Source organism: Rosa chinensis, chromosome 5, assembly GCF_002994745.2.
Source record: "Rosa chinensis cultivar Old Blush chromosome 5, RchiOBHm-V2, whole genome shotgun sequence".
Taxonomy (NCBI): Eukaryota; Viridiplantae; Streptophyta; class Magnoliopsida; order Rosales; family Rosaceae; genus Rosa; species Rosa chinensis.
In genome coordinates, this window is record NC_037092.1 from 47,387,088 (window position 1) to 47,458,884 (window position 71,797).

Genomic DNA, 71,797 nt, shown 5'->3' on the forward strand with positions numbered 1-71,797 from the left:
AATGGTGGTAAAATCCTAAAGTGCCTTTATCCTTTTCAAAATCAGGGGCATACATTGATAAAAGTTTCAACAAGCATAAAATTGAATTCTAGCATTCTCTAATCCATTAAACTTAATCTATGACATGTAATCAATCAAATGAAAGATAATGAGATCAACTAAGCATCGCCAAGAAATTTCAGAATATATTTTTCATTTATCACTCAGAAGAAAAAGCACATAGGCACAAAAGCTCACAAGGGTTGTTTCGAATCATACTCATCATCAACATATTCATATTATGTACCAAAGTTAACATTGCACCATATCTATTACACATTCATATGCTTTTCATACATCATAATTAACCAAAGAATATCATCAAACATTATCTCAATCTTGTGATCATCTTTCAGCCTTAATTTCAGAGATATAAATCATCCTAGACAGTTGGAAGGGCAACTAAGACTCAATCACAAAACTGATGCAAGAAACAAGACAAAAACGTTTTGGACTTAGGGTATGTTCTCTTCTCCTTTTAGTAAAGGAACATGACCAGGTGAAGAGAGGAACGATTTTGGCGGAGTTCAGCTCACTTGATTGACAGGGGACGAGACCCTTTGTCAGCACTTCTCGTATCCAAACTAGACCTTCTCATCACATGATCTGCCTAGGATGAAGAAGATATTAACCCAAAATTCCTTTTGACTCAAACATAAACATATAAATCACAAAAACAAAAACCTAAAATGAAATCCTACAACAACGTTAACGCAAATTTTTTTTCTTTTTCTCATTTTTCTGATGTTATATTTTGTTTTCTTTTATAATCACAAAAACTAACTACAAAACATTAATCCTTCCCCCCATACTTAAATCATACATTGTCCTCAATGTAAAAACAAATTAAAGCATGCAATGAACAATTAAATCATGTGAATGGAATGACTAACATCACAAATCCTAAAAACAAAAACCAAAAATGCAAAGAACAAAGATACAATCAGAAGAATCGAAATAGAGGAGATAGAGTTAAAGAGAGCAAATCTGTGTTGATGATCTCCTCCACAGCTATTTTTCTGAATTGGGTTGCCTCCCAAGCAGCGCTTGAGTTTAACGTCTTTTAGCTAGATGGAGGTTTCTTCTTATTCCATAGGAGGTGGCGCAATGTGAAGGTCCTCTTCCTCCACAGTTGTCTCCCTAAATGCCTCATAGTATGGCTTCAAGCGATGGCCATTTACCTTAAACTCGTTCCCAGGTGTCTCACTCCTAATTTGTATGGCACCATGAGGAAAAACTTGAGTAACAATAAAATGTCCAATCCAACGAGATTAAAGTTTACCAGGAAAGAGTTTAAGTCGAGAGTGAAACAATAGGACTTTTTGTTCCACAACAAAGGTCTTGCCACGAAGCATCTTATCATGATAAGCCTTAGTCTTCTCTTTGTAAATCCTTGAACTCTCATAAGCATTGTCAGGAACCATTCCGGAATTTCCCCCTAGATTTAACTCAATCCCAAATCCTGAAGCCACCTTGCTTCCCAATAAACAACCCACAATTTACCAAGCATAAAAGTCTAAGTGCATAATCATAAGGACTTATATATTACAACCCAACAGCTCCAATCTTTCCACTGCTTCGAAATTACACAAACTCCGACATAACCATAATTAAAAACCTATTTATATAAGAACTCATACTCTGCCCAAACTGGCATCCACCAAACTGTCCTCGAGTGAATCTCCTGTTATGCCCCCCGCGTCTAAAACGAGATCCAACACTAGATCCACTACTCTATCCACTGCCTACTGAGGATCCAGATCCAGAGGTGGAAGCAGCTTTCTTGGATGGACCCTGGCTGGGGCCACCCGAATCTCTAGTCTCAGAGCGGCATTAACCGCCTCATGATAAGTATAAAATGGCACAGCTGTCAACTGCAGATGATAATCACACCCCAATCCTTCAATAAACCTGTAGATCCGCTCCTCCTCAGTGCCTACCAAATCTGGCACAAACTGGGCTAGCTAAGTGAACCGCTGCTCAAACTCCGTCACGGTCTTGTCCCCTTTCTCTAGATGTAAGAACTCATACTTCATCCGGTCACGGATAGCTGTGCCATAATACAGCCTATTAAAATGTTCCTTAAACTGTTCCCAAGTCATCGGACCAACATTCCCTAATTCCTTTCTAGTCATATCCCACCAATCATAAACCACAACATCAAGAAAGTCTACTGCTAATCCCACTTTTCGGTCCTCTGGACAATTAATCTGTGTAAAAATCCTCTCCATTTTGTTTAGCCAATTTTGAGCATCCATAGCATCAGGAGCATGGGATAAACTATACGCTCCATGTCTCTTTGCTCGCTCCATGGTAAAATCAGTCCTGGAGCCAGGAAGCGTTGCTGTCAACTGTTGGACAATACGTCCCAAAGCATCCTCTAATCGTCTAGGAGCATTCTCGTCTCCTGGAGCGGGAGGAGTCTCCCCGCGGTTTCGCGTCTAGGAGGCATAGCACCTGAGATTGAAAAAGAATTAGACGATACACAGCAAAGATACCAAGATAACTACCATATACACTTCAAGAACATATTAACATTGAAGAGTACATGATGGGGATCCGCCGCGGTCGAGCCATCACTCAGAAGATCCTAGATGTCATCAAGTATATAAGATAGTATAATTGACAGGAAATGGAAAACCTAAAGCTCTGATACCAACTATCAGGACCCATCCCGGAATTTCCCCCTAAACTCCAAGATGGACCTGCGGAGCCCACTTTTCGAAAAAAATTCCACAGAACTTCCCCTACAAGTGGACAACCCAAACCTGTTGCAAGGACACAAAGATAAAACACTTCTAGATTTAACTCAATCCCAAATCCTGAAGCCACCTTGCTTCCCAATAAACAACCCACAATTTACCAAGCATAAAAGTCTAAGTGCATAATCATAAGGACTTATATATTACAACCCAACAGCTCCAATCTTTCCACTTCTTCGAAATTACACAAACTCCGACACAATACATAATTAAAAAAATATTTATATAAGTCTCCCAAGGTCATCAGAGCAATCTATGGAAAATAAAATTTAATACATAAGGTAGGTTAATAAATAACCTACAAAGGATAGGTGGCAATGATGGTGCTAAGCCTCAACTCCTACGCCGGACAGCAACACTGCGAACTGGGCATTTGAAACCAAAGGGCCCAAGGGAAAGTAAGTAAATAAAACGTTAGCGTGAGTGCACAAAATAAGAAATTGCAAAATAAAAGGAGTTATACTTTCCCACATTTATTTCATTTAAAACCGATGCATGCAATAAGAGTAAAGACAATTATCTTTAAATAAACAAGCATCTCATAGAACCAAGCCAGCCCCGCTAGTATAAGTGAAAACTGGACTAGCCCCGCTAGTCAAAGATAAATAAAGAGTATGGGGAAAGCGTTTTCACCATACGAATAAAAGGGAGCCTCCCAGGCTCGGGTCGGAGTGTCCCACACTCTTGAGCATCCCATGCTTTGCTCTACTCACCCACAAACATATAGTAAGTGGGGAGGAGTACTAATAGGCTAGCTAGCAATATAATATAGCGACCCAGGTATGATGGGTTAAAACCACGAAAAAAATCAAAAACAGAAGGGCTTCCCCAATACTTCACAAGGAGAATATAGAAGCTAATGGTGTGACCCCGCACACCCAAAAATATTCTCAATTCACAAACCAATATGTGAGGTTAAAGTACATCCATAAATCTCAATGAAAATCCCATTTTCGAAGATTTCTTGGGAAACTCAAAATCGACTGATAAATTTTTCTTTCAATTCGGGAAATCACCTCGGAAAAACAATTCATCGAAAATTATTCCAAATACTGAGTTTAGAATTGAGCATGACAACTTCCAACCCGAAATCCAAACGACAAATAATTCTATATTTAAAAATCGGATAATCTGCTGAATAATTAAAAGGATAATTTAAATAAATTTAGGGAAAAAAAAATTAATTGCATGCATTATTTAAAATCAAACGTCCACTCCCAGTGTACGGCTAAGCCTGCCGTCGATCTGAACCCTCCTCATGGGAATCCTCCTCACGTCTTGTACAATATAATGTTTGTAAACCAATAATTACCGGACGGAAAATTTAATTTACGATAAATAAAAACCGAACCCTAACATTGTCTTTATACGCCTAAACCTTCCAATCTTCTCCACTAACTTCATTCCCTTAATTTAAGGGCTTAGGGCAGAATCAAGGAAATCCTATGGATAGATTCCTTGTAATTCAATTAACAAATTCCACCCTTAGAAAAAAAAATATCGAAATCCATAATCACACATCTCCAATTCTACCCAAAGATGCAATTATGGGAACTACAATACACAAGGGATTATCTAGCTAAACAATAGACATTAAAAACCTGCCCTACACCATTCCACGCGCCACCTATAGTGGCGGCGAGTGGTGCCCACGCGCCGGTAACAACCTCCACCACCGGCTGCCAAATTTCAAGTACAACAACAACTCGACACACTGATCATTTTTCTCAACTACAACACATCCCAATTTTACCTTGAAACAGTCGAAACCGGCTGGCGAAGAAAAACCCAGAAATTTCAAACCCTAGATTTGAAATTTCCTTCAATTCGTCCTCCACACTGTAACTTGGAGCTAGAAGCTTGAGGGTAAACGATCACCAGCTCGAGGCGCCCCTAATAGACTAGGTTTGGCGGTCGGAGATGGCCGGAAATGGAGGAAGTGCGGAAGGAAGCCAAACTGCAGCTGTGATGATTCTTGCTTCGATTCGAGGTTTCTCGGCCAAATCACCACAACCTAAGGCTACTAGGGTGTAGGGGGAGGAAGGCGCTCCTGTGGTGGCCGTTTGCACACCGGTTGGTGGCCGGACGGCGTGGAATAGAAGGGAGGAAGGAGAACCCGAAAGGGAAAGGAGAGAGTTTGGGGGAGAGGAGAGAGGGAGAGGTGGGTTTCCGGTTTTGGAAACCTACCACAGTAAAATCTCTTATTTATACCTCATTTTTACCATGAACAGTAACTTTTGTATTCCCCTCATAACTTTCACATATGAACTCTAATTTTTACGTACCACATATACACGTGCTCGGTTTAAAGTCCTCTACAACTTTTATGAAGAAAATTTTCTCAAAAACTGACCCGAACAAAAGTCAACCTTTTAGGGCCACTAAAGTATCGGTATGAAGTAAAAAATGAAAAGTAAACGACATTTACCGTCTAAATGGTTAGTAAACCGATAAATCTAGGTTCGGGACGTAACAAGCATCATTCCTCAATTCTTCCAATTCATTCATTTGGAGCTTCCTCAACACTCCAGCATCATCCATGGACATGTTCAACGTCTTCAAGGCCCACCATGCTCTATGTTCAAGCTCCACAAGCAAATGACATGCCTTACCATACACAATCCTGAAAGGTGATATCCCTATTGGCATTTTGAATGCTGTTCTGTAAGCCCATAGTGCCTCATCAAGGCGTTTGCTCCAATCCTTCCTATTAGTGCTCACGGTTTTCTCCAAAATCTGCTTGATCTGACGGTTAGAAACTTCTACTTGTCCACTTGTCTGAGGATGATAGGGCATAGAGACCCAATGTGTGACGTTATAATTCTTGAACAAAGCGGCTATGGTTTTGTTGCAAACATGTGTCCCTCCATCACTAATAATGGCTCTTGGCATTCCAAACCTTGCAAAGATGTTAGTCTTTATAAATTCTTAAACAACTTGAGAATCATTAGTCCTGGTGGCTTTTGCTTCCACCCATTTCGACACATAATCAATAGCAAGCAAGATATATAGAAAACCATAAGAAGAAGGAAAGGGTCCCATGAAATCAATTCCCCATACATCAAAAATTTCGACAATGAGTATATTAGTTAATGGCATTTGATTTCTAGGTCCTAAGTTTCCAGTTCTTTGACACCTATCACAAGTTATACAATGAGCATGTGCATCTTTAAACAACGAAGGCCAATAAAAACCGGAGTCTAACACCTTTAATGCAGTTTTCTGAGAACCAAAATGACCCGTACAATTCTTTGCATGGCAAAAAGACAAGATATCATTAAATTCAGATTCATCAACAGATCGTCTAACTATGCCATCATTACCAATTTTCCACAAGTAAGGATCATTCCACACAAATTGCCGAGCAGTTTTTCTACGTTTAGCTTGCAAATGACTTGACAAATGACTAGGGATTTTATTGGTAACTAAGAAATTAACAATATCCGCATACCAAGGGCTACTTACCTCTATTCCAAAGAGTTGTTGATCCGGAAATGTTTCAACCAAAGGTAGGGCGTCCTCATCATGTATGATTCGGCTAAGGTGATCTGCCACCACATTCTCGCTTCCCTTTTTGTCCTTGATTTCCACATCAAACTCTTGTAGAAGAAGGATCCAACGAATAAGCCTTGGCTTTGCTTCCTTCTTCGAGAGTAGATACTTCGAAGCTGCATGATCAAAGAAAATAGTCACTTTAGTTCCAAGCAAATAAGATGACAAGACCCACCCCAAATTCCACCCTGGAATCCGAAGTGGCCCTGCGGGACCCACCTTTAAAGGAGATTTACCAAAAATTTCGGCATAACCTCCCTTAAAAATGGATAACCCAAAATCCTGCGGAAAACCAAAATTCACTTCTAATCATCCAACCATAACTCCTGGAGCCACCCTGCTCCCAAATTCAACCAAACCCATCTCAAAGTTAATAACATCATACATAATCTCCAAAAGGTAAAAGTTACTACAATCACCAAAGTTAGGTCATCGACCTCAAATATAATTCATACAAGTTTGGGTCACATATCCCTTAGTAATCAGAGCATTCTAGGAATATAAATAGACAAGGAGTGCAGTAGGTTAAACAGGTAACCTACAGAAGGTGATGGCGGAAGCAGGTGCGGTCACTATGGCTCACACTCGTACACCGAGCAACAATACTGCAATCTGGGCATTTGAAACCGAAGGGCCGAGGGAAAAGTATATAAAAACGTTAGCGTGAGTGGACAAAAATAAATAATTGAAAGAAAAAGGGTTTTATACTTTTCCACATTTATATCCATAAAACTCCCGATGCATGCAACAAATAAGAAAACCCGACTAGCCCCGCTAGTCAAGAACAACAACAAAGAATATGGGGAAAAAAATGGGTTCACCATACGGGAATGGAGCCCCTCGGGCTCAACCTACCCTCAACTGCCACTCACACATAGATTGTGCGAGGAGGAGAACTAATAACCTCAACTACCACTCACACATAGATTGTGCGAGGAGGAGAATATCATCTCGACTACCACCCACGTGAGGAGGAGAAAGCTACCTCAACTGCCACTCACAAACACAAAGTAAGTGAGGAGGAGACCTGAGCACATGACCCGCGCATGGTGAGGAAGAAGATCGTCGAAAGCCAATAAATCTGTATAGTTTCCCCACATATCTCACGAAATAAGAATCCAAGTGTATAAAGACGTGACCCCGCACGCCAAGATCATCTCAAGTTCCAATATAAGTAGGGTATAAAGAAGTATAAAGTTTTGGTTCCTCGAATTCTTATTTCGTAAATCTCATAAAAAGCTCAAAGAGCTGAATATAAATATAAAATCAATAGTATAAATTTCCGAATCCGCATAAAACAAAATCCTCAAATCGAGCATAACGAATCTTAATTCAAAAGTTCAAACCAATAAAACATTCAATAATCCAAACCAAAATAAAATGCTCGATAATTAAGTTGATAAATCAATAACTTAAAACTTGCGGAATTTAATTTGCATGCATCAATTAAAATCAAAGGTCCACTCACAATATGCGGTCAATCCTGACGTCGCTCGTGATTCTCCTCGTATGGAGACTCCTCTCGTCCTGTACGAATAACAATCATAAATATATATAATTCACAGGACGGAACTTTAACTTTACGATACTTATAATTGGAAATTCAAAACATCCCCCTGCCTAACATCCGAGTCCTCAACCCTCTACAAATTCCATCCTTAATACTCCATCCATATTCATTCATCGATAAATAAATTCTAGAGTGAATTCGAAAGAATTCCGGCGATCGAATTCACATAAATCGTTAATTAATCAATTAAACACAATTCGTAATTCCTCCAATTTCCACCAAACTTCATACATTACATTCTACAATCGTTATAGAGTATAAGGGATTAAAACTGCAATTAAAACACAGCTCTACGCACCACCACGCGCTACCAACAGTGAGCAACCACTTCCTCCGATGACCACCAAATTCCGGCACTAGCATCTACACAACAGGCCTAACAATTTTCCCAACTACAACATCATCCAATTTTACCTCGAAGTGGTCGAATCAAGCCGACGAAGGAAAGCCCCGAAACTTCAAGAACCCTAGAAATGAAAAATTGTCAATTCAACCTCTACAACGCAAATTGGAATGAACTACCTTAGGGGAAATAATCTCCATCAAAAACCAAACCTTCGATGTGAATCTGGTGGCCGGAGGTGGCCGGAATGGCCGGAAATCGGCAAAATCCCAAAACTGCAACCGGAGCAAACCTTGCTTCGATCCGGACTTTCACGGCCAAAACTCCAAAATCCTAGGTCACTAGTGTCAAGAGCGGGTTGAGGCGCCCCTGTGGTGACCGGTTGCACGCCAGATGGTGGCCGGAAAGTGAAGAATCGAAGGGGAAGAGGAGAACCCAAAGGGGAAAGGAGAAGAATCGGGGGAGAGGATAGAGAAAGAGGGGTGGGTTTCCGGTTTTGGAAACCTACCCGGGTAACTTTCCATATATATTCAAATTTTACCATGAACAGTAATTTTCGTAATTCACTCATAACTTTTGCATACGAACTCTGATTTTTACGTACCACATATGCACGCGCTCGATTTAACGCCCTCTACAACTTTCATGAAGGAAATTTTCTCAAATTATTAACTCACAAAAAGTCAATTTTTAACCACCCCCTAAATGTGAAAATTATAATCGCGAACGGTAACCATAAGGAATTTCATGCAACTCAGTAAAAAGGGTATCTCAGACATGGGGTGTAACATAAGATCTAAATTTCTCTAAAGCAAAAACAACAGCTAAAAGTTCTTTTTCTATAGTGGAATAATTCAATTGAGCATCATTCAAAGTCCTGGAAGCATAGTATATGGCATGAGGTCTCTTATCCTTGCGTTGACCAAGGACAGCTCCAACTGCATAGTCAGAGGCATCACACATGAGTTCAAATGGAAGGGACCAATCTGGTGGTTGCATGATAGGAGCAGTAGTCAACAACTCCTTGAGCTTTTCGAAAGCTTTCTTGCATTCCTCATCAAAGTCAAACGCCACATCCTTTTGCAACAACTTGCATAGGGGTCTTGAGATTTGAGAGAAGTCCTTGATAAAGCGCCTATAGAATCATGCATGTCCAAGAAAAGAACGAACCTCCCTCACAGAAGTGGGAGGGGGTAAGTATCTAACAGAATCTACCTTAGCTTTATCTACTTCAATACCCCTAGCAGAGACAATATGCCCTAAAACGATACCTTGAGTAACCAAAAAATGACATTTTTCCCAATTCAAAACAAGGTTAGTTTCAATGCATCTTTCCAAGATCAATTCAAGATTATCAAGGTAATTTTCGAAATCTTTTTCAAAAACTGAAAAATCATCCATAAACACTTTAATAATCTTTTCAACAAAATCAGAAAATATGGAAAGCATGCATCTTTGGAACGTACCTGGGGCGTTGCAAAGTCCAAATAGCATTCTACGATATGCAAAAGTGCCATAAGGGAAAGTGAAGGTAGTCTTCTCTTGATCCTCTTGAGCTATCCAAATTTGGTTATATCCAGAATATCCATTAAGAAAACAATAAAAAGAATGACGAGCTAACCTTTCAAGCATTTGATCAATGAAGGGCAATGGGAAGTGATCTTTCCTTGTGGTGGCGTTGAGCTTTCTGTAGTCAATGCAAACTCTGTGTCCAGTCACAGTTCTTTGTGGCACAAGCTCATTCTCCTCATTCTTCACAAACGTGATTCCACTCTTCTTAGGCACTACTTGCACGGGTGAGACCCACCTACTATCCGAAATGGGGTAGATGACTCCACAATCCAAGAGCTTTATCACCTCCTTCTTGACTACTTCCATCATTGGAGGGTTGAGGCACCTTTGGGCCTCTACTGTGGGTTTCGCCCCCTCCTCAAGAAGTATTTTGTGGACACAACGTGTAGGGCTAATTCCTTTGATATCTGCCAAAGTCCATCCAATAGGAGTCTTGTGCTTCTTCAACACATCCACCAACTTACCTTCTTGCTCAACCGTGAGCTTTGAGGACACAATCACTGGTAAGGTGTCGTTATCTCCCAAAAAGGTATACTTCAAGTGATCTGGAAGCTGTTTAAGTTCAAGTGTTGGTGCCTGAATCACTGAAGGGACAGGTTTATTAATAGACAACTGAATTGACAAAGGTTTAGGAGCTTTACCTACAATAGGTGGCGCTGACTCAAGGTAAGCCACACTCTTAAGCACTTTGTCATCCAAGACGTCATCCATGGCTTCCTTTAATGGAATCTCCTTACCAATGCTAGAATAGCCAATTCCTTTTTCCATGGTGGTATGCAAAGCATCCTCATTCATTACTTCAAAAATTTTCTGAGCAAGAGAGTCCAGAAGGTCAGTAGTACTAACAGAGTAATCATTAGAAAGAGGGTACCTCATAGCTGCTTCGAAAACATTGAAGCTAATAACTTCACCATCAAACTCCATAGTCAAGGAGCCATTGAACACATCAATCTTGGTTCTAACCATCCTCATGAAGGGTCTTCCAAGCAAAAATGGCATTGAGTTCTGAGGAGACTCCCCCATTTCCAAGACATAAAAGTGTGCAGGAAAGATCAAGCTATTCATCTACACAAGGACATCCTCAACATACCCTTTCAGATAAGCATTAGATCTGTCAGCTAATTGGATAATCACATTATCATTTTTAAGCTCGCCTAGGTCTAGAGATTCATAAATACTATAAGGCATAACATTTATAGAAGCTCTTAGATCTAGCATCACATTTTCGAAATTAGTGTTACCAATAGTGCAAGGGATAGAAAAACTTCCTGGGTCTTTAAGCTTAGGTGGAAGCTTTCTCTGAATCACAGCTAAGACGTTTTCAGACATTTTTACTACCTTTTTCTCACGTGTACGTCTCCTAGTGGTGCAAAGCTCCTTCAAGTACTTAGCGTACTTAGGGATTTGAGTAAGACACTCAATCAAAGGTATGTTGACTTGTACCTTCTTGAAAATCTCCAAAATTGGTTTTTCCTCCTCCTCCTTCTTTGATTTTGCAAATCTGTTTGGAAATGGAATATAGGACGATGGATTAGCAATAACTGAACTTTGAAAGTTAGGAACATTACCTTTTGGGGGTTCAGACGTTGGAGATGCTTGTGTCTCAACCTTAGATGTGGCAAGGTCCTTCTCAAGTACCCTTTTAGAATACTCAACGTCCTCCTCTTCTTCTATCACGGCTTGGGCTTTATTACCTTTCTCTGGTGGATCCACAAGTGTACGTCCACTCCTTGTTGTGATAGCCTTAGAAAATTGGGGCTCTGGGTCCGAAATCATATCTATAAAGCCCAACACTTAACCTATTTGTTCCTTCAATTCCAAGATGTCCTTACGACTGTCCACAAGTGCTTGAGTAGAACTTGCTAAAGCTTCAAACATCTTATCATAGCTAGGGTTAGAAATCGAGTCAAAATTGGAAGAAACAAAGTTCTGAAAAACCTGAGGCTTATAAAAGCCTTGTTGAACATAGTCACCAATAACGTTGCAATCTTCCCAAGTTCGGGAGATTGGTTGTCCATGAATGCTAAGTACCTAGCTCACAATTGAAGTAAGTTTGTTAAGCTTTTCATCCAAAATATCATAGTTACTTACCTCACTTACCCTCTGCGTTGAATTACCAAGGCCTTCATATTGTTGAGCATTTAAAGCACGATTGGCAATCAATTTCATTCCCTCTGATGGCATTTTGTCTACAAAGGCCCCACCACTTGCAGCATCTAACATTTGTCTATCCAAATGGGTGAGTCCTTCATAGAAGAATTGGAGGAGATTCTCGTCCTTGAAGTTATGTTGTGGACATTGTGATAACAAGGCCTTGAACCTCTCATAATAAGCTGGATAAGTCTCATGCACATCTTGAGCAATTCCTGTGATTTTCTTCCTAAGCATGATCACACGTGAAGTGGGAAAATACGTTTCCAAAAATGCTTCCATTAATCCATTCCAAGATGTAATATGTCCTTTAGGCAGCTCATACAACCAATCCTTTGCACGATCCTCCAGAGAAAATGGGAATGCCTTTAACTTGAAGATGTCTTCATCAACCTCTTGAGGCGTCATACATGAGCAAACAAATAGAAACTCCTTCAAGTGCTTATTAGGGTCTTCAACATTAAAGCCATGGAAAATGGGAAGTCTCTGAAGCAATCCAGATTTCATTTCAAAGTGATAAGACTTTCCATTTGCAGCAGCAGGGTACACAATTGCGTTGGGGAGCCCACCAGGCACAATGAGGACGCAAGGTCCTTAATAGACTGGGTTAATCCTTTAGCCATTTGATTTTCCCTATAATTCAAAGAATAAGTTAGTAAAGTAAAATTGATAGGAAATACAAGTATACGAATTAACTATACATCTTACACGAAATTTACAAGTATTTTATGGGATATAAAACTTTACAATTTTACATGTGTATTTTTTGTCCCTTCCAATGTTTAATAAGAACAAAAATTCGATTATAAACCCAAAATTAAAATTGGAACGTGCAACCCAAGTATAGTCGCCTAGACACAAACCTCCCTTCAAATCTTTTGGGCAACCTTACTGAAATGGCCAGGTGGGGGAGGATGAACACAAGAGGCAAAATTCATTTTGGCTTGAGCTACTCCCACATAGTGGTTTAGGCCCAATTGTATGCACTTCTGAATTTAGAACCTGTCATGGACGTTGTCCCCTTTCTAGACACCATTCCACATAGGCTATACTTAGATAAGAAAAGTCATAAGTGTGAAGACAGTTCAACAAGTGTTAATAAAGGTCACCCTCAACCTTAAGGGACCTGAACTAGGTGCCCATAAAGGGTTTAGGCCAATATTTACAAAAGAGACTTCACATATTTCCAAAATTAATTTCAAACTTATAATAAAACCTTTATCCCTACCAAACACCATCATTAACGAAAAACACAAAACAAATATATATGTTTTTTTTTTTTTTACTATTTCACACATATACATATATACAATATTGACGAAACAAATGCAAAAAGACTTTTCAATCCCCGACAATGGAGCCAAAAATTGATGAGCTCAAAATGAGTTCTCAAAATTAACCCTGTTGACAATTGCTAGTATATAGCAAGTAGGGATCGTTTTATCCAGGGATTGAGGGTGCTCCTGTCATTTAAACATCAAAGAAAAGAATATTAATACAAATATACAATATTTACGAAAATTAAAAGGAATTAAAGGGGGGTTCGAAAATTGTTTTATTTACTAAACTAATTATCTAACTAACTAATTACAATGACCAATCAGCCAAGAATCAAGATAAGATGAACATATGAGAATGTATGATGTAATTAACAACCTTTAAAAAGAATTCGAGGATACAAATTATAATTTTCGAATGAAAACACATACTTGCACGAAATCAATCAAGAACAAACCATGGACGCATGCACAGGTTCTTATTACTTTCCTTAGTTAAATTAACTAGATGAACGCACCATAGTTAATCCTATTAAACATGCATGCTAATGAGTGACCAATCCAATAACACACATATTGTAACGTCCCGAACCTAAATTTACCAGTTTACAAGTCTTTCGATGGGTAAACGACATTTACATTTACTTTTTGGCTTCGTTTCGACATTTTAGGGGGCCCTAAAAGTTGACTTTTTGTTCGGGTCAAAATTTGAGAAAATTTCCTTCATGAAAGTTGTAGTGGACGTTAAACCGAGCGCGTGCATATGTGGTACGTAAAAATCCGATCTCATATACAAAAGTTATACGCGAAAATGTGAAAGTTACTGTTCACGGTAAGTAGTATATATTTGAATTTCTACTGTTGGCCGGTAACTTTTCTTTTCTCTTTCTCTCTCCTCCTCCCCTCGCATTTTTCTCTCTTCCTTCGGCAATCTACAACTCCGGTGATCTCTCTCTTCCGGCCACCTGACGGCGCAAGACCGGTGGCTACGGACTCGTCTCGACCTACTCGTGGCGCCTACGGTGGTATCTCACGGTAACTTGGCCGGAAAATGACGAACCAAGTCGTGGGAGTTTACTGTAGCAATTGATCGTTGACCTCAATTCCGGTCACCTCCGGCGACAAAGCCAGGCTTTTTAGAAGCGCCTTGAGGCGTACTTGAAGCTCCCCAAATACCTTGAGGCGATTTGCAACATGGAGGGAGAAAGCATAATTAGAAAATTTTACTCTACTTCGGTTTGCTTAATTGTTCGGCCACTTAGAGGTATTTTCTGACTTGGCCACAGTTATGAAAGACGCTTGGAATGTTGAGTTGTTAATGCTGGTAAAATTTAGTAGCCAGATATGGTGGTTGACCGGCGGCGTGTGGGGTCCAGGCACAGCTGCCTGTGGCGGCGCGTGAGGGCGCGTCCGGCCGTTCCTGGTGAGTTTTTTTGGTTTATTGGGTAGTATATATTGTTGCGAATTTATGGATAGGTGTTTGGTGGAAATTGGAGGAGGTTTGGATATTAATCGGAATTTCCGAAGTTCAATAGTTTGGTTATTGATTTATGAGAATTCCACTATCAGATTTCTCTCAGCTTTGCCCTAGAAACCTTCAATTAAAGAATAGATGCAAATGATGAAGTTTTGGTTTAATCAGAGAAGAAATAGAAATGTTGATTTATGAGAATAGGACATTGGAATCGTATTTTATTCCGGATTGTTATTCACGAATTATAATTGTGTACAGGGCGATATACCAAGTTATTGCTCGACGAAAGAGCTTGTATGCGTGATCGCCTCAATAGTACTGTGAGTGGACATTTATTTTAAATTAAATGTGCATGCAGTATATTATTAATTTCCGATTGAGGTTTAATTTATTATTTGAATTATTGAGTATTATGAGTTTATGAGCTTGATTTCTTGAGATTTATTATGCTGTATGAGTCACGGGATTTTTAGTATTGAAATTCCTTCCCGAGGGCTTTTAGTAGATTTTTGAGATAGTTATTCAGAAGTATTTGAGTTGAGAAATGATTTTCAGGAAGTGACTGATTCAGAAAATATTATGAAAATTATGGATTTCAATATCAGTTTTTATGAGGATTCACGAGTACGAATGTTTCATCGAATATTTGAGCATGATTGAATTATCGAGATTTATTGAGCTTTAAGCTCCGCACTTATCAACCTTGAAGTTAGATTGAGTTTTCTTTCCGAAAGCATTTATTGATTTATAGAGTATTTGATTTATGTTTTTGAGGATTTATTGAGATATTGAGGTTTGATTTAGCGAGATAATTCTGAGTTATGCTTTCGGTGAATTTTATATGTTTTATTGAAGTAATAGCAAGTTTCTTTCCGAAAGCAAGTAATTGAAAGAGGTTGTTTCCAGTTTATTGAGGAGGCTATCAGTCAGCGCATGCATGCATTACCTAGTTGGCAGTCCCTTCTAGGTAATAGTCTGGTTGGCAGTCCCTTCCAGACTACAGTCCGGTTGGCAGTCCCTTCCAGACTATAGCCCGGTTGGCAGTCCCATCCGATGCGTCATCTGGTTGGCAGTCCCTTCCAGATGACATGAGGTAGTTAGTTGGCAGTCCCTTCTAACTACCTGTGGTTAGTTGGCAGTCCCTTCTATCCACCGCCTCCTGTTCCGATTGGCAGTTCCTTCCGATGCGTCTTCTGGGTGGCAGTCCCTCCCAGATGGCATGAGATGACTAGACAGCAGTCCTTTCTAGTCATCAAATGAACTTCTTGAAAATGATGTTTTAAAAAGGATTGAGGATGATGATTAAAAGTATTTTTCCAAGATTGTTACTGCATGCGAGATTTTAGAGAATAACTTGCGAAAGCATTAAGTTTTACTTATACATTCGAAAGTACTTATTTTTCGTCCATTCACTCTAACGGTTTTTAAATGTTTTCCCCTAGGCCCTTCGGTTTTAAATGCCCAGTTTGCAGGCCAGTTTAGCTTGAGGTCGAGCGTACTTGGGGTTGAGGTATAGCTGTCATAGCTTCTGCATTATAAAAGTATTGGTCGTTTATCTTGTATTCTACCTTTTTGTATGCCTAAGAAATAGATTGCTCTGATAACTCTTGAGATTAATATTCTTAAGTATCAGAATTGTTTGTGAAATAGGAGATGTTGTGATATAGGGAGCAGGGTGGCTCCAGGAGAATATGGATGGATGATTTAGAAGTGTAAATGCTTTTCTACAGGTTGTGGGTTGTCCATTTTTAGGAGAAGTTCTGTCAAATTTTTCGTAGAATTTCTTCTAAGGTGGGCCCCGCAGGGCCTCTTCGGATTTCAGGGTGAAATCCGGGGCGGGTCCTATCACATATCCAAAGCATTAAACACTTAGAAAGTTTGATTGATTTAAGAAAAACACACAAGTTAGAACACCAATCGAGCATGCAATTCTCTTTGGTGATTTACCTAAGGAATTATAGGTTTTCCACTTTAATTAACAAGACATAGAATGCTAGCATCTTATTATGGATTCAATCATGTAACTCGAAACCTAAGTTGGTCGTCAAAGAAATCGAAACATGAAAGGTGGGATTTGACAGGACCCGACCCAGGAATCACCCCAATTACCTGGATACGAGCCTGCGGGGCCCACGTTAAGCGAAATCCTACTGAAAATTCGGCAGAACCTCCCCTAAATATGGGCTACCCAAAAATTCCACAAACCTGGACATGATTACAACATTAACTTCTACTCAACCTACAATATCATATTTACAACCCAAGCACATATATTACATCCGGAAAGTTCAAATCCCAACATAACCTCCGTAAGCAACAACAATCCGAACAACAACATCCATCAAATTAAAGGAAAAGGATTATCAGAGCAACACCTAAACTAAGCCGATATCATACAAGGTAGGTTAAGTAATAACCTACGGACAAAAACGGAAGCGCTGATTTCCAAGGTCCTTTAAGCCTGGACGCGATCTCTGCTAATCTGAAATCTAGGCATTTGAAAACGAAGGGCCCAGGGGAAAACATTTAAAATCCGTTAGAGTGAGTGGATAAAACCGAAACAAGAATCAAATAATTTATGGTATGCTTTCCCATTTCTCTTTCCAACAAAACAAACATGCAGCGAGACTTCATAAAAATTTCCAACTCACTCTTTTTCCAAGAAACTCAGTTGATGACTAGGAAGGACTGCTTACTAGGCATCTCATGCCATCGGGGAGGGACTGCCACCCGATGACGCACCGGAAGGGACTGCCAACCGGAATAGGAGGCGGTGATTAGTTGGGACTGCAAACTAGCCACAGGTAGTAGACGGGACTGCCGACTAACTATCTCAAGTCATCTGGAAGGGACTGCCAACCAGATGACGCATCGGATGGGACTGCCAACCGAGCTGTAGTCTGGATGGGACTGCCGACCAGACTATTACCTAGAAGGGACTGCCAACTAGGTAAGATACACATGCGCCAAAACTGGCCTCCTTGTCAACTGTTTCCTTTTTGATCCTTTTCTTTCCATAAAATCACATTTACTCAAATAACAATCCATTTCAAAATTTAATACCATGCTGCATGCATTATTTAAATAAAACAAAGGTCCACTCACAAGTGAGTCCCGCAACTAACCCTGCTGCCTGCCGGTGTCCTCCTCGCTCGAGGGCTCAGTACGTCCTGTCACAATAGAATAGAATATAATTGACCATAATAAGGAAATACTCTCAAAATCAACTCGTTCCCCTCGGAAAAGCATCTGTTATTCCTAAATTGTTATAAAACTCCCACACTTCAATTCGGAATTAAATTCTATAATTCCTTACAATCTCAATGCCCTCCAACTCATAACAACTCAACCGATTTTTAATTCGATATCTTAACCATTCAATAACCTCGCTTTATCTAAACCTTCCCAAGGAGCGTTCGATAACTTAATCAATTTAATTTCACTTCCTTCATCACAAATTACCACCAATAAATAATATAATTCCTTTCCAAAAATTTCCATAATCTTTCCTAGCTTCCCTTATTTCTCACTCACAATTCCATCTCTAAATTTTCTTTCCAAAACACAGTCTCCACTCCAAACTCCTCCACAAAATAGAATAATTCCACAATAACCTTAATAGTAAATTAACAAGAGATTTACCCATAAAATTTATAATCCATACTATCCAAAATAACAATAACTACACCAAAATTCCAAAAAAACTCAAACCAAACAATCCTCAAGTTTAACACAAAACTCAAAGGTGAAATCCAATTTCGGTCAACCTATTTAGCTCAAAATTATCTCCACAACACCCCCAACAATTTTATACCTACAATCACAAGCAGAAAAAGCCGGAATTCCAAACCCAAACTCAAGAACTCGGATGGAACTGTTCACACTACTGTTCACGTCCCCAAACACCTTCAAATCTTCCTCCACCGGCCAACACAAGCTGCAATAGTTAGATATGATCATCAACAACAACCCAGCAACCCAAAACTTCAAAGAAATCCGGCGGAAATCGCTGGAAAAACCCAAATCGGAGCCAAACCCCGATTTTCCCCTTTTTGCAATTCTCTTCAAATCTCTTAAACCGAAGCTACCCAAGGTGAAAGACTTACATGGCTAGAAGGAGAAGGAAGAGAGGATCACGCCGTGCCCAACCTTTCGTCCTGGGGTGGCCGGACGGCGACGGAATCGCCTGAGAGAGAGAGAGCAGCGGCGGAAGAAAAAAAAGAAAGGGGGGGCTCGGGTTCGTCCCGTTCTCTCTCCTTCTTCTTTTTTTTTTTTTTTTGATTCTTTTTACTTTCTCTCTCTTCCCATCTGATTTTAACCCCTTTTTACCACAAATAGAAGCTCACAAAAAGACAACCATGCCAAAAATAGAAATTTCTATTTTTGGTCATAACTTTTCCGATATAAATCCAATTTAAACAAACTACGTGTCCACGAACTCGATTTTTCGTATTCTACGACAATCTCAAAGAAATTTCCTAATTTACCGGACTAAAGAAAAAGTCACTCCTCAGTCAACCACGGTAAAAAGTAACTAGTAGGTACGGGGCATTACAATCTTCCCTCCTTATAAAAATTTCGTCCTCGAAATTATTCCTGTCAAGGAAAAAGATGTGGATACTGTTGCCTCATTTGATCCTCTGGTTCCCAAGTATCTTCTTCAATTAGGTGATTCCTCCACAATACTTTAACCAAAGGTATAACCTTACTTCGGAGTACTTGCTCACGACGATCAAGGATCTGTACTGGTTCTTCTTCATATGTTAGATCTTCTGTAAGTGTAATGGGTTGAGCTGGTAACACATGTGAAGGATCAGTGATGTACTTGCGAAGCATGGAGACATGGAAGACATCATGTACTCGAGATAGTTGTGGAGGTAAAGCCGAGCGATAAGCGACAAGACCAATTCGTTCCACAATCTCATAGGGACCCATATACCTTGGGCTTAGTTTCCCTCGTTTACCAAACCTTACCACACCCTTCCAAGGAGATAACTTCAAAAATACCCAATCACCAACTTGAAATTCAAGATGCTTCCTGTGTTTATCTGCGTAGCTTTTCTGTCTGCTTTGAGCCGTCTTGAGTCTCTCTCTGATCACCTTAACTTTATCTGTTGTGATTTCAATAATCTCAGGACCAATAAGTTGTCTTTCTCCCACTTCATCCCAACAAAAGGGGGTCCTACACTGTTTCCCATACAAAGCTTCGTAGGGAGCCATACCAATACTCGAATGGTAACTGTTGTTATATGCAAACTCCATCAAGGCCAAATGCTTATCCCAACTTCCTTTAAATTGTAGAGAACAAGCCCTCAACATATCTTCCAAAGTCTGTATAGTCCGCTCAGATTGTCCATCAATTTGAGGATGGAAAGCAGTACTAAATTGTAATTCTGTTCCCATAAATTTGTGAACCTTTCTCCAAAACTTTGATGTGAATCGAGCATCACGATCAGAAACAATGGACTCGGGAACACCATGAAGCTTTACAATTTCGTCCACATACAACTTTGCCAATTTGTCCAAACTAAAGGTTTCCTTTACTGCCAAAAAATGAGCTGATTTGGTGAGTCGATCCACAATCACCCAAATACCATCCTTACCATCCTGCGTACGAGGTAACTTGTAAATAAAATCCATGGTGAGATGTTCCCATTTCCATTTCGGGATGGGCAAAGGTTGCAACAATCCCGACGGTTTTTGCCTTTCCGCTTTCACTTGCTGGCACACAAGGCATTTACTCACAAAAGCTGCAATTTCTCTTTTCATGTTTGGCCACCAATAGTACTCTTTGAGAGTCCGATACATTTTTGTACCACCAGGATGCAGGGCATACGCGGAGTTATGAGCTTCATCAAGTATTTCTCGTTTAAGTGCTTCAACGTTAGGAACACAAAGTCTCTTCCCAAACATCAATGTTCCATCTCTTCGAATAGAAAACTCAAGTTGCCAACCACCACGAACACCTTCTTTAATCCCTTCAATTCTTGGATCAAGAGGCTGGGCTTCTCGTATTTTATCAATGAATGCTGGTCTCACATGAAAACTAACCACCAGAGTACCAACCTCATCAACCGATAACTCAACCCCTGTAGACCTCAACTCTGACACTCGAGTGGCCCTTAAATATGACAAGGTCACGGATGGATTCCTACTAAGTGCATCCGCCACCACATTCGCTTTACCGGGGTGATACTCAATGGTACAATCATAATCTTCAATCAATTCCATCCATCTTCGTTGTCTTAAATTTAAATTCGGTTGTGTAAACACATACTTGTGGCTCTTATGGTCAGTGAAAATCTGACATCTGGCTCCATACAGATAATGCCTCCATAGCTTAAGAGCAAGTACAATAGCTGCCAACTCTAAATCATGTGTGGGATAATTCAACTCATGTGGCTTCAACTGTCTAGAAGCATAAGCAATCACATTACCATGCTGCATTAGAACACAGCCTAAGCCTTGTCTAGAGGCATCGCTGTAAATTACATACTCCCCACTATCATCAGGTAAGGATAGAATTGGAGCACTAGTCAGCCGACTCTTAAGTTCTTGGAAGCTCCGCTCACAATTTTTAGACCAAACAAATCTGACACCCTTTCTCGTTAACTTAGTAAGAGGAGCGGCAATTCTAGAAAAGTTTTGCACAAAACGTCGATAGTAACCAGCAAGACCCAAGAAACTACGAATTTCCGTTACATTGGTAGGTCTTTCCCAATTCAACACTGCTTCTACTTTTTGGGGATCAACACTAACACCAGCAGCTGTAATGACGTGACCCAAGAATGTCACTTGGTCAAGCCAAAACTCACACTTACTGAATTTAGCATACAATTGGAGTAGCCGTAGAGTCTCCAACACAATATTCAAGTGCTCAGCATGTAACTCCTCACTTTTAGAATAAACCAGTATGTCATCAATGAACACAATCACAAAGCGGTCAAGACACGGGCGAAACACCCTGTTCATGAGATCCATAAAAGCAGCGGGTGCATTAGTCAACCCAAAAGGCATAACAAGAAACTCATAATGACCATAACGTGATCGAAAAGCAGTTTTGGCTACATCCTCCTCTTTAATCCGTAACTGATGATAACCAGACCTCAAATCAATCTTTGAGAAAACTTTAGCACCCCTCAACTGGTCAAACAAATCATCAATGCGGGGCAAGGGATATTTATTCCTTATAGTCACCCTGTTTAGTTTCCGGTAATCAATACAAAGCCTCAAAGTACCGTCTTTCTTCTTCACAAACAACACAGGTGCACCCCAGGGAGATACACTAGGTTGTATAAACCCTTTATCCGTTAACTCCTGCAACTGTATATACAACTCCTTCACTTCTGCCGGTGCCATTCTATAAGGTGCTTGAGAGATGGGTGTCGTACCTGGAAGTAAATCAATGGTAAAGTCTATCTCTCGCACCGGGGGCAATCCAGGCAATTCTTCTGGAAATACATCTGGATAGTCACCAGCAATAGGAATTTGGCTGAGATCCATAACTTCGGCATTTGAATTCACCACATGTGCCAAATAAGCTTGGCAACCCTTACTCAACATCTTCTTAGCAGTTAAAGCTGAGATTATGCAAGATGGGAGAACCTCCCGTTCACCATAAAAGGTGACAACTGGCTTACCCGGACTCCGAAATAATATAGTACTACAAAAGCAATCCACTAAGGCATGATGCATCCGAAGGAAATCCATCCCTAGGATTACATCAAACTCCACTAACTCAAATGGAATCAAGTCCGCCTCTAAGCAAACTCCTTCTACAAACACTCCACAAAAATGATGTACCCACTCAATTCTATGTCTTTCCCCCGATGGTAGAACAACATGCCACTCTCCGAGTAGGAGAGATGGGGGCACATTAGCAAAGAAAGAAAACCTCTTAGACATAAAGGAGTGAGAGGCTCCAGGATCAATCAAAATGAAAGCTGGTTGACCAAAAACAATTAACATACCCATAATGACGTTCGGTGCAGTGCGACCCTCCTGCTGGGTCATAGCATGAAGATGGGCCTAGGTCACTGGACGCCCTCTCTGTCCACGACCCGGCTGAGTGCTGCTCCTGCCTGACAAACTGCCATGAGAACCCGAACTAGTAGCACCCGCAGAGGTCTGACCCATACTCTGACTAGTAGTAGTGAAGACTCCCTGGGTCAACTGAGGGCATTCTCTCCTGTAGTGACCCCACTGGCCACACTGGTAATAAGTCCCCACACCTGCCTGACACGGGCCCGCATGGTGTCTACCACAAGTAGCACACTGGGGATAGTCTCTCGGAATCGCCTGTCTACCAAAGCCTCCACTGCAACTAGCAGTGCCACCCCTGAACTGTCTCCTACCTGTCTGCCCAGGCCTCCTGAAGAGTCCCCTGAAGCGCTGACGAGAGCTAGAATCTGAACTGCTCGGTCTACTGCTTGATGACATGCAGAACCCGAACTGGAGGCAATTCTCTTAGATGGCCCCTGACTGGGACCGCCAATCTCCAAAGGTCGGGAACCGTCCAGATATCTAGCCTCACACCTCATAGCAGCCTCCACTGCTAACTTAAAAGTCGGATAATCGTGAGGCGCCAACCAATCTCTATATACAGGTAGGAGACCATTGATAAACTGATCAACCTTCAACTTTTCTATGGCCACCAACTCAGGGGCAAACCGAGACAAAGCAATGAAACGCTCCTCATACTGTAACACGGTCATCTCTTCAGTCTACTTCAACTGCATGAACTCAAATCGGAGACGGTGCTGGGATGCCTGATTATAGTACCGATTTGAGAACTCCGTTTTGAACTCTTCCCAAGTCATGGTAGTTGGGTCAAAACCCATATTCCTGGTACCCTGCCACCAAAGCCATGCATCCCCGTCTAGGAGGTCAATAGCCAAAGGAACCCTCCTAGCAGCTGGACAACCCAAGGACTCAAATACTCTCTCCATGCGGGTAATCCAGTCTCCTGCTACGGACTTCGTAGGGGCACTAGAGAAAGTATACGCCCCATGGCGTCTGGCACACTCCACAGTATAATCAGTCCTACGATTGGGGAGGGCCGCTGCAAAACGCTCAAACAACCGCTCCACGGTCCGTAACAACCCACGAGGAACCTGCTCATCATCACCCTCACCAGCGGGTGAATGGTTCCTGCCAGCATGAGATCTGCGTCCGGGTCTCATTCCACCTGAAATTCCCATAACTGAGTTACACCAAGATATTTATACCAACAACAACTATCTTACATACTTGATTGGTACGTCAGCACCGAAGAGTATATGATGGGGAACCGCTGCAGTCGGGCCATCACTCGAGAGGTACTGAATACTATCAAGCATGTAAGACAACTATAAGAAGATATCGGCCACAGAATCTAATAACCTAGTGCTCTGACACCAACTGACAGGACCCGACCCAGGAATCACCCCAATTACCTGGATACGAGCCTGCGGGGCCTACGTTAAGAGAAATCCTACCGAAAATTCGGCAGAACCTCCCCTAAATATGGGCTACCCAAAAATTCCACAAACCTGGACATGATTACAACATTAACTTCTACTCAACCTACAATATCATATTTACAACCCAAGCACATATATTACATCCGGAAAGTTCAAATCCCAACATAACCTCCGTAAGCAACAACAATCCGAACAACAACATCCATCAAATTAAAGGAAAAGGATTATCAGAGCAACACCTAAACTAAGCCGATATCATACAAGGTAGGTTAAGTAATAACCTACGGACAAAAACGGAAGCGCTGATTTCCAAGGTCCTGTAAGCCTGGACGCGATCTCTGCTAATCTGAAATCTGGGCATTTGAAAACGAAGGGCCCAGGGGAAAACATTTAAAATCCGTTAGAGTGAGTGGACAAAACCGAAACAAGAATCAAATAATTTATGGTATGCTTTCCTATTTCTCTTTCCAACAAAACAAACATGCAGCGAGACTTCATAAAAATTTCCAACTCACTCTTTTTCCAAGAAACTCAGTTGATGACTAGGAAGGACTGCTTCCTAGGCATCTCATGCCATCGGGGAGGGACTGCCACCCGATGACGCACCGGAAGGGACTGCCAACCGGAATAGGAGGCGGTGATTAGTTAGGACTGCCAACTAGCCACAGGTAGTAGACGGGACTGCCGACTAACTATCTCAAGTCATCTGGAAGGGACTGCCAACCAGATGACGCATAGGATGGGACTGCCAACCGAGCTGTAGTCTGGACGGGACTACCAACTAGGTAAGATACGCATGCGCCAAAACTGGCCTCCTTGTCAACTGTTTCCTTTTTGATCCTTTTCTTTCCATAAAATCACATTTACTCAAATAACAATCCATTTCAAAATTTAATACCATGCTGCATGCATTATTTAAATAAAACAAAGGTCCACTCACAAGTGAGTCCCGCAACTAACCCTGCTGCCTGCCGGTGTCCTCCTCGCTCGAGGGCTCAGTAAGTCCTGTCACAATATAATAGAATATAATTGACCATAATAAGGAAATACTCTCAAAATCAACTCGTTCCCCTCGGAAAAGCATCTGTACGTTATTCCTAAATTGTTATAAAACTCCCACACTTCAATTCGGAATTAAATTCTATAATTCCTTACAATCTCAATGCCCTCCAACTCATAACAACTCAACCGATTTTTAATTCGATATCTTAACCATTCAATAACCTCGCTTTATCTAAACCTTCCCAAGGACCGTTCGATAACTTAATCAATTTAATTTCACTTCCTTCATCACAAATTACCACCAATAAATAATATAATTCCTTTCCAAAAATTTCCATATTCTTTCCTAGCTTCCCTTATTTCTCACTCACAATTCCATCTCTAAATTTTCTTTTCCAAAACACAGTCTCCACTCCAAACTCCTCCACAAAATAGAATAATTCCACAATAACCTTAATAGTAAATTAACAAGAGATTTACCCATAAAATTTATAATCCATACTATCCAAAATAACAATAACTACACCAAAATTCCAAAAAAAACTCAAACCAAACAATCCTCAAGTTTAACACAAAACTCAAAGGTGAAATCCAATTTCGGTCAACCTATTTAGCTCAAAATTATCTCCACAACACCCCCAACAATTTTATACCTGCAATCACAAGCAGAAAAAGCCGGAATTCCAAACCCAAACTCAAGAACTCGGATGGAACTGTTCACACTACTGTTCACGTCCCCAAACACCTTCAAATCTTCCTCCACCGGCCAACACAAGCTGCAATAGTTAGATATGATCATCAACAACAACCCAGCAACCCAAAACTTCAAAGAAATCCGGCGGAAATCGCTGGAAAAACCCAAATCGGAGCCAAACCCCGATTTTCCCCTTTTTGCAATTCTCTTCAAATCTCTTAAACCGAAGCTACCCAAGGTGAAAGACTTACATGGCTAGAAGGAGAAGGAAGAGAGGATCACGCCGTGCCCAACCTTTCGTCCTGGGGTGGCCGGACGGCGACGGAATCGCCTGAGAGAGAGAGAGCAGCGGCGGAAGAAAAAAAAGAAAGGGGGGGCTCGGGTTCGTCCCGTTCTCTCTCCTTCTTCTTTTTTTTTTTTTTTTGATTCTTTTTACTTTCTCTCTCTTCCCATCTGATTTTAACCCCTTTTTACCACAAATAGAAGCTCACAAAAAGACAACCATGCCAAAAATAGAAATTTCTATTTTTGGTCATAACTTTTCCGATATAAATCCAATTTAAACAAACTACGTGTCCACGAACTCGATTTTTCGTATTCTACGACAATCTCAAAGAAATTTCCTAATTTACCGGACTAAAGAAAAAGTCACTCCTCAGTCAACCACGGTAAAAAGTAACTAGTAGGTACGGGGCATTACAATCTTCCCTCCTTATAAAAATTTCGTCCTCGAAATTATTCCTGTCAAGGAAAAAGATGTGGATACTGTTGCCTCATTTGATCCTCTGGTTCCCAAGTATCTTCTTCAATTAGGTGATTCCTCCACAATACTTTAACCAAAGGTATAACCTTACTTCGGAGTACTTGCTCACGACGATCAAGGATCTGTACTGGTTCTTCTTCATATGTTAGATCTTCTGTAAGTGTAATGGGTTGAGCTGTGCCCAACCTTTCGTCCTGGGGTGGCCGGACGGCGTGCGAATCGCCGGATAGAGAAAGAGCGCCGTGCCAACACATCTAAAGAATAGTAGGTACGGGGCATTACAGGATTGAAGTACAAAATCAACAAACATTCAAGAACATATAAAGAATTCGAAAACTATAAATCTGAAAAGGGCTAAATACTAGTTAGTACCCTGTGGTTTAGGTCAAAAATCAATTTAGTCCCTGGACTTCTAATATCATCAAAAACACCCCTGCACTTTCAATTTTGATCTAATAGGTCCAATTCGTTAATATTATGTTATGGGTTCAAGTTATAGTTTGATTATTTGTTGAAAAACTATTTATTTTTAATAGTAGAACTCACTCCTAAATTGACTATGCAGACCACCTCGACACCACATTATAAAACATAGGCCATATATGAGCCACGTTAACAAGTTAAATAACTCAATTGTCGGAAAACTAACAAATTGGACATATATATTAGATCAAAATTGAAAGTGCAGGGGTGTTTTTGATGAAATTAGAAGTTCAGGGACTGAATTGATTTTGGACCTAAACCACAGGGTAGTAATTTGTATTTAGCCCATCTGAAAATCCTAAAATGAATTCATGCTTCAAGGTTTTTGGAAACTAAACATCAAAACATATACTTTAATCTAATAAGAAATCGCAACATCCAAGAAAACTAAAAAGATAGAACGCTACATAATTTGATTTTTAAGTTACAAGATAGTAAAACCAAAAACAAAGTTCTAGGATTCATGGTTACACTTTTAAAGATGCTTCAAAACGCAAGAAGGTCTCTAAAGGTGGTGGATGGCAAGGATGGATGAATGGAGGATGAACTTGCTTCACGGCTTCAAAATCTTGAACACTTGGAGAGGCCAAAACTTTGAGAGACTAAAGGGGAGAGATTGCGATTTTGATTCAGGGTTGAGAGATGATTTTCACGGCATTGTATCCCTCCTTTATATAGTGCACAGCCTAGGGTTTAATTCCCTAAGAATTCTCCAAGTTTACATCATCCGACCAATGAGAAAATTTCATTTGAATTAGAGAATAAGTCATCTTCCTTTGGCCGAAATTCTCCAATGGACCTAAACATAATTCGGCCACCATGCATATAGAATACAACCAAGAAACCTAAAATGATTTTATTTTATTTTATTTTCCTTTCTTGGTTGCAAACGAAGTAGAATTTCTCTCAAACTCTCCAAATATGCTCTTGCCGAAATCTTCATGAATCTTCTATTTATTTTCGGCAAAAATCAATAAGAATTGATTTAGGGTTCTTCCAAGACGTCAAGAAGGATCTAGAAACTCATGTGCAAGTCACATGCTTCAATCTTTGGGCCAGACTTCTCAATTGGACAATTTCAAAGCCCATTCTTCAATTGCCAAAATTTCTTGTGCATTCTAGAACATTTTTGAACCATCTTTAGTCATCTTGAAGCCACAGCACCTCCTAACATTACCAGGACTCCTAGTGTCATCAGGTATCCTAGTCCAACTAAGACTCTGTCATTTCTCATTTCCAAACACCATTTTTCCGAGCTCACTTCTAGTTGCATTAGGATTCCTAATTCAACTGGGATTCCTTTTCCTAGTAAGAGATTAGGAAAGCTTCATTTCTCCCTTTCTTTCCCATTTCTACGCTTCATTTCCTCCTTGCCTTCATTTCCATCATTTCTAGCTCTTCTTAGCTCATTTCTTGCGTTTGAAGTTCATTTCTACCTTAAAACACAAAACAAAGTTAGAAATGATATTGTTAAGAGAATAACTAAGTAAAATGTAGGGAAAATGATGTTAAAAACATAGAAAATATTGCTCAGATAAAAAACAAACCCTTGTTGCTACCTCTTCAAATCATGTTGAGATTCTAGCTCTTCACGAAGCAGTACGTGAATGTATATGGTTTAGGGCCATCATAAAGCATGTTCGAAGCACATGTGGACTGCATTCCACCACTGATAAACCAATCACTATCCATGAGGATAATACTGCTTGCATCGAGTAAATGAAGACAGGTTTCATCAAAAGAGACAACACCAAACATATTGCACTGAAGTTCTTCTTCAATCAGCAACAACAGGAGCATCAGAAGATTGAAGTCAAGCATATTCGATCTGAAGACAATCGTGCAGACCTTTTTGCCAAGTCACTACAAAAGTCTACGTTCCAAAAGCATGTACAAGGTATTGGTCTACGTAAATTATCTGAATTACCTAACATGTAATTTTCAGGGGGAGTCGAAATCAAGGGAGTATCCCGAAGCATACCCACTTGACCATCGTGTACTCTTTTTGTCCTCTGTCCAGGGTTATTTTGACCCACTGGGTTTTATTACCTGGCAAGGTTTTGACGAGGCACATCTTTAGCATGGTCACCCCACTTACTGCATCCTGAAGATGCTTTGATTCAACATATATGCATTTGCTCATCTTTTCCCTTCGTCGACCACTAGTTTTTCCCACTGAGTTTACCGGGCAAGGTTTTGGTGCAGCAACTCTGATGCATCCCTCTTGTAGACATACTACCTACTTATGATGCTAACAAGAAGACTTCACTTATCTCTAAAGTTGTGATATGACTCCTCCACACTCATGCGTGTTGTGCTCTTTTTCTCCTTCGTCCAAGGTTGTTTTTCCCACAGGGTTTTTATTACTGGGCAAGGTTATTGACAAGGCAGCTTAGAAGCGCACAACCTAGGAAACACTATTGGCATGAAATATCCAAGGGGGAGTGTTGTAAATAATTATGGCTAAATCATGTAAATAGATGTAGAGTGATATGTACCTATTCCTATCGATTAGTAGTTGATAGACTTGTATGTAGGAGTAATTGATGTTGCTATTAAACAACAAAAACCTTGCCAAGTAAATGAAAACGAGGTAGAGTCTCTTCTTCAAGTGTGGAGGAGATGATACTTTTTTATTGTAATGACCCTTAAGCCAATGAAAATTTCTCTCATTCCCCTCAAAAAAAATAAAGACACTTCAACTGATCAAAACGGAGAGCAGCTAAAGTAGAGAGAAAAAGGGATTGGCGCCAACTAGAAATATAAACAAAATATCCCGTAGCAACCAAGGAGTTTAAGTAGTTGAACACATTTTCTCTTGGACGAAATGTTGAACAAATCAACATTCTCAAAACGATAGCTTTAATTTTGACATTGTTCTGTTTTTGAATTTTGTGCTCAATGATATGTGTATTATTCGGAATTGAATGAATTCACAATTAAAGAAGGTGAGAACGAGTAATAGTGTTTGTGCCTTGTTCAACTAAGTCATCTTATAATGTAGTACACAGAACAAGGCATAAGTTTAACTCCAAGTTAAGATTAATCATGTCACACTCGAGCTCCCGTCATTCTCTGTACTGCACCATAAGATGACTTGGTTAGTTGGCTGGAGTTAATTCAATGATATCTTTTCTTGACTTAAATCAAAGTGTTGAATGGTATGCATCAGAAAAAGATTTTGACGTTTGTTAGGCAATTTCATTACTTCTTAATTTGGTACTGGTACTGCAATATTGTTTTGGTTGAATGAGAGAGTTGGTATATTCATTGATCAGAAGAGCTTGGAGGCCAATCTGATGTCTGCTAGTAATTAATTGAACACCCTCAAGTTTTCATACAGTGCATTAGAGATGAAATATCTTGATATTATGATAATTCATTAGATCCTAAAATCATACATTCCTTGATATCTGTAGCTGCTATGTGCAAGAAAGTTGTTCTTTTGAGAACCTGTAGTGGACTTCATAAGGGGAATGCTGCTCTAAGTTCTTACTATATCAAATTGGAGTGTAATTTGATCTTGGATAGTTGTATCAAATATTAATCATGTCATATATGTAGGCGAGGAGGAGTATGGTACTGGTCCAAGATTTTTGATACATTAATGCTGCGGCCTTGGTAATGGACACTATTCCTGGAGATCAACTTGCCACCTCTAATGTTCCAACCAACAAAAGGTACGTAGACCATCTTAGTTTTGGACAACGAGGTAGAGTCTCCTCTTCAGATGATCTTAGTTTTAGATAACATTTAAGTATCTTAGCAGATATTATATGCAATTGTTGTGGAAATATCCGTAGTATTTTACTGAGTTTCGCAGAAATCTAGGTGATCTAGAGGTGGGGGAGCTCATAGAATTGGCTGCCTTGTAAATTGTAAGCTGTTTCCTACTAGGAAAGATAGAAGAGAAGAGTATGGAAGTTGGAGGCTCTGGGGTCTTCTCTAGCAAATAATGGACAACCCTTTTCTATCTCTTTTGCTCTCATAGTAAAGTGTTACCTTGAATTATAGCTCAGGGAAGGTTGAATACTTGTGGCCTAAACCCTAGACCTTCTTGGTGCCTCTCTTTTTTAGTCAACGTACTGAACTTCATTCGCCTTTTGTGGATTCTTAGTTCATGAAGTAGCAGGGATTTTGGTTCTAGAACCAGCTCTGCTCTTTTTTGGTCAGAAGATTCAGCTCTTCTCACTGATGGTGCCTCTTGGTATATTCTCCGGAGAACCTTGCCATGTACTTCTGGGACGCTCCACAATTTTCTGGAGCACACTTAAATCAATGAAGGTAAACTTTACCGCTTTGTTTTGGAAAATTAATTTCACGGTACTATTTTTTCTTAGTTATAAGTAGCATGTGAAGCAATAATTACATTTCATAAACTTGAAGAATTAAACATAACTATTATTCTAGTTCCTTGTAGAATATGTGAATTGTGAAAGTCGACTAGTTGGATATTACATTGTAAATCCAGGTCTTATTCAATACCATCTATATAAATAGGATGGTAGAAGCACCTCAACCTAATTGCTTTCTTCATTTGGGAACTCCAACCTGACAGCCACCCATTTGTCATCACTGATGGGCAGCACAGTTATGCACTTGGGGAATGCAATATCTGGAAAATGTGTGTAGACTCTAAACCTGTTGCACAGCAAGTAACTTTTCAATCCCGTTAATTTCCCTTCATTTTTATCCACAATTGAGATAGCCGAAAGATCAGTATGCATAAATGCTGGAGAGGAAGGGTATTCTTTAGTTGAAGAGGGCACTGTTTCCAAACATGAGGAAGGCTTTCCAGTTTTATTCATATTATCGATTTCCAGTACCATTGCATCAGGTGCATTGCAGTACACAGCTTTGAGATTGATGTTGTCCAATACATTGTCTGACCCTTTAACTTCATCGATCTCTGCATGAAATATGTAAAAGGGCTGGTTAAACAACACGAACATGTTTGTACATGCATAAGAATCTGTAGGAGGATTTAGAATGTTGTGCTAGGTATCAGAGGAAGATTCCACCTTTAGTTTCTAAAGCACATTCCTTATTCTTGGTAGTTGGAGAGGAAACCAAATCTTGTTCAGGAACAACATTCATTCTCCAGTTAGTGCTTTGAGTGGTTTTGAGAGCACCTGCACAGAAATTAACCTTATTAATGTCAATGTGCCACACACATTCTGCCAGGAAAATGTGCATTATTAGAAGCAGCAAGCATGCACATGACTCCAACTTGGATAAACAGATTGGCACTGCAACAATGTGTTGCACAATAAAGATGGGACATTAGATACCCAGAAGATAAAATGGGTCAGATCTATTTCTTGCCGGTGCTCACAGTAAATGAAAACCATAACTTACTTACGCTCTTTTAAGGTGGTGTAAGCAACCTTCGCGGCACTCAACTCTGCCTGTTTTTTGGATTTCCCCACATGTCCGGAGAATTTCTCTCCTTCCACATCCACAGTGGAATAGAATGTTGGCATGTGAAATGCACCCGAGTTCACAGTTGTATATGCTGGCATGGAAAAACCTTCTCTCTGAGCCAACTCCTGTAAGAGATTCTTGTAAAGACGACCAGGTTCGTCCTGCATAAAGAATGGCAGAAAGAAATTAGAGGTTTCTTCAGCACAAGGTTCAACGGGTTAAAAGAAATTATAGAAAATCACTGCATTGAACGAATATGATTGAGTAAACGCATTTAGAATAACAATTCACAAGAAATCATTTGCAAATTATCTGTCTCTTTCTTTTTTCTTTTACTTGTCTTCTAATTCAAAGAATTACTTCCAATTCACAGTGCAAATGCAACATTTCAGATGCATAATGTCATGTACATAACAAGACGAGCCACAAGATACTACTCTGTTTAGTAATGCGACCAATTAACAGAAACTGATATCATAATGACAGGAAGTAGTGCCGAGAACTTACATCCTGAAACCCGTCTGAGAATGAAATAGACATAGAAGCAGCATTCTCTGCCTTCTTTAAAGTACTAGTAGTGTTGAACTCTGGGCTCTCCGAGGTGCTATGCTCATCCACTGTAACAGTACTAGCCTTAAACCCAACTTCAAGAACTAATAGAGGGTCCATTTACAAAAAATTAATAGAGCAAAAATAGAAACCAGATGAGAAATCATACCCGGTGAAAGTGAAGAAGAAGAAGAAGGTGGAGAGGTGAAGTGAAGAAAAGCGATCATGGCAGCTTGGTTCTGGGCTTGTTTGAAAGATTTACAAGTAACCGGCGAGTCAAAGGAGTAGCCATTTACTGAAACACAAGCCTTGAAGCAAGGATTGTGATCCGGTCCATCTTTCATGGCAGTGTATCTTGGCAAACCCCATTTGTTTTCATGGCACAGCTCCTGCAGCTTACTCTTGTACATCATATGTTCTTAATTTCTATCTCTTTCTCTGCAATGGATGAAATCTCTTTTTGGCTTGGCTTCATTCTCTAATTAACACAGCATGAAATGCTTCCCGCATGTTTTGTGATCATATATCGTCCATGTTACTTTTCATTCTTCCACGCTCTTTCGAGTGAAATGGCCGAGGGCTAATCAGGTGATTTTGTTTGGTATGGAGCAAGTTTAGTGAGGTCCAGATATCACTCATTATCTTTCTGCATGTTAAAAGCATGAAGAAAATGCATTCTATTTGCATGTCTGACCAATCAAAGATACATGGTGGGTTTAAATCTCATGTTCTAAATATAAAAGTTAATCCATTTATAAATATGTTTCCGATCAAATTAGAGACGGTGTTTTCATCATGGGTTCATAACTGTATCATTAAGACTTCTCTTTGGCTGCCACTTCCATTTCCATGTCAAATCATTGATTCATCTCTGCGATTTACCATATGATGGTCACAGCATTCAGGCCACTAAGAAACATTTGGTCATAAAAAGGAGCTAATTGCTTTTTACTCAAAACTTGATTCAATGATCTTACAATCTAGAATATAAAGATAAAGCAGAAGCATACTATAAAAGGGAAAAGTACACTTGGACACGCTAAGAGCTAAGAAAGCATATACAAAAACTGCTACGTACAAAAGATGTCACCAACCTTAAGACTAAAAAACTACCACTTTTTTACCATAGAATCTACTTTGCCAACATCTCCCGATTGTACTTGGCAGCAGCAACCATATTGCTGAGCGCAGGCCGTACTTCAGAGTACTTGCGTGTCTTGAGACCGCAGTCTGGGTTAACCCAGACATTGTTGTTTTCAAGGACCTTAACGATATTCTTAATCTTGTCACGAATTTCTTTGTCAGATGGGATCCTTGGTGAGTGAACATCATAAACACCAGGACCAATGCCAGAACCAAATTGTACTCCCTCAGGGAGGACTGATAGCAGCTTCTCATCTGATTTGGAGTTCTCAATCGTGACCACATCGGCATCCATGTCAATGATAGAGTGAATGATGTCATTGAAATTTGAGTAGCACATGTGGGTGTGTATCTGTCCAAAACAAGAATGTCGAGCATAATACTTTTAAGTTTCTCATCAGGAAGGCCAATTCATATCATAATTCCAATATATTCAGTATTTCAGTTGATGGAACCTATTTCTTTATTTTTATTTTTCCTTATTGAACACACGTTTACCTAGTCAAGCACTAGAAACATAGCATTAAAATTAAAAATGTTCGAGCTTGTTGATTGGCAGACACAAAATGAATGGTAGAGAAGGGGGGAAGGAACCTGCGTAGTGTCTTGAACAGTACAATTAGTTATCCTGAAGGAGCGGACGGCCCAATCTAGATAGAAAGCCTGCTCAGCCTTCCTCAAAGGCAAACCTTCTCTTAGAGCAGGTTCATCAATTTGGATCACAGTAATACCGGCTTTCTCAAGATCCTGAACCTCATCCTTCATGGCCAAAGCAATCTGATAGCAGGTCTCAAATCTAAGAACAGGTAGATACTCATCATTGAAGAACACAAAAGAAAATAAATAAATATATATATATATATATATATATATATATAATAATGGCCCCCAAAAAAGAAGATGCCGGACTAAACTAGTATGCTTCGACCAAAAAAGAGGAGTATGAATGTATGATTCCAATATTCTTACCGGGGTTGGTCGTTTCTCACGAAAGACCAATTCATAATTGTAACTGGTCCAGTGAGCATTCCCTTCATCGGTTTCTTTGTCATACCCTGAGCCAGTGAAGACCAGAAAACTGTCATGGGTTTGGGTCGGCTCACATCACCATATATAATAGGTGGCTTGACATAACGGGAACCATAGGATTGGACCCACCCATTGGAAGTGAAGGCAAAACCAGATAATTGCTCTCCAAAATACTCAACCATGTCATTCCTCTGGGTTGGCAAGATACAGGAAAAATATAATCAAACATCAAAAACCCTCTTTCGACAAGAAAAGCAAGGCCTACTTGAACACATCAGCGAGTAAGCATTCTACTAGTGAAACCTCACCTCGGGTTCTCCATGTACCAACACATCAATGTCCAGCTCTTCCTGGAGCTTGACAACTTTGTTAATTTCCTCCTTGATTGCATTGACATAATCTTCCAGTGAGAGTCTACGAAGATACAGAGAGCAATCTATTGTATACTGTAGATAAGAAAATCAAGAAGGTAACAAAACTTAAAAAATAAAATAAAAAGGATTCTCACTTCTTATCCTTGTACTCCCGGCGCACTCTTCTAATATCCATCGTCTGAGGGAAAGATCCAATGGTGGTTGTTGGAAGAATAGGAAGGTTCAGCTTCTTTCGCTGAGTGTCCAGCCTGCCACCCACATCTGTGCCCCGACGCTGCTCAGAGCCATTCAGAGCAGCAGCCTAGGCAAGAAAACATGGACAATAACCCCCATAAGTGCCTAAAATGTAAGCCATGTTCAGCATAGAACATGTAAGCATAAAGACCTTAACACTTACAGCCTTCTGGACAGCCTCATTCATCACCATTGGAGAGGATTTTCTTGAAGCTTGAGCTGCAGCATTGGCAGAGAAAAGTGCCTGCAAATAAATAGGTAGTGAGCACCTGAAAGACTACACATAAGAAAAGATTCTAAAAGTACGAAAGCTTTGAAGAATTACCATAAAGCTTCACAACATAGAAGAATGCATCTAATACCAGACCCCAAAAGAAAATATCAATCAAATAGGAGAACAAATAAAATGATTGGGCTCAATTTTATTTGCAGTTACTCACCAGCTGCCACACAAACAATTAGTTTTAACTAGAAAACAAGAAAGTTATTAACTACGGTTACAAATTCAATGTTCAAAATGCCACTGGATCAAAGTAAACGACAACAGATGACAAGTGAAGAACAGAAGACTGCAAAAGAAAATGGTGTACATAGTGTTCGACACAACAATTCATGTACATCTCAAACTAATACTGGTAAGAACACCGAGAAACTCCTTTAAAAAAAATATATAAAAGAAGAAAGAAAAAAGGTAAAAGCTGCATTGGTATGCAAAGGAACGACTATACCTGGACAAGAAATTTTCACACAGTTACATCAAGAAAACTGAAAACAAGACAGCAGAAGCAATAATACATGCAAACCAAATAGGAGCTTAAAAGTTCAGCATTTTACAACATTGCAGCGTCACAATCAATCAAAACATCAGAGAATGAGAGGTCCCTAAGATCAGAAGTAAGTGATGCCCAAATAGAAGACCACAATCAATCCTATCCCTGAAATCCTTAATTCATCTTGTCCATCCCCAACCTTCTCTTAAAATATCTCTGCTTTCTTCCACAATAAGTTTGGCCTTCTTCCAACCCCAAAAATTGTGGTCTTCTTCCTTTTGCATCTCACCATCAAACCACCTTCGCTACTCTAAAATTGACACCACAAAACCCCCCCCCCCCCCTCACATACACACTCCAAAAAAAAACACTATGAGGAAGATAGCAAATTTTGTATTTCAGCTGTGCGAGAAAAGGGGAGAATCACTACACTAACAAACAGTGGATTAAATGCTCATGACAGAGGAGATGAAGATCACCAAGTTAACCTGTTCATTCTGAATTCTGACATCTGGACAGAAGATATGACATGCAATAAAATCATATGTGTTCAGTTCAAAAAGATCAAAACCAATATTGTTTTTTCCTTTGCTTGGCACTGTGAAAGCTCAGTGCTTCCAAGTTTTTTAATGCATAACTGCACAATGTAACTTCCAGTGTTGAACTTGTTAAAAGGAATGTTCAGATATCTTAAGGATTGATGAAAATAGATTGCCATCAGAAAAGTAAAAAAGTTCTCAATATTTAACAACCTTATCTTTTTTCTGGAGAATGTTTTTTATATTTTTGTAAAATATTTAACGACCTTATCTACATGCTGAGGTTTTATATTTAGTTTGTTTTGTCATTTGAGAAGAAAGAAACTTTTACTAAAAAACAAACAGTACATGATTAGAACAAGATGATGAGCTGAAACCACAAAGCCATAACAACACAGCAGATGCAAGAAAATGCACCATTAACCCAAAAAATGGCAGACTTTAATCTATTACTATATTTAAATTTTGCATGATGCCTGAATAATAAAGAATAATGAAAAAAAATTGATAAATAAAAACCTCATCTTTTTGTCCGGATAATGCATTAGCCAAGGCATTTACTTCATCAACTTTTTGGGCTGCAAATGCAAGCCATGATTTTATATCTTTATCTAACTTAGTCTCATTCACTAGATCAACTGCAGTGTGGAGAAGAGAGCAGGATGTAGAGACCACAATCTTATCTACACAAAAAAAAAAAGGAATTAGATAGCAGTAGCACTAATTCCAGCAAGTTGATACATCCTTCACATAAAAGAATGCAATTATTAATCAAAACCTTTTCCAACAATGTCCTCAAGGTCCTGCAAGGTACCAAGGGAAGATGCAAGATCATTGGCCCATATATTCCTTCCATCAACCACTCCAGCAAAGAGTTGTTTTCCAGAAGGGAATCCATCCTTAATCAATTCAAGGGTCTTTGCTCCACGAACCAGGTCAAACCCATAACCAGTAACACCCTTCAAAGAGGTGAGTGTCCTGTAGTTGTCAGCTGTAACATCAGCAAAGTATGTCTCAATCAGAACATTCAAACCAGATAAAGATGACTCTAGCTCTGAGTAGGCATGCGTAAATGCTTGCAATTGCTCGGCATCAAGATCCCATACAAGGGTGGGCTCATCAAACTGGACCCATTTAGCACCAGCTGCCTTCAGTTCAGCCACAACCTCCCTGCATGCTTTTATAATTAGTAGAGATGATTAAAACACAGCTAATACAAACAAATAAATGTTTCCGAAAATGTAAAGACTTTACTTGTAAACCGGAACAATATAGCCAATTAGGGAGAGGGGGGAAAAACATTGTTCAATTCCTCTAGCTGGTTTTGATAGCAACAAGTATGACACAGGTCCTATAAGGACAGGTACAGTATCCACTCCAAGCTGCATGTTATAAAATATCAAATTTAATGAAATGCTACATCAACAATTCATACAAAGATAGTTCATCTAATTAAAAACCACAAAGGAACTCATTTACATCAAAAAATTGTTCTAATTCTGTATTAGCAAATTGTTGAAACAAATTCAAAAAAATGTTCATCTCCGTTCAATCATATGATATATTTACCCACAAAATCCATGGCATAGAAATGAAAGTACTTAAAATGAGATACTATTCTCAGATTACAACGTCAAAATGATAAAGTAGGAGATCATCAAGTGTGAATTAAACAATCCCTCTATTTTATGACACACAGATTTCATGCAAATAAAATTGGATAAGTCCATCTTAATTTTCTGAAACTACTACTTCCAACAGTCTTTTAAAGTTTTCAAACTGATAAGCGGCCACTCAGCCATTTGAACTGATCAAATATCTGATGTTCACTATATCTGCTTTCTGCAGTTGCTTAACTAAATAGCAAATCACTAATACAAAAGAGGATTGTGGATTGGTGTGGGAGAAAGAATTCCATTTTTGGTGGACAACTTGGATTTCTCAAAATATTAAACAGGTACTTGGAACAAAAGAGAACAATATCTCAAAATCTAGGAAAGCTTACAGCTTTGGCCTCTTTGAATTCATCCACTGCCTTGTGAGACGCATAAGAGAACCTCATATGAGGGCCTAGTTCAGGTACAATGTAATGGCTGCACAATAGGGCACGTCGTTGGTTACCCGTTACAAAAATTTGTCAAATAGAAACGAAATCCATTAGAAATTTTCACTTACTAGTTGGTGTCGAACCATTTGGTCATTTCCATAGCAGGAACATCGGCATTTCCCCTAGCCATGGAAAAGTAAGTCTCAAATCCAACCTCGTCGCGTTGCCAACCATATCTAGGGGGTACAGCCCCGAGCATGGCGGTGGTGTCTAGCATCTGATCATAGTATGAGAAGGTGTTACTTGGAATATACTTAATACCGGCCCCCGCCAGCTGCTTCCAAATGGATGACCTAATACCTGCAGCCACGGCCTGTAATTCGTCGGCACTAGTCTTTCCATCCCAGAAAGATTCCAGAGCAAACTTGAGCTCTCTCTTGGGTCCTATGCGGGGATAACCAACAATGTGGGACTGGGATGCCATTGCTCTGTACCACCATTGTCGAAATTAGATAATAAATATTATAGAATTATATGTACACCCATTTACTTATGATGCTATCAAGTTCATCCAAGCAATAAAACTGAAACTACACAGAGATATAACAGTTACAGACCATCAGTTGCAGTTCATCATTTGACAAAGAGAATGAAGCAGATGAAAGAGTAGACAAGTGAGAAATTAGAACCCAGAAAAAAGGGACAGAGAGAGAGAGAGAGAGTATTAATACCTGGTAGTGGGGCATCGGAAGGGGAGCTTGAAGCGACGAAAAGAGGGTGTCCGGTTGACTGAGAAACAGAGAGAGCCGTAGTAAGGCCGGAAACTAAGAGATGAAAGTTGGCTCATCTCTCTTTCAGTATCAATCACACTATCCCTTTTGCTTCGAATGGATTCGATTCACTGCCAACCTTTGTCTTTCTTTTCTTTGTCTAAGCCAGTCACGGCGGCATGGCAACTTCAGCTTGTTTTTCGTTTTCCTCCACGACGGTTTTTTTTTTTTTTTGATAAGAAGTTTGAAACAAGTTTTTATACTTATACTATTTAAAGCTCAACAAAAATTGAATACAATTTCTAAATTACGCAACATATAAAATTGAATACAATTTTTAAAGTCCAACAAAAATTGAATACAATTTTTAAAGACCTCACTTTAGGCCTCACTTTGAAACATATAAAATTGAATACAACTTCTAAAAGCCTTATTTTGAAACAAGTTTTTATACTTTATATTATTTAAAGCCCAACAAAAATTGAATACAACTTCTAAATTACCCAACTTTGAAACATATAAAATTGAATACAACTTCTAAAGGTCTTACTTTGAAACAAGTTTTTATACTTTATACTATTTAAAGCCCAACAAAAATTGAATACAACTTCTAAATTACCCAACATATAAAATTGAATACAACTTCTAAATTACCCAACATATTACCAAGTCATTTGAACTTATCTAGATCTTGTAGAACTAGGCCTCATATCTTTGCGTCAATTTTTTTCTGTCTTTCTACTACAAACTTTCTTGTATATTTTGTACTTGTCTATATTTAGCTAATGCATACTCGATTTGTTTGAACTTAAGTAGTTAACTAATTGAAATTAGGCTCCATTTATAGGTTATGTTATTCTTATTTTCATAGTAGAGACCCAAAATTCTTGTACCAAATACTTTGTTTGTAAAGTAGCAAGAATATGCTAAAAATACAGAAAAATAAAAAACAGGTTATGATTTTCGCCTTAGGCCTCATTTACCATTGGGACGGCCCTGTCTAGAAATACTAGGTGGGAGCCAAGGTTCCCAAACTTTTTCCATGTTACAGTTTTGTCACGCCCCTGATTTTACACACATGAAAATCGATATATATAACCCCATAATTATATATGCGTGAACGTCCAGTCATCAATACAAAATACCTGAAATCTTTTTCCCTTAAACTTACACACATATTGATGTCCTGAACCCTCAAAGTTAATATACACTCGCATCCAAAGAGTTATATATTACACAAGCTTACGAATTAAATTGTCAACAACAAAATAAACGTAAATGCTCCTCAGAGCTCACTACAACTGAAGTCCAGATAACGGTAAAGTCACAAAATTGGCTTCCTACCATAAAGCTGCTAGCTCGCTACCTCGGTTTCATCCACGATTACCCTGACCTGCAGGATTAACCCCTACACCGTTTGAATGGTGCACCGGGTTGCCACACAACAAACCCGGTAAGCTTTTGCAAGCCCGTATGAGTAACTCAAAACCACACATGCACAACTCGCCCAACAAGGAAACCCATCAACTCGTAAAAAGAATCACACACTCTGTTTTCCCAAAACAACACATTCTTTCCCCCAAAAGAAACGAGTATAAGTCACCCCGTGACAAGTCATATTAATTGAAAACTCTGACAATTCAATATGCATTCCCCAAAAATCACAATAAAGGTCACACCGTGACCAAATCATATAAATTGAAACTCTGACAATTAAATATGATAAACAAGTCCTCCCAGGACATTTAAAAGAAAGAATCCCCGAAACTCCCTTTTAAAACACATTCTCAAATCAACACAAGTCACCCCGTGACAAAATCATAAAACTCTAACAATTAAATATGATAAACAAGTCCTCCCAGGACATTTAAAAGAAAGAATCCCCGAAACTCCCTTTTAAAACACATTCTCAAATCAACACAAGTCACCCCGTGACAAAATCATAATAATTGAAACTCTGACAATTAAATATGATAAACAAGTCCTCCCAGGACATTTAAAAGAAAGAATCCCCGAAACTCCCTTTTAAAAACACGTACTCAGGAGCATCAGATAGCTCCCCGCTACCCTCCATGATGTACTATGGCAACAAACTAGAGCTCTAACTGATCGTATCCACAAACCCGGCCAAAGGTGTGAAGTCCCGATATATATGCCTGAGGTTACTCCCAGCAACCCCAAATCCTCAGACCTCCCCGGTCGTCAGATCAAAACCTTTCAAAAAGGTCACTCAGGACCCAAAAGTTACTCAACTCACACAAAAGGAGATGTCACCCCGTGACCTCCAATCATCAGACCTCCCCGGTCGTCAGATCAAAACCTTAAATCAAACAAAAAGGATAAATCACAACCTGCGACTCTCAGATCTTCCGACCCCCGGTCGTTAGATCAAAACATTCAAATCACATCAAAGCAACTCACACCAAATCTTGACACTTTTCAAAACAATAGAAATTCCCAATTCCCACACAATGTTTCCCAAAAAGTCAAGCCCCAAAACAATAGAATGAAACCCATCAATACCTATTGCTTCAATTCACTCATCAACCCACAAGAATATACATATTCCACGTAAATATATATATATATATATATATATATAAGTGGTCATTCACTCAGGAAGGCCACTAATACCAACTATAGTTTGCAGTTAACTAAATAACTCTCAAAACAATAAGGTCAACCCGTTCGTGAATGAACTTCGTGAGATTACTCACCTCAGATTCCTGCTGCGTCTTCTATACAGAACCGAACTAACACTATCACCAACAACTCGTCCAATTCACCTTTAGAAGCACCTAATCACCAATGATCTAACGATTCACATTTGATTAAAGATTGAAACCCCTATATTGAACTAAAATCCCCAAGGTGGCGCCAATCGAGGCAAAACCACATCCGAGACCTCCCAAAGTCTCCGGAATACATCCACGATCGATGTGACCAAGTCACAAGTCGATCGGACGCTCAAATCCTCACGGATAGAATAATCGATCGGTATGAAACTGCAAAAATCATAACAATTCCATACGAACTCCAAAATTTGCATATTATATATCGAAACGCTCGTATCAACGAGTAGAACATATATAATACCAAAAACAGTTCCTTAAGTGGCCGGAACACCGCCGGAACGCCGCCACGAGCGGTGGCGCACCGCCGCCGGCCAAAACTCAATATTTCACAAAACTCCCAACATCAAAGTTCTTCATCTAAGCATGCTTGTGAATTCTCATAACTAGCTCGAAGTCAGAAAACAAGCTTAAGGGATCGAAAAATACCTCACAAGCCGTGAACAGTAATTCAATCTGAGTTGATCGAAGTTTCACGTGAATCGATCCAAACAACCACCAAGGATCGATCAACGAGGCTGCTCTGAGCTCAACCAAGAAGACTTGAAGCCTCGCCGACGTCGGAACAAGGATTTCCGACCGGGTCCGAAAACGCCAACCTGCACCCCCTTCTACCGCCGCCACCACCGAGAATTGGTGCTAGAGGACACCACAGGAACGACCAGACGGAGGAGACGAACTGATCTGGAAAGTTTCGTCGCCGGAGACCACCGCAGTTCGCCGGAAAAGTCGGGTCGGATCGTCCGGGTTCGGGTCGGGTCAACCGTATAATTTCGATTCTGAAGGTGCGAACGAGAGAGAAGAGAGAGAAAGGAATGGTTTCCGGAAAAGGAAATTATGAAAATATTAAGTTTCTCCTTCGGGAAACTTCTATTTATACCAAAATGGAAATTCCTTCCAATGGCCATAACTTCCTCATACGAACTCCGATTCTCGCGTTCCACATATCCACGAACTCGTATTGACGCGCTCTACAACTTTTGTGAAGGAAGTTTTTGGAGAATCCCAACAAATAAAAAGTCAACCTTTGCGCCATCCCTAAAGTCACACTTTCCGAATAGAAATTCGTTCGAAACACTTCCGCTCCATCCACGAGCCACGAAACCGTCCAATAAACATAAAATTAATTCCGAAAAATCCTCAGAAAATAATTACGAATTTCCGGGGCATCACAAGTTTAGTCCTAGATGAGCACAAGCGTCCACAGCAAAGTTTGCTTCCCTAAAAATGTACCTAAAAGTTAAATTTCTCTATGAGAGTGAGTTGTTGTAATATCGTCTTTCTTTTCTTATTTGTTTTTTAAAGTTGGTTTTTTTTTTTGGGTGAACAAGGGGCCTCAAAGGCTAGCAAAAGGAGAAAGAAAAAACTAACTAGCAGGCATCAGAATCATGCCCAGTTTTCATCTTCCAAGTCTGTTCCAAATCATCCAAGTACGCCTACAAAGCATGAGAAGGAGGGTTGGCAAATTCAATCACTCCATAGTTATGGTTGATACTGTTTTTGGCTAAGCAGCCAGCCACCATATTGCACTCCCTATATATATGCTTAAGAGAAACATAACTAAATCTCCCAAGCAAAGTTCTGCAGCAAGAAATCAGAGAGCTTAGAGGGTGCAATGTAGTATCGCTGTTAAGAACAAGTTTGACCAAAAGAGCCGAGTCAGATTCGATTTCCAGCATATCAATACCACAAGAAATAGCTTGTTTTAGACCATAGTATAAGCTCCATGATTCAGCATGTAAAACCTCTCCAATACCCAAATTGGCCTGAAAACCTTTGATCCAAGTACCAAAAGAACATATCATAATACCACCTGCTCCAATTTTGCCAGAATTACCATTCTTATAACCATCAACTTTAAGTTTAAACATACCTTTAGGAGGTCTGGACCAAAGTAGTTCTTTAATATTTTTTGATTCATTCATTCAACATTTTCAGTAGTAGCTCAATTATTAACCTCTTTCATACTTGTACTAGCTCAAAACACTATAGTAATTTTTTACATGTGAAGTTGAAGGCCTAATTTGTTCTATGGGATAATTTTACAAAGGGAAAAAATTACAAACAGTACCCAACTTATGGGCCACTCCGAATTTCTATACCCAAGCTTCCAAAACTATCACAATGGTATCCCAAATATCCCACCCAACCCAACATTCGTACCTGCTGTCATGGACAACGTTAACTATCATGCCACATGGCATTTTCTTAGGGGTAAAACCGACCCTCTGTCTTTACCTCCAGGGAAAAAAAATACAAATAATACCCAACCTATGACCGACTCTAAATTTCTGTACCCAAATTTTCAAAAACTATCACAATGGTACCCAGGTTATCTAGCCCGACCCAACATATGTACCCGCATCCCACGCTTGCGCAGTCCACCCAGCGCCCCGCGCCTGCGCAGCCCACCCGTGTCCAAGATGATGGGAGAGTTGGGAGGACGAAGAAAATGAAGAGAGTTTGAGGAAGAAGAAGAAATCTGGTGAAAGGATGAGAATACCCCTCAAAGTTTGACAATTGACTAACTCCGTAACGGCCAACAGTGTTCTATGTACTAAAGTTGGGTTGGGGTCCAAACTTCAGGTACCAAAGTGATAGTTTTGGAAACTTGGGTACAGAAATTCGGAGTCGACCATAGTTTGGGTACTGTTTGTATTTTTTACCCTTTTACAAATAGTGACCCAACCACATGTCATTTATGAATTTAATACGTTACATTTCACTTTTATCATATTGGTACCTCAATAATCAAACTTGACACAATATTGGTGCTTGACGTCCATAATGTCGTCAACTCTAGTGCCATGTGACTTTTGTCCATGGGCAATTTCATCTCTCCATTTCTTCTCACCAAACCTGACTTCATCACTGCGCCAACTCAGCTTTTTCCTTCCAAAAAATTATTCCCTTCCCTTTAGAAAAAGAACTACTACAACTTAAAAGTGTATGAGAGAGGTGATGAGTCAACATCACATTCATGCATTGTATTTTAACTTATTGTTTAGGGAAAATCGTCCGTACAGTACCTGACTTTTTCTCCATTCTAAACTTCAGTACCTCACGTTCAGAAAATATCAAAACGGTACCTGAGGTTCTGACCCTGACCGAAGATCGGTACCTGGTGCCGTTACCTTCGTTACAAAAACTGACAGCTGGCATATTTTTATCATTAATTGACCAATATAACCTTTTATTTTTGTTTTCTTTAGTTTTTTCATATAATAATAAATAAAAAAAGGCAAAATTCTTTTCTATTAGTTTTAAACTATTTTTAGTTTTGAAAATTTATTTAAATTTTTGGTTTTTCAAATTTTATCTTTCTAACCCGTAGGATTAAACTAGACGTCGTTATGAGTTCGTATGAATTTTTGGAAGATTTTTTGAACACCCAAGCTAATTTTAATGATTTTTGGAAGTTTGTAATATCCAAAATTATGATTAAAAATATAATTTTAAAGTTAGCTACATCCGGACCGTTGATTTCAAATGGCAGAAGATCTTGACCGTTGAAGGAATATATTGATCGAGACCTAGACCGGGTCAATACCAACCCAAATAGCCGCCACACTTTTCCTGCATATTCCCGACGTCGGAACTGCCTAGTTTTCTTCATCTCGGTGTCGCCGTCATCCCTTTGCCTTCTGTTTTGTCAAAAGACGTCCAATGACAGAGAATTGAAGGAGAGAATGTGGCGGCTTTTCCAGCAGGTTTTTCTGATTCCGGCCACGTCATGGTCTTGCACCTATATCAGAAGCTTCCTCTCGATGTGGCCGACCTATTCATGGTATTTGCTCATTCAGATGATAAGCCAAGAGAGATAATCGAGGAGAAGAAGTTTTTGAGTCTTCCGGCGAAGTTTGCTTTGTCTTCCGGCGAAGTTTGGTTACGACTTAGGTATCAAACTTGTTTCCCTTGTCGAGCTCTACCTCCCTATATACTTGAATTTCAATTTGGAGGAGATTTGTAGAAAACGGAATATTGAGGTTTTGATGGTCACTACGGGTTCGCTGGGTTTGAATGGGCATGAGAGAGAGAGAGAGAGAGAGAGAGAGAGAGAGAGAGTGCTTTGGGTTTGAATGGGAACGAGAGAGGGAGGGGGAGAGAGAGAGATGAACAGTAGTGATAGAGAAAAAAAATTTAAAAAAATGTTTAGATTAAAAAATAAGGGATTAAGATATGAAAAGACGAAAATATCCTTCAGTCGTTAGTTTTTATAACGGAACTAACGGTTCCAGGTACCAATCTTCGGTCGGGGTTGAAACCTCAGGTACCGTTTTGATATTTTCTTAACGTGAGGTATGAAAGTTTAGAATGGGGAAAAGGTCAAGTACTGTACGGACGATTTTCCCTATTATTTAAAACTTATTTGTAGATTAACTAAGACTAACTCACTGACCTAAAAATGTCTAGCGGTACTGAGTGTAAGCTCACCTTTTGTATAGGTACGACACATTTATTAAAAAGATGAAGCGAGATGACGTTGTTTTCAATTACTAGACTCTAAGCCCTCTTTTGATTTGTAGAAAAGGAAGGTAATTTCATTGTTTTTCACATGGAATGAGAAATTAATTTTTCCATGAGCTTTTCATTCTAGTGTTTAGTACCAAGAAAAATTATCAAGTTGTTAAAACATTTGTAACTAATGCAATAAATTAATAAAAAGTGAATAATAAAAGGAAAAAATTGCACAAAGAAAAGGGGGAGAAATGAATCCTTTGATCCATTATGCCATGGATCCTTGAGACGAACCAATATGGATCCCTAAGACCCAACCCAGATCGGCAGTGATCGAATCCTTGAGATCAAACCCAGATCAGCGCAATCTGATCAGACTAGCCTCGTGCGCGCCATGAACCCTGGCCGCCTCCAAACCCACAATCCAAACCATCGACACGACTATTAGGGAACAAATTGAAACCTACCAACCGCCGCGATCTCCCCCTCCCTCACCCCACAAACAGCCACCACGATCTCACACCAGACCCACACATAGTCAACAATGGTCCATCCGATGACGGCATAAGGACTCGCTGCCGGACAGGGTGGAAACTCACTTTTCTGTCCCAGGCACGTGCGAGCGCGTTCTCTATAGACTATGAACTAATTTAGACTGCCACAATTAGAGATACCTAAATTGTGAATACTTTATTGTAATTTTCTTTTAGCTTAATAGCCAATTTGCTAGCCTAGGTTTTCATAATTAGCCAATTTGCTACCCTAAGCATTATTTCTGCCAATTTACTACCTTATATTTTCAAAATTAGCCAATTTACTACATTTTCATCATATTGATTTGTCCATTTCTTCGTCCAAACATGACTAATTTTCAAATTTCAAGGTAGCAAATAGCTAATTTTAAAAATTTAAGGAAGTAAATTGGTTAATCTTGAAAGCTTAGAGTAACAAATTTGATGGAAGGATAGCAAATTGGCTAATTTGGAAAACCTAAGGTAATAAATTGGCTGAAATAAAACTTAGGGTTGCAAATTGACACTAAGATGAAACCTAAGGTTGCAATTTAGCAATTATACATTTTTTGTTTGAAACAAGGGCTGATGTGGCCACCCTCAGGGGGGACTTAAGGCCTGAACCCCAAATTACAATATAGCTCAGGGGGACCTCTAGAATAATAACAGGAGTCCCCACTACTATCTTCAAACATGCACCAAGTAGCAAAGAGTGTCATATCGACTACTCTATTTGCTTTACAATAATAGTGGCATATCGGAAATCTGAAGTAATTCCATAAAACCAATAAAGTAGCTTTGCAAAAATATCTTTTTTTTTTTTTTTTTTTAGAAGAAAGGGATATTTTGGAAGAGAGGATATTTTATTTTTTTATTTCTCGATAGAGAGAGGATATTTTGTTAAAGACAAGGATACACAAAGAAATATAAATAATAATATCAATCGAAACAAAGGTACATTATTTATTGGAAAATATATATAAATAAAATAAAGAAGCATCAGACTTTCGCTCAAAATCGCGGTTGGGCCGTAGGACAAAACTGAAAAGAGAGACTAGAGCTGCTGAAGCTGAGCGAAAGTTGTAGTAGAAGAAGAAGAAGAAGAAGACGTGCTGCCGTCGTGGTTAGTCAATTCGAAACCTGTTAGGTTTGTTGGCATTTTGATCTGTCTTAATTTGATTTTTCTCAAACGCGGATTAGGGTTCTATTCTCATCTTCTGCTTCTTCTTTCTCTCTATTCACCAATTCATATTCGATTGCTGCTCGCGGAAATCATCATTGTCAAAACACCAATGAAAATATCGATATCCATGGATGCCCATATTTACACAACTAGAGTTGAATGTATCGATTTGGATGGAAATTTGGGGAAAATTTACAAAATGAACGAAACTTAAATTTTTCTTTTCTTTTATCAGAGCAAGTATATGTAGTTTCATGATAAATGAATGGCATGTAGAATGAATACAATGGGTGCTACTCTCGGTGGCACATTTGTTCTTTTTTGATTGAACTTGATTGTCTGTATGCATTCCTAATCAATCTTTTAGGTCGTAAAGAATCTGTTAGGTCTCCTATTCTTAGCTGTGATTGTCATATATTTAAGCTTTGTGGTTGAATAAATTTGAAGAGGAAGCACATGGAAGGAATTTAAATAGGTGGTGATTGCTTTATGTTATTCATCTCAGAATATGGAACGATTTTATTTTATTTTATTTTATTTGTTTGTGAATGGCATAGAAGGAAGCAATGGAAGAGGGCAAACATAAGTCGAGGAAGGAGGGAGAATCCAAGAGGAGTCACCGAGATCGGGATCGCGAGAAGGAGAGCAATAAACAGAAACACAGGGATAAAGATAGAGATAAGAGAGACCGTGGCGCTCGACGTTCTGAGAAAGAGAAGAGTTATGATTCTGAAGAAAGGTATGATAAAGAGAAGCATCGAGACAAGGACAGTGATAGGGCGCGTAGCCGAGATGATGAAAGAAAGAAAACAAGAGAAAGGAAGAGGGATAACAATAAAGAGAAGGACAAGGAGAGGGAGGGGGAGAAAGACAAAGAAAAGGAGAAGAGGGAGAGGGTTAGAGAGAAGGAAAGAGAAGGAGAAAGAGACAAGGAGAGGGAGAGGGAGAGGGAGAGAAGAGAACGAGAAAGAGAGGTTGAAGATAGGGTGAGAGAGAAGAGGGAGCATGAGAGGGAAAATGATAAAGATCGAGAGAGGAGGATAAGAGAGAGGGAGAGGCATAGGGATGCTGATACCGATGATATTGATGATCATGTTAGGGATCGTGATAGGAAGCGGCATAGGAATGATAAAAATGAGTACAAGGAGACAGAGCGGGAAAGGAGTAGTAGTAGGGTAAAGACACATATGGATAATGGAGATGAGAGCCCACAAAAGAAAAGTGATGAAGATTCAGTTCAGAAGCCAACCCGTGAGGAGGAGTTAGAGAATGAACAAAGGAAATTGGATGAGGAGATGGAAAAACGAAGGAGGAGAGTTCAGGAGTGGCAAGAGTTAAAGAGAAAGAAGGAAGAAGATGAGAGAGATCATGGGGAAGGGCATGTTGATGAACCTATGTCCAGAAAGACCTGGACTCTTGAAGGAGAATCTGATGACGAAGAAGTTCATCCCTCAGGGACATCAGAGCCAGGTACAAACCTCAATGGAGAAGGCAATCTTATTGACAAAGAAGATGGAGATTTCATGGTAGATTCTGACAACGAAACAGCTGCACTTGCTTTACCAAATGGAGCTGATAACGCTAGCGGGGATGAGGAGACTGATCCGTTAGATGCTTTTATGAATTCTATGGTATTGCCTGAAGTTGAAAAGCTGGGCAGTGCTGCAGATGCATCAATATCTGATGCGAAGAACGATAAAAAGGATGGTCGAAGTAATGGTGAACAGCAGAGGAGAGGTTTTAATAAATCTATGGGAAGAATTATTCCTGGGGAGGATTCGGATTCCGATTTTGGGGACCTTGAGAATGATGACAATGTTTTAGAAGATGAAAATGACGACGAGTTCATCAAAAGGGTGAAAAAAACAAAAGCTGAGAAACTTTCTTTAGTTGATCACTCTAAGATAGATTATGAACCATTCCGCAAAATTTTTTATATTGAGGTGAAGGAGATCTCAAGGATGAGTCCAGAAGAGGTGGGTGCATGCCGGAAACAATTGGAATTGAAGATACACGGTAAGGATGTGCCTAAGCCCATTAAGACCTGGCATCAAACTGGACTTACCAGTAAAATTTTGGAAATAATAAAGAAAATGAACTTTGAAAAGCCTATGCCAATTCAGGCTCAGGCATTACCTGTAGTTATGAGTGGTCGAGACTGCATCGGCGTTGGGAAAACTGGATCAGGGAAAACCCTTGCATTTGTCTTGCCAATGCTGAGGCATATCAAGGATCAGCCACCCGTAGAAGCTGGAGATGGGCCTATTGGGCTTATAATGGCACCAACGAGGGAACTTGTTCAGCAGATCCACAGCGATATTAAAAGGTTTGCCAAGGTACTGGGTCTCAGGTGTGTGCCTGTATATGGAGGTTCTGGTGTTGCTCAACAGATTAGTGAATTAAAGCGGGGTGCTGAAATTGTTGTATGCACACCTGGTAGGATGATTGACATACTTTGCACAAGTGGAGGGAAAATAACAAATCTGCGTAGAGTAACTTTTTTGGTCATGGATGAAGCTGATCGAATGTTTGACATGGGTTTTGAACCTCAAATCACTAGAATTGTTCAAAATATTCGGCCAGGTCGTCAAACTGTTTTGTTTTCAGCCACTTTCCCTCGCCAGGTTGAAGTCTTGGCGCGTAAAGTGTTGGACAAACCTGTGGAAATACAGGTTGGTGGCAGGAGTGTTGTGAATAAGGACATAATGCAAATGGTTGAAATGAGGCAGGAAAATGAAAGATTCCTGAGATTGTTAGAGTTGCTCGGTGAATGGAATGAGAAAGGTAAGATTTTGATATTTGTCCAGTCCCAGGACAAATGTGATGCTTTGTTCCGGGATCTGCTTAGGCATGGATATGCTTGTCTCTCACTTCATGGGGCCAAAGATCAAACTGATCGTGAGTCCACAATATCTGATTTTAAGAGTGATGTTTGTAATTTGTTGATTGCAACAAGTGTTGCTGCCAGAGGATTAGATGTCAAGGAGCTTGAACTGGTGATCAACTTTCATGTCCCAAATCATTACGAGGACTATGTACACCGTGTTGGACGTACAGGCCGAGCTGGCCGGAAAGGATGTGCTATAACGTTTATCTCTGAGGAAGATGCTAGATATGCTCCAGATCTTGTTAAAGCATTGGAACTTTCTGAGCAAGTTGTTCCGGATGACCTGAAATCTCTTGCTGATAATTTCATGGCAAAAGTAACTCAGGGACTCGAGCAAGCCCATGGAACTGGTTATGGAGGAAGTGGTTTTAAATTTAATGAGGAGGAAGATGAAGTGAGGAGAGCGGCAAAGAAAGCTCAGGCTAAAGAATATGGTTTTGAGGATGACAAGTCTGATTCAGAAGATGAAGATGAAGGTATCCGAAAGGCAGGGGGCGACATTTCTCAGCAGGCTGCCCTTGCTCAGATAGCAGCTATTACTGCTGCCTCCAAAGCTAGTACAGCCTCAATGCAGACCCCTGCCTCTGCTACCCAACCGCTTCCCAACGGTGGACTGTCTGTTTCTCTTCCAGGTGTCCTTGGTCAAGCATTATCAGGAACAGCATCAGTTTTCCCTGGGACTGGTTTGCCTCTTGCTAGCAATGATGGGGCAGCTCGGGCTGCTGCGATTGCTGCAGCCATGAACTTGCAGCATAACCTGGCAAAGATTCAAGCTGATGCAATGCCTGAACATTATGAAGCAGAGTTGGAGATAAATGATTTTCCTCAGAATGCTAGATGGAAGGTTACCCATAAGGAAACTTGGGGTGCCATATCAGATTGGACTGGAGCGGCCATCACCACCAGGGGTCAGTATTTCCCACCTGGGAAGGTTGCAGGACCTGGAGATCGCAAGCTCTACTTGTTTATCGAGGGCCCTACTGAACAGTCTGTCAAGAGAGCTAAATCAGAGTTAAAGCGGGTTTTGGAAGACATCTCAAATCATGCATTCTCACTTCCTGGTGGAGCTCAGCAAGGCAGATATCAAGTTATATAAGAGTGAGAACTTAATTCCAACTTACTCTAGAATGTTATTTGCTTATGCTGGACTTACTTTGACATTTTGACTCTGAGTTCCTTGTTACTTTTTCTCAGTCACCTAATAATTTTCATAACTGATTGCTTTGCACATACATCATAGCTTCTGCTGGATAAGGGAAATCTCATTAATATTTTTCTGAATCATAGATCAACTTAATTTACAGGCGTCTTTTTGTTTTGATAATGAGTGATCAGAGAACATGTTGGTTTTAACTTTTAAGTGTCTGTGAACTGTTGTGATTTTCTCTTGCTTTCACACTTCTCTACCCTCCTTTTGATTTTCTTTTCTTTCTTTTGTTATTGCTTCCCATGGCGCGAGGGATGTTATATGCATATGCTCGTATTTTCAATATTGTGTCTGCCCGTTACAAAGCTGTCCAAGAGAGGCGACTGTGGTAAAACACTTTTCTCTTCATGGTACTATAATTAGTTTAAATGGACATGTTTAGAATTTTCTGATCCTGTTGTAGTTTGTTTGTGTTCCATGAGTCATGGGTTCTGTCAATTTTACACATGTATTTAACTCCTTTTTCTTTGGGTGTGTGTTTTCAGGTTTTAGATGGAAATTTCTTCATGGGAACAAGCTGCTACATAGCACTGTGTTACTGGACCTGAAAGGATGGTTCTTGTAAGAGAGTCCTTTGTTCTTTTGCATACTTTCCATGGTATTGAAAATAGTGTAGTCATCCTTTGCTTCTGTTGGATTAGCTTGTGTAATGGATTAAGCTTTTGTGGCTTTGATCTCTGTAATGGGTATTCAGCTCCGTATTACAGAGATCACTAGCCTTTCTCTCGCTGCTCTTTTGACGGTGTTGGGTCACTCTTTTTACCTCTGTTGTTGAGGCTGCATGTGACTAGTCATTATTGCCTTTTCATTTGTGTCAATTTTATTTGTTGGGAATTTTATATGTAGTGGAAGCATTTCCTTCTACTTTCAATAAAGATATGGTATACTCATTTGATTTTGTTTTTATGAGTTTGGTATGCTCACTTTGCTGTGGACTGCAGAATGGAGATGGAGATGGAGATATATGTCGTTTGTATGTTTCAGCTTGATCTATCAGCAGAACAGATTCTAAATCGAGTAATCATTCTCATCCCATTAGCCGGTGGGATGATGTGAGCAGTTTAGATAGTGGCCTCCAGAGCACAAAATCTTGCTGACCTGATGGGGGGCAGTCGCTTTCAGCTGCTGGGATAGGTGTTTGGCCTGGAGATGGAAAAGTTCGTAATTGATTGTAATATGCAGGTTATTGGCACTTCCTTGATATTTTTACAGATTACTAGTTGGTGATTTGAGGTGTTCTATACCTGGTTACATGTTGCTCAGTTATGTGGGTTAAGATGGGGCAAGAATCCGTCTTAACTTCAAGAAATCTTTATGCCCAATTTGTATTTCTCATGTACTTTGTCGCATTTGCGAGTAAAACTCTGTGTGAATAGCAAATGCAGAGTGCAGGCTTAAAATAGTTCAAGTTTCCAAATCTGTGAAAGCAGTAGTAACTAGGTAATGAATCCGCGCAATGCTGTGGAATGAGCTTTTATAGACGGTAAACGTTAATCAAAGATGTTATTGTTTTTTGATGGAAAAAATGTTATTTTTTATATATTATGTTTTTTAGAAGGGAAATTTTTAAAAACAGTTCCACCTGGTCAGTTGCTGACTAAATAATTTATACTTAATAATCCTTAGATTTACATCAAAGGGTAGAAAACAAAATATCTCAATTATTATTAAGTTATCTTTGCCATTGGATTTACATCCAAGGGTGGTTGAGCATTATTTTTTTGGTTAATAACTGACCAAGTGAACATTTTTGACCCGATAAATGGGTGACTTCGAAGTTCAGTACATTTTCTTTCAAACAAATTAAAACGGTACATGGACTTGTAATTTCAACACACTCCTAGTACATGACGTGAATAACACTATTAGCCTTATGTTAGGGTGAGGCTATTGACACCCTACCATTTTCTTTGTTCACCCATTACACTCTACATTTTAATTTTAATTATTAAATTTATTTACTTAACCCATTTTTCTTTCCAAGAATATTCTTATATGACATCCAATTAAAAAATAAATATTTTTAGCGAAAATCTCTCATTTAATTTATACTCATAAAAAAATTAAAATTTATTAAAGTTTCCTAGCTAATAAAATCATAATATGATTTACTCCCATTTTTAAAATTTTTTCTTTCAATTTCAATGTTCTCTATTTCAATCTATGTAAAAAGATTAGTAAATTTACAACCATGATCAATGAAGAAGAGATTTATTTATTTTTCTTCGTGTTTTAAATTTTTACTTTAAGGGGGGTGTATTGTATATGGAATTAGTGGAAGTTTTAAAGAAATCTATGGAATTTAAAAATCTGGGTGTATTCAATATAGACTTTTAACAATCCATGAAAGTCTTGAGGTATTCAATTAGGATTTTTAAAGACTTCATGAATTCCACCAAAATCTAGGGGTATTCAATTAGGACTTTTAAAAATGAATAAAAGTACAGAGGTATTCAAAATATCATTCATACTTATGGAATTAGAAAATCATGGATAATCATGGACTTTGTAGTGTTAACTATACATAACAAACTCCAATAATTTTCCAGCCTTCAGACCAAAGATTTCAAAAAGTCTATCAAAGTTTCCTTTTCAAAAAAAAAAAAAAGGTCTATCAAAGTTATTCTCTCTACGCACGAAGAAGTTTGTCATTCATCATCTCTCTTTCTTAATTTTTTGTCTTTTCTCTAAATTTTTTATGATATCAACTTTTTTTGATACCCAACATGTTCATTGTAGTTGTTGAATGTGATTTTTGTTTTTTTGTTTTCAATTGTGATACTTCGAACCCTAATAGCAATAAAAATGATTTATGAAACCCTAAAACTCAAATATTGTGGTCTAACCCTAAGACCTTGAACCATACTAAATTTTATCTTATTAATTAATTATTCTCATTAATTTGAATTTATATTATGGTTCAAAAAAAGGTTGAACAATTGAATTTCAATTGATTGATTATAGATCAAGACATTGATCAATATTGCCACAATATATGTTAATCGGCGAAAACAAAATTGATGAGAGTAATTAACCATAAACATCAAGTGATCTATATTGTATATTTATGTTGTTGGGAGATTAGGAATGAGAACAAACTCGCTAGACAGACTAACAATCATTTATTTGAGTCAATTTCTATTAGAAGATACTGGAGCATTGAAGAGACAACAAGTTATTATTTTGTTTTGTGTTTGGGCTGCATTTGTTTTTTTTTTTTTTATATTTTGTACATCCTAGGAAATCTGTAGAAGTCATTCATAATAAAGTATATAGATTTTCATGAATCAATAAAAGTCTGTTGCTAAAATCAATGGTTTTAAGAAATCCGTAACAGTCTATCAACTTTTTAAAGAGTCTGTGGACTTTTCAAAAAGTCTGTCATTTAAAAAAAGTCTACACAAATCCAAATACAATACACCCCCCTAAGTGTTCACAAAAAATATTGCAAAGATTTTGATGAATTTAAAGGTAATGATTTTGTGAACTGAATAACGAATTAACGATGAGGAGACAACAAAAAGACAAAAAATAGTAATAAATTCAAATTTGGGTGGAGAAAATAAAGATTAATGTTATCCAATGAGAAATTAAGTAGTCTTTGTATTTAATTAATTACTTATATATTTATTTTTTCTTACATATTTCGATTTTAGAAAATTAATGTACTTATTAGTCATTTTGCACTTGGGTAATATAGTATTTTAATAATTCAAATGTTTGTAGGGTGAACTAAGAAAATAGTAGGATGACAATAGTCGCACCCCTTATGTTATTATTCATTTTGTCTAAGGGTAATTTAGTATTTTCCATTATCCCTATCCTCTCTCTCTCAGTCTATCCCCTAATCCCTCCACCGCACCTAGCCTGCTTCCTCTACTCTCTGATTCAAACAACACCCATAGCAAATTTCAACCCAAACAAAGCCAAGTCCTTGAGCAATTCACAGCCCAACCCACCTACCACTACCACCAACTCTCAAGTACTCATTCAAATCTTCTCTCAGCTGCACCAAAAATTTTCAAAAACAATCACAAGTCACTGAAGAAACGAACAAGGAACTTGAGAGAGAGAGAGAGAGAGAGAGAGAGAGAGAGGAAAGGATGAAGGCCGAGTTGCAAAAGACGTTTGAGAGGGCAGAAGAAGTGAAGGAGAGGTTATGCTCACAGCTTGAAAGCTTCACGGGTTTCCGGTGAGGTTTTTTGATTCCGGTCAAATCGTGGCGGCTCACCGGTGTCAGAAGCTTCCTCTCGTCCTCTCCGACCTATCCACGGTGTTGGTTTTTTCCAGATGATAAGGCATGAGGGAGAATCGAAGCCGGGAAGCTTCGGTGCTTCCGGCGACTCCGGTCACCGTTGATGGTAAATGAGGTATGAAACTTGATCAACTCTTCGAGGTCTGCATGTCTATATACTTGGTTTTGATTTTAATTCAAGTTTGAGAAATTTGAAGTTTTGGGTGATTTCGGCCACAGTTAAAACCACTGTGTGTGGTGGCGATGCTAGCCATATGTTCAAGAGGCCAAAATCAGAGTGTAGTTGGATCTTGGATGGAAGGTGGTGGTTAGGTCGATGAATGGTGGCCAACATCCTTTATGGTTGTTCTGCGTTTGTTGCAGTACTGCATTTGCGGTTTGCCTTGGGCTTGGATTATTTTAGTTTTTATTTATTTTGTTATGGGTGTGGCTATTGCCACCCTCCTATTTTCTTTGTTCACCCTACAAATATTTGAATTATTGAAAGACTATATTACCCAAATGCAAAATGACTAATAAGTACACTAATTTTCTAAAATTTAAATCTTTAAGGAAAACTAAATACATAACTAATTAAATACAAAACTACTTAATTTCTCTTCTAATAAAATTAATCTTCATCTTCTCTATCCAAATTTCAATTTATTACAATTTTCTTTTTTTATCTTTTTGTTGCGTCCTCATCGTTAATTCATTTTTCAATTCATAAAACCATTAGTGTTAACTTCATCAAAATCTTTATAATACCTTTATAAACACCGAAAGTAAAAAATTTAATACACAAAAAAAAAATCAATCTTTTTTTCATTGCTCATAATAGCACTTACTAATTTTTTTTAATATGGATTGAAATAAACGAACATTGAAACTGAATGGAAAAAATAAAAAAATGGAAGTAAATCAAATTATGATTTTATTAGGAAACTTTAATATATTTTAGGACATCTTTTTAATTGATAAATTAAATGAGAAATTTTCGTTAAACAAAATTTCTTTTTTAATTTGATATGTCATATGATGGAGGATATTCTTGGAAAGATAAATGGGTTGGATAAGTAAATCTAATAATTGAAATTAAAAGGGCTAAATACTAGTTACTACCCTGTAGTTTAAGTCCTAAATCATTTCAGTCCTTGAACTTTCAATTTCATCAAAAACACCCCTGCGTTATCAAATTTCGTCTAATAGGTCCTTCCGTCAATCATCCGTTAGTTGGAGCTGTTAACTTGCTGACGAGGCATGCCACGTCAGATCATGTGGACCCCATCTATCAGACAAAATTTCAAAATTACCCCTGACTCTATTCTAACCCAGAAAACCTATTACAACCTTCCATTTCAATTTTTTTAAATTTTTTTCACCAAAAAACTTGCACACTTGAAAAAAAAAAAATCAAACTCCATATTTGAAATGTACTTGATTATAATATGGCTTAGCATCAAACAAAGCTACTTATACTAATAAAATTACAGAGTTGAATATTTACAATTGCATAAGAACCACCAGTCTTCCCCTGACCTTAAAGGGGAGAAAAGTAGTCTTTAGAGAACTGCAAACACAATTATAATTCTAGAAATATGCAGCAATGTTTGTACTATACTCTGACGCTCGAACAAAAGATAATTCATAGATTTGCAGAAGAATATTAGGAACAGTTTGCATGACATTAACGCGGGCCAGATTAGTCACCGATGCCAATGCTCTTCTCTGTGCTGGCAATTCCCATTTCTTCATCCCTCTATGCATTCATCTGACCCTGCGTCAACTCGCTCTCATTCTTGGTCTCAACATCTTCCTCCTCAAGTTCCCCAACTCCCTCTCCATCAAGAACAACCTCTCCTTCAAATTCAAATTCTCTTCCTCCAACTGAGCAATATGGGTATCCTGATCATCCACTCTACTCTCCAGAATATTATTATACTCAATCCCACTATAGTTCGGGTATATCAACTCGAACCGGATCAAATCATGGTCCAACCTCCTCTCCACCTCCACATCATTCTCACTCGACCCCCCAGGCCACCTCCCTCCTCATCATCATCATTCCTCGGCAACCGAAGCCGAATCAACCTTTCATTGACCCATACCCATCAACACCCCACTCCTTCTTTGCTGTGTCCCCCAAAACCTCCATCAACCCAGAAATTTGCTCTGGGCACCAAGGATCCCTCCTTCGAAACAGAGGCAGACACCTTTCCTCCATGACCACACCATCACGCACGGAACGACCGAACCCTTGAAGTGTAGCCCAGTGGTCACACCATCTAGCCTCCGAACATCTTCTTTGCTCCCACCGCCGAGCTTATCCGTTCTCCGCCGAAACATGTACAAGCCCAGTCATCCAATAGCCTCCAATCTGCAATTGCAGTGAATACCTAACTACCCAGACACCCAATCCTCTGTAGCCCACTTCCTCACCATCTCCGAACAACCAGCTTTAATTGAATCCCTTTAATCCCAACTCACTCGGATTTGAAACCCGAAGCTCAAACCCTAAACCCAATTTCGAAATTTCGAAACCCTAAACCCGAAACTCTTTAAACCAACTTGGAAGATTTGAAATTGTAATCCAAAACCCAAACACCAGACTCACCGTAATGAGGGATTTCATCTCCGCCATTCGTTTTTCTAGGTATCCAAACGTCGATCTCGTGACTGGCCACGTCAAAATCTTCTTCAAATCAACCCACATGCATTCGTTTCTTCACGCCTTCAATCAGAAACTCTCGATCGTTTGGGTCTCGCCTTCGTTCAAAGCAAGAGGATTTGGTTTCAATTTTTCTCTATGTGGGATTGTGCTACAGGATAACATTGTGTAATGGGAGGTATATATTGGGTTTCTGAGTTAGAATAGAGGCGGGGGCAATTTGGGAATTTTGCATGACAGGTGGGGCCACATGATCTGACGAGGCATGCCTCGTCAGCAAGTTAACAGCTCCAACTAACGGATGATTGACGGAATGACCTATTAGACGAAATTTGATAACGCAGGGGTGTTTTTGATGAAATTGAAAGTTCAGGGACTGAATTGATTTCGGATTTAAACTACAGGGTAGTAACTAGTATTTAGCCCAAATTAAAATGTAGGGTGTAATGAGCATGTAGGGTGAACAAAGAAAATTATAGGGTGGCAATAGCCTCACCCTTTTGTTATTTTAGTTACTAATTATTTATAGTTTTTATGAATTATTTTTTAATAGTTTTGTTAATAAACTACATTTATTATCTCAAAATTGTCCGTTATCGTTCTAAATAGACCGCAAGAGTCAGTAACATATATTAAATCCGGTAAATATAAAAAGTAGAAAAAATTGTGAAATGAAGTTCTTAAAAGTGGATGTTGAACATTTAAATAAATTATTTTTTCTAGATTTTGTATATCAGTTAGATATGTAGAGTTTATAAGAAATAGTCATCAATAGAGTCCTCATGGTATGTGAAAAATGGGCTATATACTGTTTAGTACCCTGTGGTATGGGTCCAACATCTATTCAGTCCCTCAACTTTCAATTTCATCAAAAGCACCCCCACAATATCATCTTCTCGTCCAATAGGTCCCTCCGTCAATTTCAGACGTTAAGCTGCTGACATGGCATTCCAACTCAGCAAAAGTGGGGCCCACATGGAAGTGAAATTCCCAAAGTGACCTTGATTCTATTCTAACCCACCACCAACCCCAAATCCATGGCTTCCCACCTCAGATCAACAAAGATAAGAACTCCATGCAAAAACGAAACCAATAATTCTTGTCATTCACAAAAGTCGCACTTTTTAAGGATTGGAAAAAAGTTAAAAAAGCTCTAAGAAAGTCAGAGCACTGCGAAAACCCTAGAAACACAAATTCTCAATGCCCCGTCCGGCGGCGCATCCATGAGACATCGTCGTCGGACGGGTGAACTGGTTCTGTGAGTCCACCAGCGAGGGACAGAGGTTCTGGGGCCGGAGCAGAAGGCTAGGAACGCCTGGGTTTCGTCCAAAGAGGGTACGACAAGCTAAGGGGATCCTCCTTGATCGTTTTAGATATGCGGGGCGGGGGTTTCAAGCAAGCGCAAAGCGGCGGGGGGCTTCTAATGATCGGCAATGGTGGGTTGCGGTTATGGTTTCCCCTGTTTTAGGGATGAGAAAGATTGATGGACGTCATGATTGATCTTGTATTAGTGTGGGTTTTGGGTTGGAATCCAGATCCAAGGCGATCCGGCCGGCGAAGTTAGTTGGTGGTTATGATTCGCTGAGGCAACGTGATCCGCTGGAAGTGGCAGGGCTGTTTTGGCAACACAGACGGGTCATCTTCGACCGACACAAGCTTGCTTGGTTTCTGGGCTTTTTGGGCCTGGTCTAGGCTGTTGGGCCTCATTTGGTGGGCTGACTTTTTCTTTCATTTAAAGAATAAGTTTTATAATTTTTATTTATGTTATTTTGTTATTTTAATTCGACGTGGCTTTATGCCGGTAATAAGTCCCTACCGTATTGTGGTAGGGCGACATGGGCTCTGTCCCGGACTGCACACCTTATGTGCCTTGTCTGCTCTAGGAAGGAGGCGAGTTCCTTGCTTTGCCAAATAGTCGCAACCTCCTAGTGGCAGGATGAAACTAAGTGTCATCGAATGTGTTTTCCGGTGGCAACATAGTGGGAAAACTGATCTTATTAGTATATTATAGCTTCGAGTAAGCATTTACTTTCCAGTATATCACCATCTTTGTAAAGCGGATAGAGTAGCCAGATGTGCACTCTTCGCTAATTGGTGCATGTTAGAATACATAATTTCTATTGAGACTTCCGTTATTATCTCGGGATGTTCTCTCTATGTTTATTGTAATTTGGGGGTTCAGGTTTCATGTCCCCCCCATGTATTCTACAGTTTCATTAATGATCAATGCTTAAGGGCAGCCGTACTAGCCCTATTTCAAAAAAGAAAAAAACATCATTCACAAAAGTAGCAATCAAACCCAAATTCAGCAAAACCAAAAAATGGAAAAAATTTCACGATCAGATTCGACCTCAATCACAGTCCCAATTGCTCAAACCTGCAAACAAATATCAAAAACAAACTAAAACCCTTTCGATCAATAGACCCATCTATCATTGATCGAAACAACGCGGAATTCCCAACAATTCAAACCCAAATTGCCTCACAACATACAAACAGAAAACCAAAATTCAGCAGAGTCTTGAATCACTCACCTCCAGCACAAAGATCTTCTTCTGGGTTAGAACTAAAACCAATCAATCAATCAATCTATCTACAATTTTCACCATTTCTCGGTAATTGGATTAAAGCTTTGGTTAGTGAACCCAAACCTAAAGAGTGTTGATTAGCCGACGGCGGCTATGGTGCTTGAGTGAGATTCCTAGCTTCTCCGGAAGATGTGGTGGCTGGCCTTGACTTGTCGCAAGACAAGTTCAATGAAAGAATGAACCTAATCGGATTCGTTATAATATGATTCCCCAAATTCATGGCTTCCCACTTCTCTCTTTCCGCCGTCTTTCTTCTCACCCTCCTCACTGCAACTACCTCGCCAAACACCGCTGCAACCACCTCGACTTCTCCGACCCCAATTTACTGTAGTCTAGCTCCGATGCCATCAATGGCGGAAGGACATGGTAGGCTATATGGGCTCAAGCCTAGACAACATTTTGGGCTAAAAACCCTTAAGTGTGTGTGTATGTGTGTCTATATATATATATATATATATATATATCTCTACCTCCAGCCCATACCAGCCCAAAGAAAAAAAAAAAAAAAAAAATATATATATATATATATATATGTAGAAGTCCCGTGTATTCCCAGCTCCCACAGCAGCTCACAGTCACAGCCTCACTGCCTCACATAGTTACACTACTCTAGTGTTTTGATGGAGGTTATGGACTTATCGATTGAAACAAGGTATGAAGCTCTATCGATCTCCTCTGTTCTTCACTTATCACTTCTTCTTCTTGCTCTGTTTTTCCCAATGGGGTTTCCTCAAAGAAATCCCAGATCTCCTTTTACCGAATGTCGATTCTGTTTGCTACCACTGGTTGTGAGTTGGGCTTTTGTATATGAGTTGAGGTTTGGGAGAGAGAGAGAGAGAGAGAGAGAGAGAGAGAGAGAGAGAGAGAGAGAGAGAGAGAGAGAGAGAGAGAGAGAGAGAGAGAGAGAGAGAGAGAGAGAGAGAGAGAGAGAGACTGAGAGAGAGAGAGAGAGAGAGATTCCATGTTAGCTGAGGGCTGAGGATCTTGATTCTTGATCATGGATTCATGGTCGGTGAGTCGGTCACTCGGTGGATAGCCGCCTCATAGGCTAATCCGCTAATAGGCTATGATGAATTGATGATTGATGAATTATTTTTAGTTAGAATTACCGACTGATGTAGTTATGTCTTTGTTGATCATGGTCTGATGGTCGGTGGATAGGTGAGGCTATGAATCTATGATGATTCATGATTGTATATATAAATTACTGGCTAAAAAAATAAAAATAAATTATTGTGCCCTTCTAATTAGCCTAGACAGGAATTGGATCCTGGTTCCGTCACTGGGTGCCATCCCAGCAAGCCATCACAGTCAGATTCTGCGTCAGAGTCAGTGGCTTCACGAAGATTCTAATTTCGGCATCATCGGAGAAGTTCCACCAATCTCCGCCAGGCAAAATTGTAGAATACTGAACAGTCACATGGAGCTGCTTGAATAGCTTGACCTCGATTTGGTCAGCTTTATGGTTTTCCTTTTCTTACTCCTTCGCCACGTAGCCATTAACGGATGCCTATTTAAGTGGAGAAAATCTGGAGAGTCTGGCATTAGAGAAATGAAAGGAGATAGAAACTCGATGGTTGGCTCTGGCGATGGGTTAGAATAGAGTCAGGGTCACTTTAGGAATTTCACTTCCATGTGGGCCCCACTTTTGCTGAGTCGGAATGCCATGTCAGCAGCTTAATGTCTGAAATTGACAGAATCCTGACGGAGTGACCTATTGGACGAGAATATGATATTGTGCGGGTGTTTTTGATGAAATTCAAAGTCGAGGGACTGAATCGATGTTGAATCCATACCACAGGATACTAAACAGTATTTTGCCCTTGAAAAATTGTGTTTAATTGTTAATCATATTGATGTCATTGCGGTTGATTGAGTTGATCATTATTGAAAAGAAGCCGAAAACCGTTAATATTTTTAGTATGAACATAGAGTATTGGACTAATGTGATTCAATAGTTGGTTTCTCCACTTTCGCATGTTTGGCTATGGTATCCATTTCTGTAATCTCATATATAGATATTGGGTTGTAAATTGAAGTATTGAACTACAGTTGACCAAGTGGATCGTACTCGAAACTACAATGAAATTGACCTAAGTTTTTTACAACAGATATAGAATATTAGGACTCCGTCATATTAAGTTAGTTACCATGTATTCATTTGTGTTGATGAAGTTTCCCTTTGAGTAATTTAATATATAAAAATAGGGTTATAAAGATAACTAGGTTTGACCAAGTGGATCGAAGTCAAAAAAAAAATTGAAATTAATTTATACCACAGCCATAAAACAGTTAAATCCGCTCATTCAATGGTCGGAAGCTCTAAATTAAGATTGCACCACATTGTTACTATCGAGAGGCTGACACATTGTACAACACTACTAGGCACATTGTATTTCTTGGTGCCAATCAAAATGAAATTTTTTTTTTTTTTTTACCTTTAGATGTATCGTTTGAGTACTTGTAGACTTTGTGTGAAGTTATTGGCATGGTAGTTGGTGGATCAACCTAGTGTTTACATAGCTAACTTCGGTTTGGCCAAGCGGATCGAAGTCAAAACATCCACTAAATTGACTAATTTATTTACTAAAAGCCTATAATATTGAACTCGTCTCATCCAACGGTCAGTTTCCCCTATGTCACATGTCTCTAGGTATGTGGTTTCCCTTTGAGCATCGTTTTTTTTTTAAAATTAATTAATTTATTTATTTATATTAAAAAAAAAGGATCAAAGGATTTCACTCCTACCCCCATGGTGACTCGAACTCATGACCGCAATTTTAGGTAGTGGTACTCTAACCATTGAGCTAACACCACCCTTTGAGCATCATAATGTATTGATATTGTTTTATAAATGTTATTACGGTTGACCAAGGAGATCGTAGTCAAACGTATGATTATATAGGCCTAAAATTATACCGTAACCATAACACAATTTAATCCGCTAATCCGAGGGCTAGAATCTCCAAATTAAGGTTCCACCGTGCAGTCACTTTTGAGAGGTCTACATCTTCCTATATTAGCATGAAGAAGTCTTACAACCCCACTAGGCACATTGGTCAACTTTCGCTACCAAACAAATTGGAATTTATTTTTTGTTTTTGTTTTTGACCCTTTAGATATGTTCACCAAGTAGTTGTAGACGTCGTGTGAAATTATTGACATGGTTGTTGGTGGATACCGCATTGGTCAACCTAGTGCATAATAACTAACTTTAGTTTGACCAAGTTCATTGAAGTGGAAACATCCACTAAATTGGTTAATTTTTTTGCAAATAGCCTAGAATGTTGAACTCATCTTATCCAATGGTTTTTTTTTCAAATTTTAACATCTCTTGATTTAGTTCACTTTGGGTGAGTATATGTCATAAAAGGAATATTGAAAAAACATATCAATTGGTTAACCTCAAAGTTCCAATTTCTTCAATCTTATGCAATATTGAAGATCAAGGACACAATTGTGTAGAGCTCGACGAGTAGACCAACTTCTATACCTAAGTTGAAATCAAAGGTCGCCAGAAAACATAGAAAATGCCTAGAAAACTCATAAAACTTCTCTCCTTTGATTTGCCCTAATAACTTGTCATATAAACAAACAAAAATCTTAGAAAGGTTGCTGACGTCAAGAGGAAGCTCCACTGATCATGCGACACTTCGAAATGGCTAGAATCGAAAAATCTGCAGGGGAACTTGAGAAGCTTTCAGGCTTCTTCCCGCTGCCATTGCTACTAGTTTGGAGAAGAGAGGACGGGGTGTAATACCCCAGAAATTTGTTATCATTTTCTAAGGATTTTTCAGAATTTATTTAGTGATTGTTGGGACGATTTCATGGTTCGGGAATGGAGTGGAATTATTTTCGGACGAATAATTATTCGAAATGCATAGTTTTAGGGGGTCACGAAGTTTGACTTTTTATACGTTAGGTTCCTCAGAAAACTTCCTTCACAAAATTCATAGAGCACGTCAATACGAGTTCGTGCATATGTGGAACGCTGAAATCGGAATTCGTATGAAGAAGTTATGGCGGTCGGAAAAAGTTTCCATTTTGGTATAAATAGCAAGTTTCCGAAAATAGTTTCAAAAAAATGAAAATTTCCATTTTGGTCAGTTTCCGGAAAATTCGAGAAACCCAGACTCTCTGCATTTCGGTCGACCCAGCCCGACTTTTTCGGCTAATTCCGGCGTCCTCCGGCCACGTCATTTGTCCATACCATTTAGACTGAGCTCGCCTACCTCCCTGTGGTGGCAGCTTGCTCCGATACTCACCCATGGTGGCGGATCGAAGCGGCGAAGTTAGGATCGATCGGACCCAACCGGAAATTCCAACTCCGGCGACGACAGGGCTTCAAACTAGGCTTGTTCTTCCTGTGGGAGCATCCTCGTTCGATCCATAGTGGTGGTTATGGATGATTTTCATAGGAGAAGAGTCAATTTGAGGTGTACAGTGGATTTCAACTTATGTGCTTGATCCCGGCCAAGCTAGGTTGATTTGGCTTGAACCCCAGTTATTAAAGTTGCTCTACTTGGTATTCTTGACATTTTGGACGGTTGGATTAAGGTGGTTTTGAGTTTGGTCTGGCGGTGCATGTGCAATTGTCTGTGGCGGCAATTCCAGCCATGTCAGGGATAATTTCTGGTTCTATATACGATCTACTTGTCAATACGAGTATTTCGATATATAAAACCTAATTTTTGGAAATCATATGAGCATGTTATGGTTTTTAGCGATTTTGATTCTCTCGGTTTTCGATCCGTGAGGATCCGACTGTTCGATCGACTTGTAACTTTGACATATCGATCGTAGGAGTGCTCCGGAGACTTTGGGTGGTCTCGGATGGAGGTCCGCCTCAATTGGTGTTACTTTTGGATTGTAGTTCGATTTGGGGATTCAAATTTTAATCACTTTGTAATTTGTGTCCTAAATCGAGGTTGTATTTTCCTTAGATGGCTGACAGGGTGCGTTCTGTAAGTAGCTAATTGTGTGAAGACGCAGCGGGAATTTTGAGGTGAGTAATCTCATAATGTTCATTTAAGAACGGAGTTACCTTTATCGTTTTGGGAGTTATTCATTTAACTGCAAACTGTAGTTGGTATTAGCAGGCATTCCTGAGTAAATGACTACGTATATATATATTTACTTGAAATATATATTTATTGGTGGTTTTGTTGATTGAGGAAAACAATATGCATGTCTATGCACATTTATTGTTTTTAGGTGTGGCTTTTCGGAAAACAAAGGATTGTGGAAATATTGATTTCTATTGTTTTGAAAAGCATTGAGATTTGTGTAATATTTTGAGTCTTGTGAGACTTCTTTAAATGTTTTATTCCAAGGACTAAGAGGCCCAAGGATTAAAGGTCACAAGTTAACATTTGATAGTATATCGAGTAATCACATCTTTGGGCGGATGAGTGGTTATGATTTAGTTAGAGCTCTAGTTTGTCTGCCAGTGTATCTCATGGCGTAACGGAGCGAGGTTATTTCTAACTCATAAGTATGTGTTTTAAGGAATCAAAGAGTGAGTTGCTTTCCTTATTTACGATTTGAAAGGAATCAAGGTGTGAGTTGCTTTCTTTTATTTCGATTTGAAAGGAATCAAAGTGTGAGTTGTTTTCCTTGCTACGTTATTGAAAGAAATCAAGGAGTGAGTTGCTTTCTTTATTTCGTGTTGACAGAAATCAAGGTGTGTGTTGCTTTCTTTTATTTTGATTTGAAAGGAATCAAAGTGTGCGTTGTTTTCCTTTACTACATTTTTGAAAGGAATCAAACTATGAGTTGTTTTCCTTGCTATGTTATTGAAAGAAATCAAAGTGTGAGTTGCTTCTCTTCATTACGTTTTGAAAGGAATCAAAGTGTGAGTTCTTTTCCTTATTATTGAGTGAGTTATTTCTTGTGTTGCATTAACATTATTTGGATAGCGTGATTTGGTAATTTTCCTTGAGCATTGATTATGATTTCAAACATTACTTGAAGTGATTTTGTTTTGAACTATGATCGTGAAATTGAATGCTAATTTGATGTTTGAGCATATATGGTCATGAGTGGGTTTTACTGATGCATGCTATTAAATGATGTAAAAATGATAGTTGATACAGTGATATGCTTATTGACTATTAGGTTGAGAGGACTTCAGCATGTTGTCTCTTGCTGGTTTTTTAGTTTACTCATACAAGCTTGCAAAGCTTACTAGGTTTGTGTTTGCAACCCAGTGCACTATTCCATGGTGTAGGGGTTTATCCTGCAGGTTAGGATGAGTGTGGTTGAAGCCGTAGAACCTTCCTTGCTGTTGTAGTGGTAGGTTTACTACCTAATTGTAGTACACACTTGTTAGTCTTTCGCTATGTAATGAGAGTAGTGTGTGTAGTTACTTACTGAATTGATGTTTCAGTTTAATTTGTAAACTTTGCTTAATGTAATATGTGACTCTAAAGAACGAGTTTGTATTTACATTGTGGGTTCAGGACATCATTAGTTGCCTTGTTTAAAGGAAGGGCTAAATACTGGTTACTACCCTGTGGTTTAGGTCCAAAATCAATTCAGTCTCTAGACTTCTAATTTCATCAAAAACACCCCTGTACTTTCAATTTTGATCTAATAGGTCCAAGTAGTTAATATTTTGCTATGGGTTCAACTTATAGTTGGATTATTTGATGAAAAACTTTTTATTTGATAGATTTCTAATAGTGAGACCCACTCCTAAATTGACTATGCATGCCAGCTCAACACCATATCATAAAACATAGGCCATATATGAGCCACGTCAACAAGTTAAATGACTCAATTATCGGAAGACTAACAGATTGGACCTATTAGATCAAAATTGAAACTGCAGGGGTGTTTTTGATAAAATTAGAAGTCCAGGGACTGAATTGATTTTGGACCTAAACCACAGGATAATAACCAGTATTTAGCCCTTAAAGGAAAAATTTTCACAGCTATTTAGTATTGGTGTCCGAACCATCACGCCCAGTGCTTTGTATTTGATGTAATTGTATTATTATTTGTGTTTGAAATTCGGGGCGTGACAGGGGCTTCTCTTCGTGCCATCAGGAGGAAGCCAATAGTGTCGCACTAACATTAGGAGGTGGCCAAAAATTCAAGAAAAAGTCAAGTTGTTGTCACTGCAAAACAGGTCGTGATGGTTTATGGTTAAGCGGTCTAATTTGATCCTTCTCGAGCTGATTCAACTTATAGATAACCAAATCCAATAGTCGAGATTAAATGGTGATTAAAATGAACGGTCCATATGTAGCCACCTAAAATTCTATTTTTAATAAATTTTTGATTAATACCAACTTCTAAAAATCATTAAAAATAGCTCGGGAGACCGAAAAATTCTACAAACTCGTAACGACTTCTACTTCAATCCTACAGCTTTGAAAAATAAAATTTGAAAAACTAAAAATTTAAATAATTTCAAATCTATAAAAACTATAAAGTAATAAAAATTCCAATAAAAATAGCTCAAAATTGTTTTTCCTTTTCAAAATAGAAAACTAAAATTCCAAGATCTCACAATATGACTCCATTTGGTTGACAAACTTTAGGGTTGAAGTAGTGAACGAGCTAAGTAGCTTGGATTGAGTTCATAACGCTCTGCATAACCTAGCTACAGTCTAAGCTATCCAAGAATAGCAATCACATTGAAGTACTCTGTCCTGCTCCATAAGCAAAAGGTTTTTCATACGGTAGTTGAAGTATTTGGGGTGTCGATCTAGTATTTAATTGTTGTGGGTCAAACCAATGTGATATTGATTTCTACCTTCGCTTCAGACTGATTGTATCAATATACTGTTTCGATGAAGTTTTGGAAAATCATTTGATAGTAGCATTTTAATGCGACATTTTAAGTGTTATTTCCTCATATTTACTTAGTTATTTCCTTAAATAAATCCTTATTCTTTAGGAAAGTTTCTTTTTTTAGGAAATTTCTACTTTTAGTAATAGTTTCTATTTGTAGGTCCTATAGAGTAAACGAAGCTGAAATGAGCTCAAAAGGAGAAAGAAAAGCTAGAGGACATTGGAGAGAGCTGAGACAAGGCACAAGGGCTGCAAAGATGAGCTGAAATGAAGAAATGAAGTTTTCCTGGTCCAGTCAGGAAATTATGTTTCAATCAGGAAACCCTGTTCAGAAAAGGAAACTTTGACAAAGCAAGACTCCTAAGCCAACTAGGAAGTATGGTCGAAATAATGAAGAAAAATGATGTTGAGAGAAGAGTCCTGGAGGCACTAGGAGACTATATGGCTTGAAGTGGACACATGGAGGGCCAAGAACCTTCTGGGTTAATGTGGATTTCGGCAAAATGGTGAAAGCCCAATTGATTTTGGGTTGTTTGACATAAGGAAGATATTTTTGGGAATTAAATCTGATTTTGCAGTGGGAAATCATGAACATAATGTGAAAAATCAGAAGAAAATCAAGAAAATGATGTTGGGATATGCTTTGGAGAGTTTTAAGGGATTGTGCAACATGATAAGGCTCAAAACAAGTCCAGATTCATTCCTAAATCCCCTCAAGATAATTTGGACGAAAATAAAAAATAAAATCTGCATTTTGTCGTGAAAATCAAGAGAAAATCAAGGGGAGACGTTAAAGATAAGGCCATGGAGAGTTTTAAGGGAGAAAATGTTCAAAATGTGTCCAGATATGTTGTCTAAGTACATCCCTAGATATTTGGCCGAAAATGATGAATAAAATAAAAAATAATCCTTGGAAATTCGGCAAATATATATTAAAAGATTATGGACTTATTTTGGAGCTTTTTGATTTATTACGTCAATAATGGCATCAGACGACAGTTTTGAACTATTGTCTGATGAGTCTGGGCGCTGTTTTTAAAGTCTATGCCATCTTATAGGGGTAGTCAGACAATAGTATAGAACTGTCGTCTGAAGAAAGATAGTACAAGAGCAGATGTCTACATACCTGTTGTCTGAATACCAGAAAAGACAATTGTAGATTACTAGTGCCGTTGTGGGATGTAAATTAAGTCAGCAGAAGATGAAGACCGGTAACTTGTGAGAACAAGTCAGAGAATATTGATTTTAGAAAATGTGTTGTCTCTATGAGTCTTCAACATCTAGGTGTAGGTTTTATCTGTTGAGTGGATTATGTTGACACAACTTATTTTTGGTAAAGTTATTGTCTATTAATGAATCACAATTCATCATTTTCCAATATAACTA

The 71,797-nt window shown here is 39.0% G+C and overlaps 5 protein-coding genes and 1 pseudogene across 10 annotated transcripts; 1 reads left to right on the forward strand and 5 right to left on the reverse strand.

Moving 5' to 3' along the window:
* Positions 1-10,903: 10,903 nt before the first annotated feature.
* LOC112203954 lies at positions 10,904-11,614 on the reverse strand. The gene has a single exon (XM_024344850.1). It carries the CDS (start codon positions 11,612-11,614, stop codon positions 10,904-10,906), a length of 711 nt encoding a protein of 236 aa, XP_024200618.1.
* An 18-nt stretch (positions 11,615-11,632) lies between these two features.
* Positions 11,633-23,454, reverse strand: LOC121049220. The gene is made up of 8 exons (XM_040505886.1): positions 22,914-23,454; positions 20,795-22,515; positions 20,201-20,641; positions 19,371-19,828; positions 18,555-18,677; positions 12,559-12,622; positions 11,930-12,475; positions 11,633-11,869 (listed from the first exon to the last, which is right to left on the reverse strand). Exons 1-8 carry the CDS (start codon positions 23,452-23,454, stop codon positions 11,633-11,635), a joined length of 4,131 nt encoding a protein of 1,376 aa, XP_040361820.1.
* An 8,029-nt stretch (positions 23,455-31,483) lies between these two features.
* LOC112165797 (double-stranded RNA-binding protein 1) lies at positions 31,484-33,887 on the reverse strand. The gene is made up of 5 exons (XM_024302460.2): positions 33,286-33,887; positions 33,075-33,184; positions 32,506-32,728; positions 32,165-32,275; positions 31,484-32,052 (listed from the first exon to the last, which is right to left on the reverse strand). Exons 1-5 carry the CDS (start codon positions 33,527-33,529, stop codon positions 31,664-31,666), a joined length of 1,077 nt encoding a protein of 358 aa, XP_024158228.1. The 5' UTR covers positions 33,530-33,887; the 3' UTR covers positions 31,484-31,663.
* A 156-nt stretch (positions 33,888-34,043) lies between these two features.
* LOC112165795 (5-methyltetrahydropteroyltriglutamate--homocysteine methyltransferase) lies at positions 34,044-40,259 on the reverse strand. The gene is made up of 12 exons (XM_024302456.2): positions 39,984-40,259; positions 39,381-39,740; positions 39,211-39,298; positions 38,460-38,587; positions 37,984-38,375; positions 37,725-37,888; positions 36,060-36,140; positions 35,797-35,963; positions 35,597-35,702; positions 35,229-35,479; positions 34,854-35,055; positions 34,044-34,611 (listed from the first exon to the last, which is right to left on the reverse strand). The coding sequence occupies exons 1-12, from the start codon at positions 40,097-40,099 to the stop codon at positions 34,249-34,251; spliced, it is 2,418 nt and encodes an 805-aa protein (XP_024158224.1). The 5' UTR covers positions 40,100-40,259; the 3' UTR covers positions 34,044-34,248.
* An 8,549-nt stretch (positions 40,260-48,808) lies between these two features.
* LOC112202419 (DEAD-box ATP-dependent RNA helicase 42) lies at positions 48,809-54,523 on the forward strand. 6 transcript variants are annotated; one of them, XR_002937350.2, is made up of 4 exons: positions 48,809-48,967; positions 49,585-53,012; positions 53,607-53,719; positions 54,063-54,523. XR_002937350.2 is itself a non-coding variant. In XM_024343430.2 (3 exons), exon 2 carries the CDS (start codon positions 49,594-49,596, stop codon positions 53,008-53,010), a length of 3,417 nt encoding a protein of 1,138 aa, XP_024199198.1. In that variant the 5' UTR covers positions 48,809-48,967; positions 49,585-49,593; the 3' UTR covers positions 53,011-53,012; positions 53,607-54,523. The 6 variants fall into 6 exon arrangements, 4 of the variants coding, with proteins under 4 accessions (XP_024199198.1, XP_024199200.1, XP_024199199.1 ...); XR_002937349.2 differs by having other exon boundaries at positions 53,607-53,682; XM_024343430.2 differs by having other exon boundaries at positions 53,607-54,523.
* Positions 54,524-59,003: 4,480 nt separating this feature from the next.
* LOC112203955 lies at positions 59,004-59,579 on the reverse strand (annotated as a pseudogene).
* Positions 59,580-71,797: the final 12,218 nt, after the last annotated feature.

Coding starts and splice junctions, on each gene's coding strand:
- LOC112165795 (XM_024302456.2), bottom strand. CDS start 40,099: ATGAGCCAACTTTCATCTCTTAGTTTCCGGCCTTACTACGGCTCTCTC. Junction 36,141..37,724: donor TATCCGGACAAAAAGATGAG/GTTTTTATTTAT, acceptor ATTTATTTGCAG/GCACTTTTCTCTGCCAATGC. Junction 35,480..35,596: donor TGGTACATGGAGAACCCGAG/GTGAGGTTTCAC, acceptor TTGCCAACCCAG/AGGAATGACATGGTTGAGTA.
- LOC112165797 (XM_024302460.2), bottom strand. CDS start 33,529: ATGATGTACAAGAGTAAGCTGCAGGAGCTGTGCCATGAAAACAAATGG. Junction 33,185..33,285: donor TTCTTCTTCACTTTCACCGG/GTATGATTTCTC, acceptor GTACTGTTACAG/TGGATGAGCATAGCACCTCG. Junction 32,276..32,505: donor TTACACCACCTTAAAAGAGC/GTAAGTAAGTTA, acceptor ATTTCTGTGCAG/GTGCTCTCAAAACCACTCAA.
- LOC112203954 (XM_024344850.1), bottom strand. CDS start 11,614: ATGATTTCGGACCCAGAGCCCCAATTTTCTAAGGCTATCACAACAAGG.
- LOC121049220 (XM_040505886.1), bottom strand. CDS start 23,454: ATGACCGTGTTACAGTATGAGGAGCGTTTCATTGCTTTGTCTCGGTTT. Junction 22,516..22,913: donor TACAGGAGAGAATGCCCTCA/GTTGACCCAGGG, acceptor GAGTGTTTGTAG/AAGGAGTTTGCTTAGAGGCG. Junction 12,476..12,558: donor TTGCGTCCTCATTGTGCCTG/GTGGGCTCCCCA, acceptor GGATTGCTTCAG/AGACTTCCCATTTTCCATGG.
- LOC112202419 (XM_024343430.2), top strand. CDS start 49,594: ATGGAAGAGGGCAAACATAAGTCGAGGAAGGAGGGAGAATCCAAGAGG.